The sequence below is a fragment of the Miscanthus floridulus genome, chromosome 19 (genome assembly GCF_019320115.1).
Source record: "Miscanthus floridulus cultivar M001 chromosome 19, ASM1932011v1, whole genome shotgun sequence".
Classification (NCBI taxonomy): Eukaryota; Viridiplantae; Streptophyta; class Magnoliopsida; order Poales; family Poaceae; genus Miscanthus; species Miscanthus floridulus.
This window is the reverse complement of record NC_089598.1, coordinates 73,984,528-74,056,616: the sequence shown is the minus strand read 5'-3', so window position 1 is coordinate 74,056,616 and position 72,089 is coordinate 73,984,528. Positions and strand designations below refer to the sequence as shown.

The following is a 72,089-nucleotide window of genomic DNA, read 5'->3' as shown; positions in this document are numbered from 1 at the left end:
TTTCGTACTTCACATCATACTTAACGAATCTAGATATGGACTGTTGTAATGAAGACACCAAAATGCCATTATTGTCGTCAACGAGCCCCAATATACGACGGATAAAGTAATGTGCAGTGAGCTGCGAATGATTCCCCCCCTATTTGTTAGGCAAGTGTGGGGTTCAACCACTTTACTTATCCTCTACTTACCATCACTCTGTCTCTTTCGTGCATTTAACCTTCACATACAACCATTTTTGCATATCACGTGGTACCTCAACTCTTGGTCCAAATGAGTGATGCTGTACGACCTATGGTGATACACAACATAGTCCTGAAGGAAGAGCTTCATCTCTGACATTGTAATGAATATCATCCCCTTACTAGGGATTTCTTTCTCACAGTCATACAATGATTTTCTACACATCTAGAGACCAGTGTCACAAACTGACATATCCATCACGTTGACATCCATATAGTTCGGAACTCCCCTGAAAGGTACGCTCATCGACCTTAATTGCTCAAGCTCAGTCACTGTATAAGGTGGTGGTGGAATATACTACTGTGCATCGCTAATTCTGCCCCATGAATCATAGGGGGTATCATCTGCTGGCAAATCTGTGACTAGTCCACCCTGAGCCTAGATAGCATGCAAAACCTCAGTTGGTACTGGTAATGGCATACCATGAACAGGTACTGGCATGGCATCAGCCAGCGTGGGCATAGCATGTCTATCTCCCTGGTCGTCATCTGAATCGTCCGAATCATTGCTAACTACATCACTAATCTTGTCCTCCTCCTCCTCCTGCTCCTCCTCTTCTAGTTTGAACTCGATCACATCGAAGTCATTGCTTATACAACCTACTTGACTTGAATAAAACTGCTCCTGTGTCAACTGATCGTCCAAATCCATGTTACCCCGAGTTGCTTCCCCTTCAACCCCCAATTCTTGCTCATTGCCTCCAACACCGTCAATGGACGGCCCGTCCAGGACACCCTGCATCCTGTACTCATTCTCCACCACCACATCAGCCATGGGCATATTAGAACCTTGGAGCACCCTATTGTAGCGAGACCAGTGAGCAGGGTTGCGCAAGGGCATCGGGACATAGTGTGCCCTAGTCTTCCCAGTATCAAACCTCCTCTTCAGTGTGAAATCACCACCAAACTTTGCATTCAAACAGATACAAAGGTCGTTGAAGCTAAGAGGTTCATCAAACCATTCCAATTCTTCTTCCATATCCTCAAACATACCATCTTCTCTCCTAACACTTCCTCCGTAGAAAACTCTAACACAACAATCCATCTACAAAAGCATTTAAGAAACTTCATCAGGTCATCGAAATCGTCGTGCGTACTAACTAACTGACTACACCTATACTAACTAATCTAATATTAATACCTATACCAACAATTCTAACTAACTATACTAACTAACTACACTAAACACACTTATATTAATACATATACTTACTATACTAAGTAACTTCAGTAACTATACATATCTAGCTAACTGCAAAACTAACTGTAAAACTATACATAACTTATATTTACTAACTTCACTAAATATCTTTGCTAACTAATTGTATAAATCTCTATCTAGTCAAACTAAATTTGAATTCTAACCCTAGCAAAAAAATTGATAGAGATGTAGAAGAGCATTACCTCAACAAAGATTATGGGTCACCACAATCCTCCAATGGAAAGGAGATGGCCGGCGGTGGCAATGGACGGCCGGTAGTGGCCCCCTTCTAGAGGGTGACGGCAATCTCCCCTTCTGGAGGACGATGATGGGCAGCGCAGCAATGTCCTTCACGGCTCGAGACAATGCGGAGAGATGGAGGGGCGGCGATGAGGATGGGCGACGCGTGGTAGTGGGGAGATGGAGGGGCAGCGGTGGAAGTAAGGGAGGCAACGAGACAGGGGTAGCTAGAGATGGAGTCAGGAGGACTAGCACATGGCGGCGGGCACGACGGAGGGTGCAGTGGGCGGGAGCGTCGGGCGGGGCGCGTCAGGCGTGGTGGTTGAGGGCTCGCCGGCCGAGTGCGGCGTGGTGGCATGGCATGGCTGGCGGGCATGGTTGAAGGGTCGAGATGGCGGACTAGAGGGGGGGTGAATAGTCCTTTCTAAAATTAATCACGCCGGCTAACCGAAATAAGTGCGGAATTAAAACTATCGGTCTAGCCAAGACTACACCCCTCTATTTATGTTCTCTAGCACCTTCCAAAGATACTAATTAAGCAACAAAAGTGCCAGACTAGCTAGAGCTCACCTAACCAATTCTAGAAGCAAGGTCACACAAACCTATGCCACTAGTACTTTAAGCAACAAGAGAGCTCCTACACATGCTAGTAAGCAAAAGCACAAAGCCAACTAAGCTCACTAGCAATACTCAATAACAAGGCAACCAAAGTCAAATTAGAGAGCGCAAATACTTAGCTACACAAACTAAGTAATGTGACTAACAAGGTTACACAAACTAAATTAGCCACGCAAGGGAGCTATTTCTATGCTACACAAGTAAGAAGGTAACTAGTGAGCTACACAAGCTAACTAATTATAAGAGCAACTATATAAGCACAACGTATATAAAAGTAATCACGAGCTTGTGTAAAGGGATTCCAAACCAACGGGAAGAACAAAGTTGACACGGTGATTTTTCTCCCAAGGTTCACGTGCTTACCAACACGCTAGTCCCTGTTGTGTCGACCACTCACTTGATGGTTCGGCGGCTAATTGGTATCACCCGCCAAGCTGTCTAGGAGGTGGCAACCTCCAAGAGTAACAAGCACCACCGACTTACAACTCGATCACCTAGTACCACTCGATGTAACCTCACGATGCAATCGCACTAGAATCGCTCTCTCACACAGATGATCACCATCAAGCATATGTGAGATGGAGGGCTCCCAAGCACTCTCAAGCATGGACACAAAGTTCCCCGAGGTGCTCAGCACCAGCCATGGCCGAGACCCCTTCTATTTATAGTCCATGGGCTAAACTAGCCGTTACCTCATCACTGGGCGTTTTTCGGGTTGACCGGACGCGTCGGTCATATCGACCGGACGCTAGACCTCAGCGTCCGGTCAACAGATGCTCACCACATGTCGTCTCCATTCAACCTCAGTCGTTTGATCTCAATGGTCAAGCGATGACCGGACGCAGTTGCTCAAAGTGACCGGACGCAGGACCCCAACGTCCGGTCGTTTTTAGTAAGGTTCCAGTCGCGACCAGACACGTCCGGTCGGTCACGATCGGACGCAGCATCAGCGTTCGGTCCTCCTCCAACTTCTTTGCGTCGCCTACATCACCGTACGTCAGCCTGACTGGACGCGTCCTGCCAGCGTCCAGTCACTTTCAGCGCTAGCGTCTGGTCGAAGACCGATGCCCACGCGCTCTCTGCTGCCACTAACCGGACGTAGGATCCTAGCGTCTAGTCACCATGTGACCAGCGTCTAATCCACTCTGTGAGACCCTATCTTTTCTATATAGGGCGCCGATGGCACCGTCGGACTGTCCGCACTCTACAGGCGGATACTCTACCGGTGGAGTTTCGAACCCTTGCCTCCGTTCCTAATGAGGACATCACTACTTCATCGCATACAAGCCAAGTAGAGGAGGAGGTTCAGCATGGGCGTCCAATTCATCTTTTTCATGGTGTAAGCCCAGTCCAACTCAAGTTCGGCTCCAGGACCAGTCTGCCTTAAACTGGTCACCCAGGACGCATCCGGATTCCGTTTTTAACGATCCGTATATGGTTGGAAAGCTAATTTGATAAGGAAGTCAATCCAAGTGGTTTCACGTCAAAAGACCTTCGGAATCAACAGGAATCGTTGAAACAAGTCAGCATCCAGAATCTACCAGGGTGCTGCGACACCGTCTTTTGGTCCGTTGGACCGTATATCGTGTTTGGGCCCATTAGAGGGCGCGTCCAGGGGGGTGACGTCCAAGACTCTATAAATAGCAGCCGTCGCTCTCCTTAGGGTTTGGATTTTGTTTAGTTCTTGATTTCCTCGTGAAACGGACATCGTTTTGCTGCAACTGTCGCCGCCAAGGCCGCTTGCTGTGAACCAGGGCCCCAGTTCTTGATCTTGTTCGCCTGTGGCGATTAGTCCTTTCAAATAAAGACTTGAACTCCTTCTTGATTTCATAAGCCTGATATTTATTTGAAATTTCAGATTGCATTCATCCTGTTCTTGCTTGTGTTCTCGATTCGCTTGCAGGAAAGCCTTCTCGGCGAGGTCAATCGCGTTCGCGTGGTTGATAACCAACGGAGCAGTGGTGTAACGGTTGCGGGGGTCCAAATCAATCTTGGTTCGAAGCCTAGATCGTGAACGTCGAGTCTCCACCAATCGACGCTATCATACTTTTCGAAAGATCGGGCCTAGTCTACAACAGTTTCTTCACCGAGTTGATCCACATCAACTCCAACTTCTTCTCCTTTGTAAATGTGCCAACACCACCAAGTGTACACCACCATGTGTATGTGTATTAGCATTTTCACAATCATTTTCCAAAGGATTAGCTACTCAACTTGCCACGCCACTCAATCCTAGCGACAATGCAAAGTTAGATCACTCAAGTAGCACTAGATGACCAATATGCAAACAGGTTTGCCCCTCTTGATAGTACGACCATCTATCCTAAACCCGATCATAAACTTTTGTACACACCTATGATCGGTGAAATGAAATGCCCTAGGTTATACCTTTGGCTTGCGCATTCCATTCCATCTCCTCCAATGTCGATGCAACACATGCACCAACCAATCACCAAATGATATGATCCACTTCATATCATCACGTGATCATATTGGTTCATCGATTTTGACTTTAACTTGCTTTTCACCGTTGTCTTCGTCCATCGGCGTCAAGTCTTACTTAAGCTTCACCGCCACGCGGTCCATCGCTCCAAAGCCTCCAACTTGCCCTTCACGCTTGCAACCGGTTCATCAAGCCAAGTCATGTCTTGATCTTCTCCACCTTGATCACATGACTCAATGTCATGTCTCATTTGCAATGTGCTCCTTCATCATCACATGTGTGAGCTTTGCAACATCTCCAAGCCATTTTCACCTTCATAGCATATGTTGCTCACACACATGTACCTATGGACTAATCACCTGTGTATCTCACATAAACATAATTAGTCCACTTAGGTTGTCACTCAATTACCAAAACCACACAAGAACCTTTCAATGACGTGGCATGGCGTGGCGCGGCGTGGTGGCGAGGCGTGGTGGCACGGCGGCGGGCGCAGGGCGGCTCAGGGCGCGTCTCCTGTCTAAACGGGCCGAGTGAGACAGAGAGAGAAAGGGAAGCGAGGCCGGGTACAAGGGGCTGCCGCGCCGTGATGCATGGCGTGGCAGCCCTGTGCCGTGATGCGTGGCGCGGCAGGCCCGCCGCGCCGTGACGGGTGGCGCGTCAGACCTGCCACGTCAGCGGTAGCTGCAGCCGTTGACTGCCCCCTGCCGCGCCTCCATGCATGGCGCGACAACGTGAATTAGCCGCGCCGTGCAAACAGGTGCGTCCAAAAGTGTTAGTTTTGAAGAAAAAAATAGTAAACAGTGTCAGTTTTAAAAATAGTTTAAAAAATATGTTAAAAATTAAAAAAAATCATCCTCACACACACACACACACAAAAGCTCCATGCTTGCAAAGCAAGTCTGAACGAACACCACTTTGGGATCTGTTTCTTCTCTCCTTCTCTTTCAGTACAGAGTGCAGACTCATAAGAACGCCACTAGTTGATGCTATATGTATCGATGCAGTGGTTCAGCGACCGCGCACGCTTGCATGCACCTTATCGTGCCAAAGTTTTGGAGCTCAAGATTGACTTGAAGTAGATAGCTAGAAAGATGTGCATAGAATAGAAGGTTCTACGTATGTTCTTTTTCCCTTGTCAACTCAATCTGAACATTATGCCTGGGCACCTTTTGGAAGATTTGTTAGGCTTTCTGGTCGAATTAATAAGCTGCGTACAGACCAAGCAAAATTCTCCATATACTACTAGTACTAGGCCAAAACAAATTAGTACTAGGCCAAAACAAATTTGAAACCTTGGATTCTCTGCTCATGGCTAAGCCCAAACCAAACCAGTTGGTCGTGTGTGGTTTGTCCAGCAAAGCCTGGGCTACTCATTATTGCTGTGCACGCTGTCAGCAGTCATCCACTCCAGCAATCTGTGCAGTTTTGTGTGGACAGTGTGAACCATGTATGGCGGCTTGCGATTTATTACTCCTACCAAAACTGTCGCTGCTTGTACGTAGGACCAACGTGCATGATGCATGATGCGGCAGGCACAAAAAGGTCGTCTTCGAAACCAACTGTTGTTACCGACAAGAAAAACTGTTACATGCACGTATAGGAGCAAAAGTACGAACTACGAGGTCTGGTTCTGGTCCACGCTACCCCAGGCCACCAGGGCACCGTGCACCAGCCAACATCTGTTCGCTTTTAGGTTTCTGTGGCTTATAAACTGGCTGATACTATTTTATTGTAAGAGAAAAATATTGTATCATGACTGATACGATCAAACGAACCGGGTATAAAGCTGCTCCCGATCCATGGATGACCCACAAGGCATAAGGCAAAGCAGCGGACGGACGCTTCTCCTCGATCGGGAGGGGACGGCCACTGGCCCCGCAGCCGCTTCGTGCAAGGGACACCGGTGCCGGTGGCGCATGCATGTGTCCGTCCGAGTCCGACCCCCGGCGTGGCTGTTGCCTGGTTGCTCGATCACACGTACTCACACTGATGATAGATGGCTCAGCTAGCTGCCCGGACCGGCGGGCGTGGGAGGAGGCGCCGCCCGGATGTCCTTGAGCACCCCCACTACCTGCTGCATCGTCGGCCGCTTGTCCGGCGAGTGCGCCGTGCAGAGGTACCCCACCCTTAGGCACTCCACCATCTCCCGCTCCGCCGCCTCCGCCTCCGCGCCGGCGGCGGCCTCGTCCCGCACCCTCGGGTCCACGATGTCCAGCGCTTTGCCGTCGCGGATGATGCCCCACGCCCAGCTCACGGACGCCTCGTCCCACCCGGCCTGCCCCGTCATCAGCTCCAGCACCAGCACGCCGAACCCGTACACGTCGCCCTCGGGCGTTGCGTTGTCGTTGTGGTTGTGCCCGAACCCGAAGTCTGAGATCCGGGGCTCCAGGTCATCGCACAGCAGGACGTTGGTCGACACCAGGTGGCCGTGCACCACCGCCGACCCGCCGCCGCCGGCCCACCCCTGGTGCAGGAACGCCAGGCCCCGGGCCACACCCAGCGCGATGCGGTGCCGGGTGGGCCAGTCGGAGATGGACCGCTTCACCTCCGCCGCCTCCCAGATGTCGCCGCTGCCCGCCGTGTCGTCCATGTCTGGCCGCCCCGCTGGCAGCTCGTGCAGCCACCGGTGCAGGTCGCCCTTCTCCATGTACTCGTAAAGTAGTAGCTTCTCCTTGCCTGCAAAGATGATTTTAATAAATGAAGTCATCATCCAGAATTCAAACCATGAAGCTTTCTGGTGTAGTAGTAGCAGTATTTTCGCTGCAACTTTTCATCTGTGCACCGAACCCAACTGCTCCAACTATACCCGGAATGCATGGCGGCTAAAATGGTGCTAAAAAGTTGGAGACTAGTCTACACCCATGCACACTTACTTTGGCAGTTTCTACATTGGCACTAGCAACCCATGCATAGATTATATTTTGAGGATAACAATTCACCAAAAAAAAATTTAGCAGAAAAGTATTCATATTCACAAAGAAATTAAGCAAAATTGATTCTAGTAGAATGAATCGAATTGAGCTCACACACCTGCAATGCAGTAGCCAAGGAGCGGAAGAATGTTCGGGTGGCGGAGGCGCGCGAGCTCCCGAAACGCGGTGGCAGCGGCCGCCGGGTTGCCGTCGTCCTCGGCGAGCCCGGCCACGGCGCCCTCCACGACGCGCACGACGACGTGCAGGTCACCGGGGAGCACGGCCCGGTACGCGGCGCCGCTGCGGCCGCCGCGCTCCGCGCGGACGTGGCCGCGGCCAGGTCGCCCAGCGTGAGCTGCATCAGCGGCCGCTCGAACAGCACCACGGGCGCTGCCGACGACGCACCCCTGGCCGCCGAGACCACCACGTCCTCCCCCTCCTCCTCCTCCTCCTCGTCGTCTCCCTTCTCGCCCCATTGTGGCTTCTTCTTCTCGTCGTCGTCTTCTCCTCCCTTCTGCCGCCGCCTGCACCTCAGCACGCCGCACGCCACGCACCCGACCAGGCAGAGCAGCATGGCCAGGGACGCCACCCCGCATATGACCGCCACCGCCACGATGCTCACACGCCTCTTCTTGCTCCTCCTCGTCGTCTTGCTCTGATCCGTCGTCGTCGTCGTCGTCCCAGAACCACCCTTCTTTTTAGTTTTCCCAAGAGGACTAGGACTAGGAGGTGATGGCCGCGGCCGCCGTGGCGCTGTCGTCGAGTTGTCCGAGAACACCGGTGACGACGCATTGCCGGTGATCAACGCGGCGGCGACGATGGCCGCGTCGTCGCGGCCGGCGCAAGAGGAGGAATTGGAGGAGTTGACACGGGCGGGAAGGGAGGTGGCCGCCAAGAGGAGGAGGAGGGGGTGGACGTGGAGTGGCATCGCGCGGAGAAGCACGACGTGTGGAGAGCTGCACGTCAAGCAGGAAATTCGAGCTGGGGTGGCATTGAAGGTATTGAATGGACGCAGGGGAAGCTGGGGGGCTACGGACGGAAACAGAACACGGGTGGAAATGGGATGGTTTAATACAAGCTGGTGACACTAGGGAGAGTAAACTGAGGAGTTGCTGGTTTCCCATTCATTCTAGGGGAGTAGCCAGTCAGCGTATAGATGGTTCTGGTGTTCCTGCTTGTCCGGGGTTCTCTCTTTTCGGTTTACTAGCTTCACTAATCAAATATCTAAAATACGGCTATAATAGAATATCGAGGATTCTATATTTTATAGTGCTGTTGTTCGAGAAATCAGTTCATCGTAAATGAAGCACGTAGTATATTATAATAAGTTGATGATTTTATTAATTTTTTGGGATGACTTCATCCTTCTTGTTATTATGTATTAATAAGCATGTGTATATGAGGGTTTCCGGATAATGTACACATTCCAGTTTCAAAACCAAACTCAATATTCACGAGTTAGAGAGCTAAAGATTATCCTATTCCTCAAACCAAACACTAAATTTGTGTATTATCAAGTCCGGTCTCTATCGACAATTAAAAGACCATTTGGTTGTGGAATAGAACCTTTAGAGAGTTCTTGCAGATTTCAAGCTCTCCCCCTCAGCCATCCACTTATTCATTGACCGGCTTGATTTTCCTGGTCTTCTCCATTTGTTTTCATCTCCTTTGTAAGGGCCCATTTGTCATAGCTTAAGCTTTAGGAATTTTTGGTGCTGATAGTCTCTAGCTCTAGAAATACTTGGAGCTAGAATTATAGGAACATTAAAAGCTTCAAGTGGCGTGCCAAGTGATCATGTGAAAGCATCTAGTGTTATCACTTAAGCATATGGTGATAACAAAACTTCAGGGATATTCCAATTCAACATCTTTTGTATCTAGCTTCATTTCTTTGCATCTTATTAGGACCTCAATCAAGCCATCTAGTTTTTATAAGCGTGCACCACATCTATGCTCTAGTCTCAAAATAGGTAAAGCTAGCTACTACTTTCCACTCCCGTAAAAGTATGGTCAAAGGAGAAACAAGGTCTTAAACTACGTACTCTTAATGTCTTCACACCACTATTAGAAAATTTAGAACTAGTTAGTCCTTAATCCTCACACATATCCTTCGCACCACTATTATTGAAACGAATGTACGCCCAAATAAGCCATAGTTTTTGCGAACTTAATTGCTTTAAAAACACACATTAGTCACAAATGATAATAATGACATTAATCATCAAAATTGAATTAGGATCTCCATCTGCATATAAGAATGTATTGCAATTGCCTTGTAAAAAACAACATTATTTCAAAGTCCATCATAAAAGCACGCACTATTCGCCTGAATGGTTATTTAGCCTGTTTACAAACCGTTTAAATTACACTACATGGTGGTACACCGTTTCTATTAACCATCTATTTGTCCCGTCTAAATGGCCGTTTTATCCATTTATGTAGTCGTTTTGTCCGAATAATGGCTAAACGACAAGTGTCCTACTGTTTATCGTTTTGTATTTAGAATAACACTTAAAGCACTAGGACCAACCAAATTATTCAGATATTGAATTTGCAGATTCATGCATAAAAGGAGAAGTATAATAATTTAGGGCTATGTTTTTTTCCCTTATTAGAGACTGGGAACAATGAATCTACAAATAAGTATGTAAATCACACAGGCTTATCTTCGGCTACGCACACATCTTATTCTCCTTCTCATTCGATCTAAAGTAAGTAATGATGTTCCTCTTTACACAAACGGCTATCTTTGCCACTTATGACAAATGGCTGAATCATTCTGTGGCTTTACCTACTGATTAAGTTACTGGAACGCCTTTTGTATATTGAGCCCAGTTGTGTGCAGTATAATTAGCTATGCATGCTTCACTTTTTGATGCATCTGCATGTCGTTGCTATTTAGCTGATACCATAGGGGCTAGGGCTGTATTATGTTTAAAAACAATCTGCCGTAAAAATATAGTGTGGTCCTAAAACGATTGTTCTCAAGTATAGATATCCTTTCAGTTGTGGATCAAAACAGTTACTGAAAAAATCATAACACTCAGCAAATGGTGATCCTGATTAGTTTCTCTTTCGAGTTACCTACTGTTCAAGATTAGTAGCACAATTTCTTCTCGAAAGACTAATAGACTGACAAACCTCTCTGTTTTGAGAGAATCAAAACACATCAAAGTGGTACCAGCCCAATCAGCATCTAAGGAAGCACTTACTTGAGCTGAATCCTACTGCATCTCGTGCTCCCCGTAAAACCCAACCCGCATCAGGGACAAGCGCCAATTCATCAGCTGGAACTACAGTTGGGATTGGGACTAAATAAAATTACCTAACCTTTCAAGCTGTAATCCATTAATCTGACGTACTGTCACTACTGCCGTGCTACCTGGATGATGGCGTCAGCTCTGTTGGAAAGTTTGCCGAGCATGTGAATTACTCCCTTGGTCCCCCAGTAGAGGACGTTCTGAGATTGAACGCAGAGCCCAAAGCAAGAGCTAAAAGACCACAACACCCCTATAATGTAATCATTACTTATGGTGTCAGATTGAAAGACATGCACCACTTTTGCATTAAAAAAACAGTATAGCCAAAGCTAAAGCCATACACCGGCATTTTTTAACCTTACACAAAAGGCACTGCACATTCAGCAAACACACTTAACGCCAAAAATTACAGTTCGCGTTTTTTTACAGAGACACACGAAAATAAAAATTTAAACAACGCACCAATAAAGCCAGCTAGCTTATCTTGCCTTGCATGTTTCATTTCAAACATTCACCGGTCGTTCACCTAGCCAAGCCCCTAGTGGATTTGAACGCACCACCAGAGGACGGATGAGAGAAGTTTCCTGATCTCAATAGCGATCCTGCTGAAGCTCAAGATGACGATGATCCCTTCCAAGATGTAGCAGGTCAAACTAGTGAACAAGCATTTCATAAAGGTTAGCACATCCATCTCTCTCTATCTCTCTCTCTTTATCGGTGCAGAAAGTGACCAACTAGTAAATATTTTTAGTTTTGCTGCACGTTGTGATCGGAGGTGGCCTAGCACTCAATGACACATGATTTATACTGATTCAGGCAACGTGCCCTACGTCCAGTCGGGGTCGGTCGGTGACTTTATTCCTGAGCCCAAGTGCTCGAAGTCTGTAGTGGGGTTACAAACGAGAAGGAGAAAGGAGGGGGTGTACAAGAGGTTCGGATGGCTCCGACCGGAAGGGTTACGGTCGGAACTTGGTGGTCCTACGGTTGTAAGGTGTTGATGTTGATCTAGTGAGTCTGAGCTTGGTGAAGTCGATCTCCCCTCGTTGGAGGGAGCGTATCCCCTTTTATAGATGAAGGGGGTGACTTTACAGGTGAGAGGGAGAGAGTACGGATATTTCTAAGCCTTGTTGCCTACGCTGATGAAAACTGGATAATGGTTGACGCCCCCCAATACTGTCAATGTCGCTGTAGGATGTCAGATGTGCACGGGGGGTCGAGCTATCTTCTTCAGGAAGGATGGATGCCGATACCTGCAAATACTTCTTGATGCCTAGTGACATATGAGGAGCCGCGCTATGTTCACCCGGTATGGCAAATCCTGGAGCCCATACTGCGATCGATGTCCAGAGACACGCGGGGGCCTTACCGTATGGGAGTTTTTAGCGGCCCCTATAATACTTTGTGTCAGGGTAGCTGCAGAGCACTGTTTCGTACAGGGTATGGTACCTGGTATAGTGGTTTTGACTTGTGAGCCATGCCTTGTCTTTCTCCGCACGTCTTCTGGTTCCTTCTGAACGGGGAGCCCCCGGTCGGATGGCTCCAGTCGGCTCTCAGTGCGCCGGTCGGAGAAGAGCGGTGAGCATGGTTCCCACGAGCCCCGGTCGCGGGGTCGGAGTCACGGGGTCAGAGTAGGAAGCAGCGTTTTGGGCCAGGCCTTCCGATTGGGGAGACTGCTTGGAGACGGCTGGTGCCTAAAGTGAGTGCTCCGGTCAGAGAGGTGGGCTGAGGAAGTTGGACGAGCGGGCGTTTGTTCTTTTGGGTAGACCTTCCGGTTGGTGACCGAACTATCCTTCCGGCCCGCTGTGTTTTAGATTTTTGGGCTGGCCCATGAACTATATGTTGTTTTCCTGGGCTGAGCCTGGGCATGGAAGCCGGTCCTCGAGGGACCCTGGGTTTATGAACCCGATAGGAGCCCTCGAGCCCTCGGGTGGTTCAGGCAGAACCGCCTGGGGGGGGGTTCTTTGTGTTGTGTCGTGGGTGCGCGTGTTTTGAGTTTTAAGACGTAATTTTGTTTAACCATGGCATCGTTGTGCAGCCGAGGTGTTTTTAAGCGCGGGGATTGGATTGAGACAAAACTTACTGATCCTATCGGTGCAAAAAGTGACCAACTAGTAAATATTTATAGTTTTGCTGTACGTTGTGATCGGAGATAGCTTAGTTTTGGATGCAACAGAGTTTGATCTTTGGCGTCGGTGCGTGCCGTGGGATCGGGTAAGGTAGAGTCGCGAGTAGACCTAGGCGTCGGTGCTCGCCGTGGATCGAGAGAGTTAGTTTTAGTTAGTGAAGCCGTTACGCGAGTTCGGAGTCGCGGTCCCAAGAGCCGTAGCCGGATGTCGCCGATCCAGTCGACGTGAGTTCGGAGTCGCAGTCCCAAGAGCCGTAGCCAGATGTCTCCTATCCCGTCGATGCGAGTTCAGAGTCGTGGTCCCAAGAGTCGTAGCCGGATGTCGCTAATCCTGTCGACACGAGTTCGGAGTCACGGTCCCATGGCATTTAAGCCCCCCGAGCCTTGTCGGGCCTTCATGGGGGTCGATGTGAGTTGTTTTGCGCTACCCCATCCGGTTCCTCACAACCAGAGGGCCTGAGTTTTGTCGCCTATCCCGATCGCTCGGGCTCGAAGACTAGCTCAGTGAGCTCGCTAATGGGTGTGATTGAGTGGAATCCGGGTCCATCGTTCGTGATGGGGTCGGCATAGCCCTCTTGTGGCATTCCACTACTTCTTTACCTACAACCAGACAGATGCCTAGGTCGTTCTGGAGACTGACTCGAGTGGCCTGACGGCCTCCCCTCAATGGAGATTCTGTAGGTCTGGCAAGAGGTTTAGGATCGAACGAGAAGGTTGAGATGACCCGGTTTGCCAGACCGGGCGAAGGCCGCACGGTGCTCATCTACGGTTTTCTCCCCTGGCTCTGTTTGGTTGCTCATGTCGAATGAGGCAAGCCGCCGCTTCATGGCGCAACATGGAGCGCTCTGGTGCATTTTCGCTGCACGTGTGATGCTTAGTTCCTGAGCCCCCGAGTGGTTCATGCCCTAACCGTCCGGGGGGTTCAGGCGTATGAGATGAATGCGCGTATGGATGTATGAATGATTTGTAATGAAATAGAGAGGGTTTTGGTAATGTTTACCTTATCGACTGGAGTGGCGGGGCTCGGAGAGCCTCAGTCGGAAAAGTTCGACTGGGACTCTAACGACCCGAGTGACGGGGCTCGGAGAGCTTCAATCGGAAATGTCCGACTGGGACCCATGCTCGTCGTTCGTGACGGAGTTGGCGTGGCCTACATGGGGCGCCCCTTCGCTTCCTTACCTGTCAGTCGGTGTCTATCCTTACTTGTCGTTCTAGTTCCTTTAGGTCTGGCCTGGGGAAGTGGGGAGCCACCCGCGTGCGGTGGCGCTTCGGTTCCTATGCTCGTCGTGTGGTAGTGGTTGATCGTGCGGTCGTGGTTGTAATAGAACCGACCAATTTATAAGAGCACAAGTACAAAAGCAATCACCGGAGTGATCAAACCGTCATACGTGAACCCATATAAACCCGGTAGTTAACTGAAACCACGAAGGATTTCAAACCAACTTGCATACAACCAAGATCACAATAATTCAACATAACAAGCCACATGTTACATCCATTTCACAAGTAGTTCATAAGTACCACATACATCAGAGTACACATAGTTATTACAAAATGAGTTCACAAATAGCGGAAGCAAAGTAGTTTAACACCATCACACACACTTAGTTCACATACAAGCCAGTTCCATAGTCATATCCAGCAAAAGCAGTAAGATAAGATAATATAGATGATCATGCCCATGATCTAGTCTTCATCCCCCGCCGGGTGGAGACAATACTTGCAGTAGCCGTTATAGAGCACGTCATCTGCAACAAGGGGAAATAAACCCTGAGTACGAGAAGGTACTCAGCTAGACTTACCCGTCATAAACCAGAAATAAATGACACCAAGGATTATGCAAGGCTTATTCGGTGGATCTAGCTTGACAACCATTTTGCATAAAAGCTTTAGTGATACGAGAGCATAATTTGATTTATGAGTAAGCAGTAAGTTAACAATATTAACCTATCAACTAGATTAGCACCTGTACTAGAGCAAGCAATTGATTAACTCCAAACATTAGTAACCATATCCGGTATAATGTTGTATCATCATCATCATCGATTTAACCATCAAGTTCAATTAAGTGCATCTACGTTGCCGCTGCTCAGTCAAGTTCTCACTATCCGGGAGAGACGGCGATTCGAATTGATTCCTATCCAGCTGGAGGGGTATTTCTAACACAAACCCAGGCATACCTCGCGAAGGTAGCCTTAGGTCACCTTTGGTACATCTCAGGAATCACAGCTCCGAGCAGCGCCGCACCCTCAGGGAGTCCACTCTGCCAGGTGGTCAATCTCACCTCGGACTTACGCCAATAGCTCCCCGCACATCCTTACTACTGCCAGGGTGCGCACTTTCACTTCTCGGTCTTCCGGCCTGAGTTGAGCTACTCAGCTTCGCGGTCGGAACGAGTTATCCGGCCAACTAAGTGATAGGCATGTGTTCAACATGACATGAGGACGTACAGCGAATCGGTCTTTAACCGACACAGATGGGGATAGATCCACAACCAAGACCTCCTTGCCTTGTTGCTTCTCTATCGACCTCCCGCCCGGTCACAATTTATTATTAACACATGGTTATTCTCCACGATAGCAATTATAGCCAACAGTGACCAGATATTCTCCTAATATGCAGGTGACAGGAAATCACCTGACTCTTACCGGTCTAAGCATGGCTAAGCTTTGATTCGCTCCTGGACCTAAATAGGATTCAGGGTACGTATACTAGCCAAGGAATAGATATATATGCAAGAAGTGTTCGCATCCAATTCCTATCACTTAATGCATCAATAAATAAAGATACTCAAAGTAACCATTTTTAAAACATAGGAGTCTTAGAATGCTCCAGGGCTTGCCTTTCAGAAAAGATGAAGGTTGGTGATCGGGGCACTCAAGAACTTCTTCGTTGACTCCTTTGGGGGCCTGCACCTCCTGCTCCTGAGCTTGCTGCTGCTCTTCCGGAAGTACTGGCTCGAATTCCAGAAGCGTAACTCCCTCTGGAACACCTATTGCATGCCAATACACAAGATAAATATCATGGATGCATAAGGAATGACATGATGCTCATGATGAATGAATCACAGTAAGTGTTTAACGAAACATCACTAGACACTCGTTTACCGATTAAGAATAGCTCTATTCAAATTACTTTAAAACATGTATCTAATCTTAACTTGAAGAACAAGATCAACTTATCTAACTTGCATAACCTAAGGTAAAGATGCTCATCTTCAGTTAAAGGCCTAACACCTAAGAACATTACCATAAACTTAGAAATAGTAAAGGTATACATAATTTAACATTTAAAGCTTCGTATGCATACAAGTAGTCCCTTAATTCAATCATAGCCAGAGTTCTACAATTCCAAATGACTTGTATGAGGACATTCTAGAAAGCTTATAAAATTCTCTACAAAACAATTGTAAACATCACAGCATGATACTTATGTTAACCAAATCAAATTCCAGTAAACCTAGAATTTGTCCAGAATGGCAGGGTTACTAACTTATTTATTTAACGATGATGTAAAAGCCTAATTTGACCAAACCAAGCTTACCAACTTGGTGCACATACCAGAGGAACACTAGAAAGTATAGTGCTAACTTCTAAATAAATTATTTAATATCTTTTCCAATTTATTTAGTTAATTAGGTGATTAAAGCAATATATAGTAAAACTATTCATAAAAGTCTACAAAAATTACAATAGCTATCTCATGCTTCACATAGACTACCATAAAAATTTCAAAGCCATTGAGCAAGCAGAACTTGCTGTATCCAAAATAACAAGTGGTATGTCCATTTTTAGCATAATTAGGAAACTCTAATGAAAAGTGTCAAGCAATAGATTTCACATTTTTCCTAGCATCATTCTAGCATAAGAACCTTACTCACCAAATTTTACCTATACTGGATCTATAGAAAAATTATGGAAATTCACACAAGATCCATCTATTGATAAAAAGAAATTCTATAACTCAAAAACTATACATGCACTAGCTCTAAAATTTTAACCATAGATTCTGCTAAGCAATAATAGATTACCCACAAAATTTCATCATTTTTGGACCACAGAAACTCAAGATAAAATTCAAACAAGTTTGCATGTATCCAAAAACACATTTCAAAGTCCTATTTAATTTATCCAGAATTTCTAAAACATGTGCTCATATAATATTTTTATTAAATACTAGACAATACTAGGAACTCAACAAAATTAGAACCATAACATTTGGATCTATATACTAGGAAATACCTATTTTTGAATATCAACACAAATATGTGAAATAATAAAGCAAAACAAAATAAGAAAACAATCCACTGCTGTTGGGCCGGCCCAAAGGACACGGCGGCCCACGAAGCACGCGCTGGCGCGACCCAGACGTGATGCGGCCCAGCCAGGCTCCTACTGCGCGCGTCAGCGACTGACAAGGAGACCCGCGCATCAGTGAGAGAAACCGTGGAGGTCGTTGACCGGCCACCGCTCGACGACGGTGAGGATTCCGGCGAAGGGGGTGGCACCAACATGCTCAGCACACTGCCCCATGCCAATGGGAGTAGAAAACGGGCTCCCTAGCTATAGAGGAGGAGGTCGCCGTCGGCAATGGTGCTTGCAGCGGCGCTGCGCAAGGTACGCCGGCCAACTCCGGCCATGGCGGTCCGATCTAAGACTGGCGTGAGCATCTGGAGTTTGCAAAGACAACGAGGGATGGGAGAGAAAGGAGGGAGAGAGCCCCGGTGGTGGCTGGCCATGGTGGGCTCACCTCCGACGAGGTTGCGACGGCGCGGGAATGCCGCATGCGGCCTCACCTGAGGTTGACTGGCTGCGTGGAGACGACGACGAGCAAGAGGAGGTCGCGGCGGAGCTAGGAGCTGGCCGGTGGCAGCGTTTTTGCAGTGGTGCATGAGCGAGGTGACAGTGGAGGCTCGGCTAGCAATGGCGAGCAGCTGTGGCTCGGTGCTGTGCGCGGTGAGGGCGAGAGGGAAATGAATGGGGCAGGCGGTGTGTTCGGATAGGCACTGGCCCTCTTCTGGAGCGCGGACGCACGACGTGGAGACCTCGGCAGCGCATGAACTCCACGCGGCGATCACCTCCCGAGCCAGTCGGCCATGGTGAGCCTAACGGTTTTCTGAAACGTTTTCTGAAAACACGATTCAGAGCTCGATGGTGATGACTGACAGCACGTTTTCGACGCGTCAACACGGCTAATCCAGCGATCTATAGCAAAAATAGTATACATGAAAAATGTAGGCCTACCATCCATATACAACTTCTTTTCAAGGACCATCCCCTAATTCGCCATGGATCCGCAGTTACATCAAGCCAAAGATGGCTCAATCAAACTAAAAATGGCATCAATGACTTAGACAAATTTTTCAGTGAGACTCAGCAGGGAAAATGACTTGTGGGCCATGTTTGAGCATGTTCTAGCCATTTTCATGAGATGATCATAAAACAACTTTTGTTCCTTGATAAATTAGCTACAACTTTGGTAAAGAGTGTACAGCCATGCAAGATTCCGAAGTTGGACTTTTGAATCAGTCAAACAGTGACACTCCAAGGGTCAATTCTAGTCAAACCTTCACTTGAGGGCATTTTGGTCATTTTGATCTACATGAACAATGTCCCAACAAGTAACCTAAGTGTAGTTAAGGTGTAATAGACCATAATCAACCACTTTACAAAATTTTTATACCACTTTTAATGATCACATGTGATAAAGCAACTAAAACAAGCAATTCACTCATATGTTTCAATGCAATGTTTCACATGTTGCATGACTTTGTTGTTATCCTATACTTGTCACATTACTACCATGTTGCCATGTTTCAAAGTATGAGAATTTCATGTTACATTCACATGTTGCACTACCACCATTCATAAGCAATAAAGTACGAACAAACAGAATATGCGAATGTTGCATATGCATGTTTCAGTGACAATGGCATGATGACATAGATGATGCATATGTTTATGAAATGACATGCAATTATGTGGAAGCCAAACACCTAGGGTGTTACAGTGGTGGGCCATGGCCAGGCCACGTCCTGTTCGATCAGGAGCTGTTCCATCGGGCTGGGCACGTCTTATCTGCATTAAATGAAAGAAAGAGAAAAATCTCGTCCCATCGTTCCGGCTTCCCCGATTAGTGTGTCCCTCTGTAACCGCTGCTCCCTTTTCCTTAAGTAGGAGAGGGGAGAGGGTTTTCATTCTGCTCTCTTGCCTGTTCTTCATCTATCACCGCCTTCTCTCCTCCTCTTTGCCATGAGCATTCCTGAGAGCTGCAGAGGTTTCTAGGAAAGAAGGGGAGAGAGCAAGGGAGAAGAGAGGTACTCACTGAAATGTTGGACTGGAGGTCATCCACCGTGAGGGCGGCGGTGCTGGAGGCATTCATCGCAAAGGGGTTCTTGCCACCATGGGAGGTGGCGCACTGGAGGGTCCCCGGGAAGGAGGAGGAGTTCCCGTAGCCTCGTCCTGATGAGGTGGTGTCTTTACTTACCTTCCATGAGCGTGGGTTAGGATACCCCACGCATTGGTTCCTACATGGGCTCCTCAATGAGTGGGGTCTGGAACTATAGCACCTCAATCCAATGGGGGTGCTACACATCGCTGGCTTCATCACCGTCTACGAGGCTTTCCTCGGGATGGAGCCGCACGTGGACCTCTTATAGCTCTTCTTCTCTAGGAAAGCCATGGCAGACTGGAGTTCGGCCGAGATCGCTCTGGTCGGAGGCTTTGCCCTATAGAGGAAGCCATGCGCGGGAGGCTTGTATCCCGCGTACTCCCCATGTGACTCCAACCGGGGATGGCATGGGGAGTGGTTCTACATTAGGAATCCAGCAGGGGTGCCATTTCTGGCGTTTATCGGTAGGAGGCTAGTGAAGCAGAAGAGTTGGTCATGGGGCTATGCCCACACGGAGAGGCATAAGGTGGAGGCCATTAAGGAGGAGCTCTAGAAGCTCATAAGGGACGGCCTCGATGGGGTGCGGGTGTTCCACACCCTTTACCGCCGTCGGGTCACGCCATTGGCGGAGAGGACGCACCTAATGTGGAAGTACGACGGCCAATCGGACCCAGACCTCGCGTCGCCAGAGGAGCTATCGGACGATGAGATCTAGAATCGTGTCGGCTGAGTGCTCAGCTGAGGCCTAAAGAGATGGTGGTGGGAAAACCCATACCGTTTAATGCCTCGATTGTGCCCTCGCTGGTATGCTCGCTCACTTTGCTCATGCTTTTTCCTTTGCCCCTCTTCTTTTTTTTTATTTTGGTTCATTCATTCTGTAGGGGCTTGGGAGGTACAAGTCCTAGCTGCACCTTCCCAAGGGGCTAGCGGGCCAGGCCCGGCAGGCCACCCAGAAGGAGGCAGCAGACGCCCGGAAGAAGAAGAGAACCAAGGAGGTTCAGCGGAAAGAAGAAAAGAAGAAGGAAGTCGCCTGGCATGTGAAGGCCGGGGAACATAGGAGCGACATCGAGTTGGAACTCATGTCGGATGATCTGATGGATCTAGATGACATGGTCTTCTCTAATGAGGAGGAGAGTCGAGAGGTCATTGGAACCTCGGCGGTGCGTCGTGACCCTGCGGCGACGTCTGCTGGTGAGGAGCAGGAGGCCACGCGACGCGCGGAGGTTCCTACATCAAAGAAGCATGCGGCTAGCGTGGATGCCATTGGCGAGCGAGTGGGGAAGTGGACGCGGTCACCGCGCCCCTCGGTGGCGTTGCCAGCTCCATCGTCGCCTGTGGCGGACGTGGCTGGACGAGCTGGGCGGTTCGAGGAGCGGCCCGATGACTGTGCAGCAACGGGGCTAGTGCCGATGCCGAACTTGTGGTCGGAGGAGGCCCCGCCTGCCATGGGTGTGGCCGAATAGTCTAGGCAGTTTGAGGGACAGACTGGCGCCCAGTCGACGCGCGACTCACAGTTGGGGGACGCCCCACCCGCTGCTCTGGTCGGGGAGCCCCGAGCCGGAGGTCGTAGCGACCCGCATGCCGGGCAGGAGCGGGTTGGGACGACTCTGACCCCGTCTGAAGTGAGGGGGCGTGGGCCACAGTCCAAGAGCGGTCCTCATCCTATGGGCCCATCATCATCGGAGCCTGTCTTCAGAGTAGTGCCGCTTGCCACCCGGTATGTTTCTTTTTGTTGCTTCTTCGAGTTTTGGTGGTCGAGTCGTTTTGGAGTGCAGCTTACCCATGATTTTTATCAGCGGCTGGGGGACGCTAGAGTTGAGCATCGCCCCCGCCTCTGTGCAGGAGGTTTGGAGGCCCACTCTGTAGCGTGTTGCAGCGAGCGAGGGGGGCAGCAGGGTGGCGGCGGAGAAGCCTTCCCTCCCGGGGGTGGTGTTCCTCGGGGTGGCTGCTGGTAATGTGACAGCGGCAGCGACATTGTTGTTGGTGATCCCGATGCTGGTGGCAGAGGTAACCCTTGCGGCCCCTCCTCCATTGGTCATAGTGGAGGAGATGAGGGGGGCGAGCTCCCCACCTCGCCGGGTGGAAGGCTGCACGCCGCATCCCTACCGTCGGAGCCGAAGTTGTGGGAGGGAAGCATGGCCGGAACAGAGTTGGGACGCCAGGTGGCGTCTTATGCGAACGTGGTGGTGGAGATCCCGTCTGACAATGAGGTGGATACCATGGTGGATCCGCTGGTGTCATCGCGGGAGCTGACGGTGTTGCTGCAGGAGCTGGCGGTGGTTCGGTTGGAGGCTAGGCCCTCCGGTGGTTCATCGGAGGGTGACCTAGAGTGGCCCTTCCCCGAGGACACATCAAAGGTGAGATTCATCCTCCATGATTCACGTGAGCACTAGCTCTGGGACATTTTTGGGGGGCAAGGGCATGCCATGGTGTTCGAGCTCACTGAGTTGTCCGTGAAGCTGGAGAGCACCTGGAAGCAAGCTCAGTTTGCCCGGCAGCTGGTTGAGGTTGACCTGCAGCTTGCCGCGGAGGTGAGTTTCTGGTACTTCTCCTTGCCCTTTGAATCTTTTGTTGGCTGTTTTTATCATGCCTGTTTTTCATAGGAAATAAGGAAGGTGTCGTCCCGCAAGTCGCACTTCCTCCGGGCGGAACACGCCCGGATGGCCGAGCTTGAGCGCCGGTGGAGTCCACCTGCCGTGAGCCCTAGGCCCGGGCGGCCGAGGTGGCTACGGCATGGGCGGAGGAGCAGCGTGCGACAGAGCAGGAGACTGCTGTCGAGCAAGGGCTCGAGGCAGCAAAGGTCCGCCAGGCGGAGACTAAGGCGGGGCTACGAACGTCCTTGGTGAGCACCGAGGCGGCACTCTAAGAGGCCTTGGCAGCCCTTGAGCCAGAGCGAGCCACCCTGGAGTCGGCATAGAAGGCCCTAGAGGCAGAGCAGAGGGCCCAGTCAGAAGCAGATCGGGAGGTGCTCACGCTCCGGGACCAAGTGATGGGGATGGAGGACGCGAGTGCCTGGCTACGCAAGTAGGTGGCTCGGCAGGCAGAGGATCTCTCCACTGTTGAGGCCTCTCGTGTTGGTGCGTACCTTTTTGTTTTCTCGTGGTGTTGATTTCTTTTCCCCCCAGCCTGTTTCTGAGCTTGTCGCCCTTCTTGCAGAGCTGGGTGAAAAGGTAAAGGCACTGGAGCGAGACCTGGAGATGACCAAGGTAAACTTCAGCCGGAATGTCGAGGAGCTGTTCGAGTCCCATGAAGAGCGACGTGCTCTTGAAGGGGAGCTTGGCCAAATCCACAATGCTGCCTAGCTTGTCATCTCGGAAGTCTTCAGGTCGGCGCCAAGTACCAGCGCGCCCGTGGTTCGGCTAGCGGAGGTCCCGGACGCCGTCAAGGACCTCGTTAGGAGCAGGCTATTTTATGGAGCGTTGGGGGTGCTGACCTTGGTGGCGATGTACCACCCAAACCTAGACTTCGCCACTATCTACGGTGGGTATGCTGAAGGCCTGAGCATGGAGGACATCTAGTTAATCGGGGTGAGCCTGCTGCCGCACGCGCGGTCGGTGTCCGAGCAAGTCTCCGCCGAGTGGGTGATGGATGTTTGCTGTCAAGACATGGCCCGAAGCATGCATGGAGAGGATGCCTCTAAGCCTACAGATAGAATGGAGCCTGGTTTGGGGGGAACGTCGCCTCGGCCCTAATCGAGACAAACATTGTGCTGCTGGGGAGCGAGCAACCTGCGCCTTCGTCGGTCGCGCCATCAGCAGATGCCACCAAGTCGGTTTAATACCTTTTTAAATGCAAGTAGTTAGTAATTGTAAGAAGTTTAAGTTCGTGGGGGGGAACCCCTGTGTAAAATGTTCGTGTGTGTTTTAATGACTGCAATCGGTTTTTGTTTTTGTGATGGAGTTGCTCCATTTGGGGAAGCTTGTTCCCTTTCGTTCCTTAGTTCTCCCTTAGCACAATTTTGTTTTAAATTTCTTTCTTTCTCGTACCTACCTGTTTGTTTCATAGGTCGCAACTTTGTGAGCCCGGGGCGTGGCCCGCGAGGCTCGGCTGGTCATAACCGTAGGAAAAGACAGGGTGCAATCAGTCGGAATGTTTCAAAGCAAAGCTACATAAGGTAAAACAAAGGAACGAACTGCCCTTTTGTTCAGGTAGGAAGGAGGTTCTTCATACAAAAGCAAAAGAGTACTTAAGGTAGAAACAAAAACAAAGGGGTAGTAGAGCCCCCTAGTGGAGCCCCTGAGCGCCCCGAGCCAAAAAGTGTTCGGGTCGGGGTGCTCTTATAGGAGCGTTCGCTAAGTAAAGGTAAGACTGAAACTTAGGAAAAGAAGAAAAGACATAGCTGTTCCAAGGTCATCGGAGAGAGCATTGTCATTGTTGTCCTTCAGTCGGTAGGCTTCTGGTCGGATCCCTTCATGCTCCAGTCATCTGGATCCTTGTCCACTGCGCCCCCTTCTTCGATCGCTGCCTCCTCGCCTTTTTCTTCCTTTGGCCTGCCGGCCTACCTCAGCAGGCGCTTGAGGAGCTAGCAATCCTTGTAGAGATGGTTGATGGGATAGTTGTGGTTGGTGCACGGGCTCTCCTTGAGCTCGTGAAAGTGGCCTAGAGGGGCTTGCTGGGGCTGAGTGCCTGTGTAATTTGCTACGGCGGCCAACACGAAGTTGGCCGGTCGGCGGCGATCCTTTCTGTTCTTCTTTCCCCTCTACGTGGAGGGGCCCTCATCTTGATCCTGGGGCTTGGCCTTACCTTTGTCATGGCCCCCATTGAAGCGCGGCAGAAAAGGTGCTTGCTGGGGGTGTTGGACAAAGGTTTGTTGTTCCAAGCTATCAGGGCTGGGACTTCGGTCGACGCTACGCGTGTCTTGGTTCGGCCTGAGCCGCGCATAGATAGGTGGTTGGCATGGGGCGATTGTCAAGTCAAGACGAGGAGCAGTTGTGGCTTCTTGTGCCATAATCGGTGGTTGTGGCAATGACAGGGTGTAGTGCCCCATATGCTGCGTCCCTGTTCCCCGAATGGGGAGCGAGGTCACGAGTCGGCGTCGTGATACGAAGCACTCCGCTTGTTGAATGGCGGCAATCTCCAACAATGCTCGGAGGTTCTGGTGGATTGCCCGTCCGCGAGGGTCGTTCGGCTCGGGTAGGTCACGTAGGAGCATTGCCGCGGCGGCAACGTTCTGACTGGCCCGAGCGAACTATGGGGGGTCGATCCCCTAAACCAAAGCGTTGCGCTAGGGCTGATGGGCGTGACCCCAAGCGCCACTCGCCAGTCTATGCGCATGGGGCGTAGTGTGGTGCGCCGAGCGCGTTGGTGCAGTTGGTGGCTGATGCGGCCACTGTCATCGTAGGTCCTCCCTGTGCTCACATGTGAGCTCAGAGGTCTCCGTGTGAGGGCCCGATGGGGCGTGGGTCCAGAAGGACTCCGTTACTCCTAGCGGCTGTTCCGGGGCGTCCGCCACAACGTACTCCCAGGACCGACGGTGGCTAGGCGCCACGTCACCGATGCTGGAGCCATCGCTCCCAACGTCGTCATCCATGATGTTGAGGAAATAGGTGGGAGCATAGCTCGCCATCCCCACGAACTCAGACGTGAGAGGGTGCGGCGTCAGCACCTTTTGGAGTCCCTGGGCGTATGCGTCTGCAGAAGACGCGAGGCCATAGGGGAACTGGCTGTATGGCGGCTACGACGGGGACAATGGTAACCCACTGGATATTTGGCATAAGATAGAGCATAGTAAGTAAATAACAGCATGTATATTACTCATAGTGGGGTTTGAGCAGAGAGTTTGCTCGGAATGAAGCGTAGATGCCACGCCATCGAAGTCGCGTGTCCTAAAGTCGATGGAGGATGTCCCTCCAACAGGTGCCGGGTCATGATCCTCCTCGTGGAGGTGGAGTACGCCGAGCTAGTCGGCGATGAAGTCCCAACTCCTGAAGCAGAAGGCCTGGGATGGCTCGAAGACGGGCGGAACCCGCATCCCGACGAGCGAGAGTATGGGAAACTCCAGTGGCCGAAACAAATCGTATCGCCTGAGCTCGTCATGGCAGGGGTGGCGGAAAAATGGGCCATCCAATGACCAAAAGAGTGTTGAACATACAGCGTCTTCCCCACGGACGGCGCCAACTGTCGGTGTAGAAAGTGAACAACTGTAAATATTTGTAGTTTTGTTGCACGTTGTGATCGGAGGTGGCCTAGCACTCAATGACACATAATTTATACTGGTTCAAGCAAAGTGCCCTACGTCCAGTCGGGGTTGGTCAGTGACTTTATTCCTGAGCCTAGGTGCTCAAAGTTTGTAGTGGGGTTACAAACGAGAAGGAGAAAGAAGGGGGTGTACAAGAGGTTCGGATGGCTCTGATCAAAAGGGTTGCGGTCGGAACTTGGTGGTCCTATGGTTGTAAGGTGTTGATGTCGATCTAGTGAGTCTGAGCTTGGTGAAGTCGATCTCCCCTTGTTGGAGGGAGCGCATCTCCTTTTATAGATGAAGGGGATGGCTTTACAGGTGAGAGGGATAATGGATAATGGTTTCTAAGCCTTGTTGCCTACGCTGATGAAAATTGGATAATGGTTGACGCCCCCCAATACTATCGATGTCGCTGTAGGAACTCAGATATGCATGGACGGTCGAGCTATCTTCTTTAGGAAGGAAGGACGTCTGTACCTACAAATACTTCTTGATGCCTAGTGGCATGTGAGGAGCCGCGCTATGTTCACCCGGTATGGCAAATCCTGGAGCCCATACTGCGATCGATGTCTAGAGACATGCGGGGGGCTTACCGTATGGGAGTTTTTAGTGTCTCCTACAATACTTTGTGTCAGGGTGGCTGCAGAGCTCTGTTTCATGCAGGGTATGGTCCCTAGAATAGTGGTTTTAACTTGTGAGCCATGCCTTGCCTTTCTTCGCATGTCTTCTAGTTCCTTCCGAACGGGGAGCCCCCGGTCGGATGGCTCCAGTCGGCTCTCAGTGCGCCGGTCAGAGAAGAGCGGTGAGCATGGTTCCCACGAGCCCCGGTCATGGGGTCGGAGTCGCGGGGTCAGAGTAGGAAGCAACGTTTTGGGCCAGGCCTTCCGATTGGGGAGACTACTTGGAGATGCTAGTGCCTAAAGCCAGTGCTCCGGTCGAAGAGGTGGGCCGAGGAAGTTGGATGAGCGAGCGTTTGTTCTTTTGGGTAGACCTTTCGGTCGGTGACCGGACTACCCTTCTGGCCCACTGTGTTTTAGATTTTTGGGCCGGCCCATGAACTATATGTTGTTTTCTTGGGCCGAGCCCGGGCGTGGAAGCCGGTCCTCGAGGTACCCCGGGTTTATGAACCCGACACTCCCTCTCTCTCTCCCCTCTCCCTATCTCCCTCTGTCTCTCCCTCTCTCTCTCCCCCTTCTCCCTCTCTATCTCTCCCCCCCATCTCCCCCTCTCTCCTAAGATCAGTTTGTACTTGTTTAATTTCTCCTAGAATAAGTGTGTACTTTCTCGTAAAACTTGTTACTATAGTAGGTCAGAACCTTGGGCATCCATTTGATCTGAGTGATCATCAACATGAAAGAGACCAAGGAAACCTGCTGACAGATGAGTATTTCCATTAGTATCACAAAAATCTGCATGATAAAAGTGTCATCATCTATGTACTGACAATACATACAAACATTGTAAATTTTGGCGCAGGCAATGACAAAGCTTCACAACTTGAACAAGATGCCTTACCTGCCCTCTTTGATGATGCAACAGTTCACAATGTTTGCCATCCCTTTGATTTGAATCATCCTCAACAGGACAGTGAACAAGAAAACCTGCTGACAGGTGATTATTTCCAATCAGTGACTCAAGCATAGACCTATGTTTGCTGAAAAAACATATTTAATGCATTTGTGCACATCCTAGGCAAAATTATTTTTTGTCAATCAACTTGAGCACTGAAAGTAGAACTACCAGCAGAGATTGCCAACATTACAAAATAATTAATTGTGTGCATATCCGCAGCATGTGTGAGCCCAAAAAAATTCAGTAGTGCAGCACATTTATTAGCTCCAAGTCCAAAATAATCTGTATTGATCAGTTATATTTTTCTGTAGATGATGGCATAGCCTTGCATGTCGAACAAGATGCCTTGGAGGATCTCATAGAGGAGTTTGGCGTGTACACCGAAAGAGTTGACATTGCCTTTGATCAAGAGGAGTTGTCAGACTCAGATGGTGAAGAGGATCAGCAAACACATGATGAGCAAGAGAATGCCCAAGCACATGATGATGAAGAGGATGAGCAAGCACATGATGATGTAGATGATGACCAAGGACATCATGATCAGTCCCAACATAGGACGAAGGAGTTAACAGATAGACAAAGACAAGACCTATTTGAAGATTTGCTTCGAAGCAGTAGGAATGGAAAATTAAAAAGAAACAGTACAACTATTATTGCAGCAAAGTACAATGTCCGTATACCTACCATACAATGTGTATGGAAGAGAGCAAAAAAGTGTTGGGCACATGGCATACCAGTAGATGTCAATGGTTTGAAACCTAAGAACTGTGGCTGTAAAAAAATTCAAGTGGACCTGTCTACAGTTCTAGATATTCCCCTAAATAGAAGGGGTACTATAAGATCACTTGCAAATGCTCTAGGTGTCAATAAAAGCAATCTGCATAGGTCATTCAAACAAGGATTGCTACGACGACACTCCAACTCACTGAAGCCCTATTTGAAGGAAGCAAATAAAAAGTCTAGGCTGCAGTGGTGTGTCTCTATGCTAGAACCAAGTACACTGCCAAATAATCCCAAGTTCAAAGAAATGAAAAATATTATCCACACCGATGAGAAGTGGTTCAATGGTACAAGAAAGAATAAGACTATGTACATGCATCCAGATGAAGAAGACCCACATAGGACAGTGCAAAACAAGAATGCCATTCACAAAGTCATGTTTTATTCTGGAGTTACACAGCCTAGGTTTGATGCTAAAGGTAGATGTTATTTTGATGGCAAGTTAGGTCTATGGCCTTTTGTCCATGAGGTAGCAATCTTGGTCATGTTTTATTCTTGTTTCGCTACATAAGAATCACTATTTTATTATTTCTCATAAGAATCTTTGCATTTTTAGGAACCGGCACAAAGAAGAAGTGGCAATAGGCCCAGGGGCACACCTATCACGAAGACAATGAAGGTTGACAGACAAACAATGAGATCTTATATGATATCAAAACTTCTTGAAGCTATATGCATTCGTTGGCCTCGAGAACATGCCTACGAGACAATTTGGATACAACAGGACAATGCTCCATCACATGTCCGCGCCGATGATCCAGAGTTTGCTACAGCAGTTGCCCAAACCGGCCTTGATATACGCATAATGAATCAACCTGCTAATTCACCTAATATGAATTGCCTAGACCTTGGTTTCTTTGTTTCTCTGCAGTCATTGACAGATAGAACGACATCTAGAAACATGGATGAGCTCATCGTGAATGTGATCAATGAATATGAAAACTACAACCCTGTTCTTCTGAATAGGGTATTCCTCACGCTACAAGGATGCATGATTGAAGTTATGAAAGATAATGGAGGGAATATGTACAAGATCCCCCACATGAATAAGGAGAGGCTAGAGGCAGCAGGCATGCTTCCTAAATCTCTTAGTTGTGACAGGGAGATAGTTCAGAAGGCAATTGAGTTGTTGAACAACTAATGGAATTATTTGTTTAGCTTTTGAGATCTGTATCAACTAAGGGATATGTTTATGTAGCAGTTGTATACATGTATATACGTTTATTTTCTTGTAATCATAGTGGAGGCGAAGGAAAGCCTTTTGGTGGTGCATGTATAAAAACTAGTTTGGATTCTCTGAATTCCTACTTAGTTAATCATGTCCTTATATGCTCAAATACATATCCAGAAAATAATCTGAATACCCGGTTAATATGACACTATGCCGATAGGCTGTTGGGATCGATAAGCAATGTTGGTAACCAAAAACTAATTTCAATATTGAGCTAGTTAACTGACTAACATAATTCATACCCAAAAGCTAACTTCGATTAGCTAGTTGAAATCTGACCACACTACATATCATAGTCAGTGAAACACATAAAAGCAGCACTTCATCATCAAAGATACTACGCACACATCACATGAACTAGCTAGTACGGGATGTAGAAGGAAGTGAAGGCAACCTTGATCATGCTGACAAAGACTTCCCAGTTGGCCTCTTCGATGCCAGTAAGCCAAAGCTCCATGCATTGAACCATCTCTTCGGTTAGTACGTCATCGGCAACCGTGGTAGCTTTGATTGTGCCCACCTCCAAGGGCACCTCGCCGGTTGCAGCAACTCGACGGCCACGGGCCCATCGACCTTGGCGGAGCTTTGGACGGCAGCTCTCCTCCAAGGCACTGTCTTTAGCCTCTGAGTCGAGAACGTACAACTGTCCCTCGCAGTCCACACGCAGCCGACCACGTCCATTGCGGCGCCCGCGCACGTTGCTCCCGTCTCTGACCTGTTCGATCCCATCGCCGCGGCCCATCTCGACGATGTGCTTCGGGCTCCCATTGCGGCCGCAGCTCCCCAAGTTGAGAGCGTAGGTGCCATCACTGCCGCCCTCCACCGCCACAACGCGCTTCTGGATGTGATCGCTGCCGCAGCTCTCAAATACGGGCTTCAGGCCACAACTACCGTTGGCCCCCACCTCCATGATGTGCTTTGGGCTCCCATCATAGTCACAGGTACCCATGTTGGGACCGCAGCTACCGCCGTCGCCTCCATCTCCAACCTCAACAGCACGCTTTTGGCTAACATCATGGCTGCCGCTCCCTAGCTTGGGGGAGCATGTCCCGTCGCCACCGCCACCCCCAGCTTCAGGGCATGCTTGGAGGCCACATCGCCGTCGCGGACCGCCGGCTTAACAACGGGCTCGGGGTTCCCATCGCTTTCGCTGCTGTTGCCTCTCAGCTTTGCGCCGCGCTGCTTCGGCCAGGTACGGCGGCGGATCTAGGCCAGGTGGTCGGGTTTAGGGCGGCGCCGCCCAACGCCAGCCATGCCCGATGGGGAGGAGATGGAAGACGGGGATGCGGCACTGGGATGCGGAGGAGATGGAAGACGGGGAGATGGGGAGGCAGAGGAGATGGGGATGCGGCACTGGGATGCGGAGGAGATGGAAGACGAGGAGATGGGGAGGCGGAGGAGATGGGGATGCGGAGGAGACGGGGATGGGAGCCGATGGAGATGGAGAGGTGGATGCGGATGGGTGTGCTTCCTCCGTCCATGACCGAGAGGATAAGCCTCTGGAGATATTTTTTCCTTCCCACCGGCTGTTTTCTTTTTTTACTTTTTTATTCGTGGAGTGGGAGACAGGAACGTGATGATGGACGGTTGCAGTACTCAGTATAGGGTAGTAGGAGCTAAAACGACATCTATTCTTGTACTCCTTTTGAATGCTTGGACGTCCTCTATTGAGGGACGGAGGGACTATGACGCCATTAGAGGTGACGAGGATCGCCTTTTCAGACATCTCCACTGAACCCACTCATAGTTTTTCACCTGGTGAACCGCATGCATGCTGAATTATTGTTTCTTAGCCCTGACGCTAAGCATCTATCATTAAGCCTTCTTCGACCCATATATGTCTTACTAGACCGTTCACAATGTTCGGAGAAGAGATCTTGCCTTTTTTTATTACAGATTCATAGCTCGTGACCAATAACAATACAATCTCAGAGAGATGCATGGAGCCCCGAAGCAAGTTAGAACTGGGTCTGGGCCACCAGTCACAGTCACAGACCATTGCCGGCCATCATACCTGCTTTGGGCTGCAGAAATCTGGATGCCCACCGAGCGCGGCAATATGGGCACCCACCGACCATCATTTTGGTAGGTAGGCGGCAGAAGCCCAAGATCCGAGCGTGGCAACAAGAGGGCAACATGGGCGATTCGGAGTAGCCGATCGTCAAAGAACAGTATTTTCTCTCAGCGGGTACTGTAATTGTCGTTATTGATTTTCGTGCGGTAAGTTCGATAGGATTTGTGAAAAATAAGCACAACATTTATATCTCTAAAATAAATTTATTATAAAAATAGATTTAACGATAATACTAATTATGTACCATAAATATTAATATTTTTTATATAAAATTAGCCAAAGTTATTTCTCGAAAAGCGAGAATAACAATTATTTAGGGACGGAAGGAGTATGACCGAGTTGGCAATTACTTAAACCGTAATGCTAGAAATCAGACGTCCATCTGTAGCTCTGCGGCAGACACCCCTGTTGGTCTTTTTTTTTTCCTGAGATCGCTATCTATCCTATCCGTTCCTATTTGCTCCCTTTGTTCCCCTCCGGACACCGTAGATTAAAAAAAACGCGCATCACCATGATTGTGTTCCGTGACCGCGCTCCACCGCGCGGCCACGCCTCCTGCATGTCTTCCTCTCCACCGTGCCTCCCGCTAGGCCCTGTTTGCATGGCTGATAAGCCAGGCTGAAAAGTATTTTTCACTGATTTGTTGTGAGAGAAAAATATTATACCATAGCTGATAAGCCAACCTGATAACCGCACCGCCGTGACGTGCTCCTCCACGCCCGCACAGTCGCTGCCGCCTCGCCGCGCGAGGTCACACCCACCCGACTGTTGTTGTTGGCTCCACCGCGGGCACTGCTCGTCGGGGGCACCACGTGTGCCTCTATCATCGGGGCAGCGCCGCCGCTCACCGGGGGATGCACAGCTGCCCGTCTGCTATCCTCCTCCTTGTCCACTGCAACCACACAGCGGGCAATGCTCCGCCCGCCTAGCTGCCAGATTTTGCTGAAAGCACATGTTGCAAGTGTATGTTTCAAGTGTTTCAGATATTTTCAGAGGTATATTGCAAGTGTTTCAGATAGATGTTGTAATTGTTGTACACGTATATTACAAAGGTCTATTACCAATGTTTCATCTGTGTTTTCGGACGTATGTTACAAGTGTGTTATCTGGATGTTTCATATGTTTCACACATATGTTGCATGTGTTTTATCTGGATATTGCATATGTTTGCAAAGGTTTCCAAGTGTTTTAAGGTGTTTTAAGTGTTTCAGAAGCATGTTGCAAGTGTGTATTTTAAATATTTCAGTTGTTTTCAGATATGTGTTGTAAATATTTTATCTGAATATTGCATATGTTGCAGTGGCTACACACATTTGTTGCAAGCATATGTCGCAAATGTTTCATATGTTTTAGACATATGTTGCAACAAGTCCTCCATGTTGCAAGTGTTTCATAAGACGCAGGCGGTCCCCACGGGGCGGCCGAGCGTGGGGGGGCAGCAGGTGCGCAACATGGCATGGGCGAGCAGCAGGGCGCAGACGAGCAGTAGCAGGATGCGAGCAAGCAACAGAAGGACGAACAACAGGGCAGGTGTGGTAGAACCACCTAATCTAATGCCTCTCAAGTAGGGATGAAAATGGTACGAATATTTTCCAACCGTATTTGAAACCGAATCCGTTTAGAGGGGTTGAGATTTGTCCGTATCCGAGTCCGGATATCCAACATCCGATACCGTATCCGTATCAAATACTCAAATCGCATATTTATGATGTCGATATCCAGTCGTATCCTATCCGACATAGTTGACACCATCCGTATTCGAATCCAAATCCGAACAAAAATATGAAAACAAATGTAATATTGGTGATATCCGTCCGTATCTGATCCGTTTTCATCCCTACTCTTAAGGGTACTTGTCTTCCATTAGACACTGAGTACCCAAGCGAGGATACTAAACTACGCAGTTCTGTCGAGCACACCCTAAAGGAGAACTCAAAAATCCATATTTTTCTGTCAGTATCATAAATGAGAGTGTAAAGCTTACAACATCTTTAGCCATTTCTTACATCACTTTATTACAATAACAGAATATTATCTCAATTGATTATGACAGCGGAATATAAAAATGTTATTAAAGTTTTCAGCGAAAATGTATATAACGACAAGTTTAAGCGCTAACATGAGGAACATTTATATACATGGAACGATATCAGACTGTAAGTCTTTTCCTTTGCAAAACATTCTGTGAAATTTTGAATAAACTCTACGTCAGCAACGTAAGGAAATCCTTGCTGAGCCCACCATGAGGTTTTCACACACAAAAGTCATCTAGCATCCATTGGTCACCTGGAACTGGGAGAATAAAACCCTGAGTACTCGATTGTACTCAGCAAGATTTACCCGACAGGAGAAAAATAAAAGACTCCAAGGATATGCAAGGCTTGTTTGGCTTATGGGTTATTGCATATGCGGAAGCATTACTAAACGTGCGTCCTTATATTCAATTTTTATTAGCAATCATCGTTAGTTCATTAACTTACCATTCTATGTAAGCATATATGCTACTTTCAATCAGAACCATTTTACCATCTTTTTATATTCCTGTTCTTACTATAGTGCTAGACCATAGCCAAGTCGTACCGTCTCACAGAAACGGTGATTCGTGAATCAATGTATCCTAGCTGGGTACCCTGGAACACACACCCCATTTGTATCCCAGGCACAAATAAGACAAACCCATTCCACTCCTGTCATAGGGTCCAGGTCCACCGTCCAAACTTGGACTCCAAGCCCCCACACTTGAGACCCGGTCTCAATATGGTGCTTAGACCTCCACTTTTTCCCGCCTCCAATCAGTTGGTCCGGAAAGAGCCGGAACCCACGACAAGAGCATAACAAGCCTTCCCACTCCCATAAGCAAGTATGTGCCCAAGATAATAAGTCTGTGACCTGACTACCATCCACAACAACGGATGATTCTCAATCGACATAGGCAGAACAAATACAACCAGAGCCTCGCTTGATTGTCTAACCAAATCCAAATCCAAAGCACAGTCCCGCCCGGTCTCTAATTATCATAAATATATATTCCATGTGATAGTTATATAATAATAAGAACAATAATATCTTTCCTATCTCTCACGAGTGACAGGTAATCACTTGACTTCTACCAGAATCCTTTAGCGTAGCAATCTACACGATCCTGACATACTAGTAGGACTCACAGGATAAGGATATATATATATATATATATATATATATATATATATATATATATATATATATATATATATATATATATATATATATGCAAGTGGGTTTCATTCAAATCCTAAAAAATTAATGCATAATATGAAATAAAGTGCAGAATATTAGAGGTTATGCACCGGGACTTGCTTGGGCAAGATATAACCAAGGGTTAGCATTCCATCGGGGTGACACAATCACCAAGGCTCCATATTTTTTGCTTTTCCAGTCAACTCCACGATCCATCATTGTCCCTATTATGATATACGTAGACGCAACACAAAAAACGTAATTCACCAACGGCAACCGTAACTCTAAGAATACGATTACGCCTCGCAAGCTAACGAGCTAGCTCTAATGACTGACATACTAGTCTACGTATCCACGTCATCAAGTAAGGCTTCGTTTCCGGAAAATGTTTTAGCTCTATAATCCCAAGGTGTTTCAGCATTTTATTGATTAAATATATATTTTTGAACTAGGGCTCATTTAGCTACCCTAGCAAACTAATTATTATGGAGCTAAAAAAATTACAGTGAGCACCTAATAATGTTAGAAATTTACTGTGAAAGTTTCAGAGTCAACACTATCTCCAATTTATCACAACAATTCCTACAAATTTATATTTTAACAATATTAAGTATCTTGAATTAATTAGATTACTCTTGAAAATACTATGAAACTATGCGAACAAAATATACTAGAAGATAGATCATGATTTTAGGAACCTAACAAAATTAGTTTCATAATTTTTGGTCAACTACACAAATTTTTTATTAAACTTACAATTTTGCCTTAGAAACTAAATTAGAAAATGCTTACGGAAAAGGAAAAAACCAGTGGCAACCAATTCAGCCCAGCAGCTCCTAGGCTCAGCGTGAGTGCGGCTGCGTGTGCAGCAGGCCGACCCAACAAGCGGCCCACGGTGGAAGCGCTCCACGCGCGTGGTGTTTATGCGAAAGAGACCATATATTTCTTGTAAATACACCCGAAAGTCCAAACCCAATTTATACCTCTCTCTGACATTCGCGCGTAACCCCCTAGGTTTATCCCAATTTGAGTGCATGTGCCCCTGGCGGCCCAACGCATGACGGCGTGACGCTTGCTGGCACGCGACAACCACGCTGGCGCCGGGAGCCCCTGATGACTCCACAAAGAAGTCGACCACCACCCAGGGTTCCCATGGCTACGCTGGGTGATGGTTGGGGCTCGGAGGGGTATCTAAGCCCAGCTAACCACGACCATGGCCGGGGCAACGCCACTACTATAGAAATGAGATCTAGTCCTGGTTGGGAACTAGCTCTACTCCCGGTTTCCCAACCGGGACTAGCAATCCAGGGCTAAAGGTGTTGTTCTTTAGTCCCGGTTTGCTACAACCGGGACTAAAGATCCTCCTAGCTTTAAAAAAATAATGCCTCCCACCGCTGCGCTCCGTGAGATTCAAACCCAAGACCTCATGCACTGCCTCGCGCGTAGCTTACCACCCCACCTACACAACACATCTTACAATGGATGGGATGCTTTCCTTTTGAACTAACATATCCGGGGACCTTTAGTCCCGGTTGGTGTTACCAACCGGGACTAAAGGGTCCTTTAGTCCGGGTTGGTGTTACCAACCGAGACTAAAGGGTTTACCTTTAGTCTGGGTTGGTATTATCAACCGAGACTAAAGGTTGGAGGACTTTTAGTCCCAGTTTGGGCAGGAACCTTTAGTCTCAGTTGGAGACACCAACCGGGACTAAAGCCTCTCTAGTCCTGGGGGCAAAAAATGCCAAGGCTAATGTCAAATTGAGACATCGTTCTAAAGTCTGTTCTCTAGTAGTGCGCGTTTTGCAACGTCGGCGAGGCTGTACCAGTGATTTGGCGTGACTAATGGACTAAAGGGTGGGCGGATGGGCAACAGTAGCTTATAGGGATCATGGTTGACGCGGTGGTTTCATCAAGGATGGCCTAAGTGGAGCTGGCCACGTACGAGCCGGCGGGGCGACGGTGCTCCGAGACGAACACCGACGCGTCACCACACCGCCGATGAGTGCCCTAACCAAAATAGCGCGAGCACCGGATAGAGCGAGTCAAGCTGAGTTCAGGGTTACGAGCAATTGAACTGCTATCAACCCTATGGGCCTTACCCCCAAGCCTACCATCTCAGTGGTGCCCATGACCAGCGACGAGCAAAATGCTAAATTGTCGGTCGGTAGTGCTCGGGTGGGCTTAAGGAGGAGGGGGATGCCTAATTAACTTCTTGTACTACTTCATGACATGAGGGATTGGACTGAGAAGGGGATGGTGGGCTACTGCTGCTATGTCGTGGCCCGCGGCCTCGACTTAACGCGGACCGGCCAAGACATGACGAGGGCACATCCGCATGGGGACATGGCTGTGCGAGCATAACAGAGGTGCGTCGGTTAGTGAGGGGATAAGGACGGAAACGGGACAAGCAAGAGCGCCAGGCACAACGCGCCAAGGCTACAATGACGCGTGGGCGATAGGACAGCGGTGGTGAGATGGTAGTGCTATGAGGCAGCCGAGACAAGTGGTGACTCGGTGGGTATGTAGAACGAGTGGCGAGACAGGTGCCACAATGATCAGACAATGACTACCATGGCATCGGCTTGGCCCCACACTTGGCCTGGCAGGTAGTGTGCACGTGGTAGCCACGCAGCAGCACTGCAGCTCAGTCTGGCCCTACGGAAAGCGACTGTGGCTGGCACAGCCCGGCGTGCGGCCGGCAGCCGACGAGGCCAGCCAACGGGGCAACGGCCATGGCCAGGAACGGCCAGGCAGCGATGGCGTGCTCGCGTGGTGATTATGTGGCTTAGGCCGAGAGATTGGGAACGATGCCACACATGCTTTTCAAAGCAGACCGAAATCTACTTACTAATTCGACGAAAGCTCAACCAAGTCCGTGAACCCAAAATCAGCACTAACGGCTAGCTAACGAAGCAATTCCTACCACTAGAGGATGACCAGAGAGGAAGTTGGAGAGACGCCAAGATAGGTCTGTCGCAAACAGAGCGCCAGTTCACGAACAGAGCGCCAATAGCATAGTTACAACACGTTTCGATGAAATTTGGGCAATTTTTAAGAGGGCCACATGACACCCAACACAACTACAACCTACACCATGCTCAAGTGCTTGCTTAGAGGCAACCAACAGTACAAGAACATGAAGTTAGTGTTTAAAAAATTTTGTCGGAATTTGAATGTCAATCATTTCCAGACTTAGAAAAGGGGAAGGTACGGTTAGAACTAGCAACCATTAGCGCTTTCATCACAATTTTTAACATGTCTAAACCTTATTAATTTCAACTAATAAGCATTTCACACAATAGTCCATACTTCATACTAACCCATAGGAGCAAAACATTTAAGCACTATTTAACTATTTTGCTCAATATTATTCTCTAAAAATGATACTTTAACCACAATTTCAACTTCGTGCAGCTTTAACGAAAAGTCCTAGTTTAAATTTCGGATTTGATTTTTGAGCTCCCTAAAAGCACTAGTTAACCATTTTCACTTTCTAAAATTAAAGTTGCATTCCCATCTACACTATTTGCTCATCATTTTTACATAAACACTATACATACGTTATATTTTGTTTTTTTATAGAAATTGTTTTTTGTTTCCTGTGTGTTTTAACTTGTTAAGATTCAAAAACTCGTTCGGCTAGATTTTCTGAGGCCTTAACCTAGGTGCTAAGCAAGCTCGTAACACCAGAGGTGTTACAACAGGCATGTATGCTCCGATGCGCGTCCATGAGTGGAGGCAACCAGAGAGAGCGCGTGGGAGACAGCCACTCGTCGTGGGACCCGTTGTAGAGGTAGGGGCGCTAGAGCGTTGCCGTTTTCTACCAATTTGTTTTGACCACTGGCGGCCCCAACTGACAGCCGAGGGAGGTGCGCCCATTGGTTGTTCGGCCACACGTCCGCGAGTGTGCAGGGGCGAGTGCGCCGCATGGGCAAGCGTGCGTTGGGCTGAGCAGCGGGCGCGTTACGGGCGTCCGAACATGTGCTTTTGTCCGGACGTCCAGGCGCTAGTAAGCCCCTTACTCAATACTAGTTTGGTTCTTTGGTTTTTGACAAATTTCTATTGATAAAACACCTAGACAGGAACCGATTGGTTCCTGGACCAACGAAGTTTGGGCGACGGTCAAAATATCCACCTGCGAAAATAGATTTAGAAAAAAGAAAAAGCTTGTCGCCGAGCCCGCTACTAGGCCTACTGACTGATGCCGCTATCAAGGTCCAATGGATATCTGTCATTGCATTAGACCGAGCCTACTTGTCCTCCCCGCCATCATCCACCATGTCACATCTCGATTCACCACACCACCAAGCTCCTCTTTGCTGGATTCAGGTTTGTCCCCACCAGCCTGCTTCTCGCTAGAGGCAGAGTCGACAGCGGCGGGGCTTCTCCTTGCCAGATCTAGGTTCATCCCCATCGGATGTGGCCTCCTTCTCACCAGAGACGGAGCCAACGACGGTGGTGTCAAGTGCAAGCAATGGTCCTAGTGGGGCCGTCGGCGTGCTAGTGGAGAGAACAAGCATCTGGGTGAGGGCGAGGATCGATGGATAGTCATGCAGGGGTGATGGGGTGCGTGCGGAGGCAGAGACGTCTGAGAGAATAGTGTCGTCCAAGAGACGGAGAGAGAAATATGAGAATGAGAAGAAACCCTAGGGTGCACATATATGTACAAGAGAACGATATGGGCTGGATTGGGCTTGACTTGTTTCATAGAGGTGGACCTCTTTGAGGTCCGTTCTGAAAATACCTCTTTATTTTCAGAGATGGACGCCTTAAGAGCCATCTTTGTTAATTGATTTTTAGAGCAATGCTGTCTCCGTATATAAATGTGTGCCTCTAAAAATCGGTGGATATTTTGAGAGAGTCCGCCTCATTTTAGATCCACCTATGTTAATTATTCCCAAAAAAAGATCTGCCTCTGTTAATCAAAAGCCTTATCTCCTAAAATTGTTTTTTACTAGTGTAAACAAGAGGATGCAGAGTACCGGAAACATAAAAAGCAAGTAGTTTGTATATCAACGCCCATCAGGAAAAAATATTCCAGAGTGCCTGTAACATGATGTGATTTAATATAATTTTTCTTTCGCCTAAAAATACATCAGCCAGGAAAAAGAGTAACATTTAACTCAACACAAACAGCAATATATTCCACCTCAAAACCTAATTGGTTAACTAGGATCATGCCCATGCGTTGCAACAGGATAAAATTCTTATCACCGTGTGTTGTCCTAACATGTGTTGTACTATTCCAAAAAAATGTCATTCTAATCTGTGACTATTCCAACAAAATTGATACTTTAAGTGTGAAGTTCATAACATCTTGTTTCTAGTCAATCATCAACATTACATGAGTGTTTTCATGAAGATAAATGATTTTGTCATCCCCGAAACCTAAACCAAATTGGAACCAAGGCATATCATTCCTTTTCATCTGCCAAGGTTTATATCCATAGGTTACAATAGGAGCAAAACATTAAACTGAAGTAGTACAATAAAGCATGACACCATTGTAAGAAAAATAGATCCTAGGCCCATTTACTTTGGATTTTGGTGTTTGATGACCAACACAACCAAATTAGACTAATGAATTTACAAGTAATTGTTTTGTAGTTTAATAGGGTGTAAGACGTGACTTGGAAGAAGGCAACATGATGATCCCATGATCAACACCATAAGCAAGACCCTAGAAGCACAAGAGAAGACCCAAGATATCAAGCAAAGTCCAAGCACAAAGATAAGAACCAAGCCGGACGCAAGATCGCGAAGAAACGAGCTTCACAGAGGTGACCGGACGCGGTCCTTATAGCGATCAGACGCGTCCGATCAAGATGCTCGGCAACAGCAGGCGTCAGCAGCAGCGATCGGATGCTGAGGATTCAAGTGACCGGACACGACGATGACACTGTTCACTGTCGCGATAATAGCTCAGCACTGACCGGACGCTGGCGGATAATCGACCGGATGCAGGAACTGCAACATCCGATCAAGTCCAGAGAGGTTCCAGAGCGGCGATAGCGCGACCAGACGGGTCCGATCAACAGTGACTAGACTCGGCAGTACGTCTGATCAACGCGCACGCTCCAACGGTCGGGACGACTGGACACATCCGGTCAGAACGACAGCAGTGTCCGGTCAGTAGCAGAAAGCTGGGTTTCGCCCCAACGGCTACTTTCTCGGTGGGGCTTACAAATAGACCCCCAACCAACCATTTGAGACGTGGAGAGCTAGGAAAACATACCAAGGGTGTTGATACACCATTTTATGATCTCCACTTGTATAGTGCTTAGTGATTCATTAGATGATTAGCGTAGGTGCTTTGCGAAGTGCTTAGATTGATTAGACCATCGCTTATGCGCTTGCTTTAGTTTAGGCCTAGTGTTTAGTGTGGTTTGCATACCTCTTACCATTCGGTGCTTGTGCGCACCATTGTTGTACATCGGAGAGGCTTGTAGTCTTGCGAGATCACACCAACCGCGTTTGTGGTGTGGCCGTCACCGTGTGCCGAAGGGAAAAAGGCACGCGGTGGTTCGGCCGAAAGCTTGATAGTGAAGACGACAGGGAGCATCTGGGATAGGCTTGTTGGAAGGCATGTTGGAGACCTACTTGCACGTGGAGAAGGCCCAAGGCTATCCATGGAGTTACCCGACCGGGAGCTTGGCCCTTGCGAGGGATTTCTTGCGAGGGGCTCCAACGAGGACTAGGGGGAAGCTTACACGCTTCTCGATACCTCGATAAAAATACTGGAGTCATCGACGGGAGTTTGCATATCTCTACCTTACTCTTTAGCTTCCGCATTTACATTGCAATCTTAGTGTGTGCTTTACTTTCCTAGCTTAGTGATAGGGTAGTTGATAGGTTTGGAACCAATGTTGCATAACTTCTTTTACGGTAGAGATAGCAACACACTAGCAAAACCGTAGTTGCATATTTAGATAGTTTACTTTACTACATAGGTTTTGACTAGGTGAAATTAGAGGCCTTAGTTAGAAGTAGAATTTTAAGTTGCCTAATTCACCCTCGCTCTTTGGTGTCACGGTCCCTTTAAATTGGTATTAGAGCTGGTTGGCTCAATTTGGATCTTTGGCTTCACCGTCGTTGAGCCGATGCTATTTAGAGTGGTTGAGATTGATACCTCTAGGCCTCCACACTTTGACGGCACTAACTTCCCCTACTACAAAGCTAGAATGGCTTGTCACCTTGAGGCGGTAGATTTGGGTGTTTAGAGAGTCACTTATGACACGATGAAACCTATTAAGAATCCTGATAAACCCATAAAGAGTGAAGAAAAAAATTCATTTCAATGCTAGAGCTAAAAATTGCTTGTTTGAATCTTTTAGCTTGGATGTATTTAACTAAGTGTTCACTTTAAATACGGCACATGAAATTTGGTTAAAACTCCAAGAGCTCCATAACGGCACAACTAATGTCCGTGAGCAAAAACATTGTCTAGCTAAATAAAATTATGATTCCTTTAAAATGAATGATGATGAGCTTGTTCATGATATGTATTCTCGTTTGAATCTAATTATCAATGAGCTCCATTCAATAGGATTAACCAAGCTAGATGATGTGAACATCATGAGGAAGATCATCTCTGTGCTACCACAAAAGAAATATGCAAGCTTCATCACCATCATTCACAACATGAAGGACTTGAGCACCATGACTCTGACCATAGTCATTGGCAAGATAGTGGGATTTAAAATGTCACGCAAGATGGGTCAAGAAGAAGCCTCTTCATCAAGCAAAGGCAAAGCTCTCACATGTAGTGAGAAAAAGAAGATAAATGACAAGCAAGTTGAGACAAGCTCAAGCTCCTCAAGTGAAGATGAAGAAGAAGATGAGGATGATGATGATGATCAATCTTCCTCCTCCACCTTCGACCTTGATGAAGAATCAATCAAACTTATCAACAAGGTGGAGAAGATGATCCAAAGGCTCAATATCAAGGGTGTGCCCATCCAAATTTAAGATTTCATCTTCACCAATCAAAGAAATGAGCAAAGAAAGAAATGATGCTATGGATGCGATGAGTTGAGGCACTTTGTAGAAGTTTGTTCAAACAAGCCCACACCTAAGACAAAGAAGAAGATGTGTACGGACAAAGCCCTCACATCAGTAAGGTCATGGGATGATTCTTCAAGTGAAGAAGAAGACCATCACAAGAGACAAGGCCACAAGCACTCATCATCATGCTCTTCTCGTGTGTGCCTTATGGCACAAGGTAACAAAAGCTCATCCTCCAGTGAGAGTGATAGTGATGATGAAATGCCTTTTCTTAATGAACTTGTGCAAGCAAATCTTAAATATGCTAAGGCTTGCACTAGCCAACAAAAGAAGCTAAAATATTGCAAGAAAAGATAGATAGTTCACAAGAAGCATATAAAACATTGCTTGAACAATATAAGACTTTTGCTAATATCAATATTAAACTATCTACTAAAATTGAGCAACTTGAGGCTAGTGCAACAACAAATGCATGCACAATCAATGATGAACAACTTATAAAGAAAAATGAAAAATTAAAAGAAAAGTTAGCTAGCTTACAAGATGCATATAAAAGTTTGCTTGCTAAAATGGAAACCATGTGTAAACATTGTGATGAGCTAACTAATAAAGTTGCTAATCTTGAAGCCGTCGGTACAACCCTCACTAAGGCACCTAAAAAGAAAAGTTATATCTTTGACATGCCTAAAAAGAATGTTTCTACTTCTTGCAATGATTTATGTTTAGACTCACCCTTGTGCAACCAAATTTGTGTTGAGAAAATTGTTGTAGATACATGCACACAAGAGGTTGCAATGGAGAATAAGCAACTCAAGCAAGAAGTGGCTCGCCTTACCAAGGACTTGACTCAAGTATAAAAGGCAAAATGGAGCAAGCCCAACTTCATCAAGATAACACCGTCAAGGAAATGAAGAAGCTTGATAAAGGACAAACCGTGGTTTGCTATGTATGCCACAATGAAGGCCATAAGTCCTATGAGTGCAAGGTGAAGAATGAGAGAGGAGCTAAGAAGAAAAAGAAAAACAAAAAGGAAACAAGCAAGCTCTTCACACCTACACCAACAAGGTGGACAAAAAGACCTCCACACTTTATCTCTTGAAGAAGAAAAATGACAAGGTGGTGGCTATCAAGGTGAACAAGCAAGCCAATAATAGGGCCAAATGCATTTGGGTACCAAAGGAGATCATTTCAACATGAAGAGCACTAAGAAGTTTTGGATTCCGAAAGAGAAGTGAGAAGTCCGATGGATTTTGGGGAATTTGGAGACTTGGCAAAGTATGGGTGCATTTCATGGGGTGCATCATTATGGACAAGGTAATTGCTAAGTGGGTTAGTGAATACTATGAACCCAAATTTCTCTTCCCATGTTAGGTAACTAGATTTAATTTTTTGCAATTTCAATGAGCATCTGGTTCCTTTTCATGCCTAGTTTGCATTTGCATGTTTAATCTTTTATCTTGCATACACTAGGTATATCTTATGGTAGGCTTGCTCGGTTTTATTCTTAACCCTTGGAGCAAACCTACATGGTAAATTATTTAGGAGCACGGCACATAGTTTGTTTTATAATTGTTCATCTAATATATGCCAAAGTCCAAATTATAGATAATTTCTCCCGAATATCACTTTCAAAAATAATTCTCACATTCATGTGATGTCATCTTTCAAGTGGTATTTTTTATTCTAAAATCAATGTGCATGTCTCCTACAAGTATTCCATACTTGTGTGCACAAATTTAGGGAGAGGTTACTCTACAAGTTGGATGCTTTGAGACTAACACATTTTTAAGCTTATCATGTGTGTAGTAGTCTCATTGCAAGGAAAATAGAGTCCCCGAAGTTTAGCATCATACTTCAAATATCCACCATCTATTGCAAGTGGTATAAATTAAATTGGTTTCCACATGTGGTATTTCTAAACCGATATCATCATGTTGATTTCACTTTAGTATTTATATGCTTTCTTCATACATTATATAGATTAAACTCCCTTGAGCATTAATTTACCAATTATGCATAAACTATATTCTGCATCATATGTATGCATATATTTAGGGGGAGCTTAGTCTATGTAATGTGAGAGTCAAATTTAGTGACCTATTCCACTCCACATACAAAGGATCACCATGTTTGACCTTCCCTTGTGCTACTAATGTTTTCCTTTTTGGTGTTTGATTCTAAAGAGGGAGAATTTATAGGACCAAAAGCAAGTCCGATCATAATAATTTACAAATGGTAATGGTACGAGAAAATGAGGATAGTGGATTATGGAGTTAGGGGAGGCTTAAATCCATAATGCCACATGGAGATATTTGTAAGGACAAGATAAGTTTTCAAAGATGTTTACATGTGGTATCTTTTAGCATCATATAACCTTGCCCTTTACATTGCATCCTAGCAAGTAAATAGTTTTTAAATTCCAAAATTTTTATTATTTGCTTATTTTGGTCGTGTTGTCATAAATCACAAAAAAGAGAGAGATTGTAAGAAAAATGGACCCTAGGCTCATTTACTTTGGATCTTGGTGTTTGATGACCAACACAACCAAATTAGACTAATGAATTTGCATGTAATTGTTTTGTAATTCAATAGGGTGCAAGACGTGACTTGAACGAATGCGACATGATGATCCCATGATCAACACCATAAGGAAGACCCTAGAAGCACAAAAGAAGACCCAAGATATCAAGCAAAGTCCAAGCATGAAGATAGGAACCAAGCCGGACGCAAGATCGCAAAGAAACAAGCTTCACAGAGGTGACCGGACACAGTCCTTATAGCGATCAGATGCGTCCGATCAAGATGCTTGACAATAGCAGGCGTCAGCAGCAGCGACCGGACGCTGAGGATTCAAGTGACTGGATGCGACGATGACACTATTCACTATCGCGACAATAGCACAACACTGACCGGACGTTGGCAGATAATCGACCGGACGCAGGAACTACAGCGTCCGATCGAGTCCAGAGAGGTTCCAGAGCGGCGATAGCACGATCGGACACGTCCGATCAATAGTGACTGGACATGGCAGTACGTCCGATCAACGCGCGTGCTCCAACGGTCGGGACGACCGGACGTGTCCAGTCAGGACGACAGCAGCGTTCGGTCAGTAGCATAAAACTGGGTTTCGCCCCACCGACTACTTTCTTAGTGGGGCTTATAAATAGATCCACAACCGGTCATTTGAGATGTGGAGAACTGAAGAAACATATCAAGGGTGTTGATACACCATTTTAGTGATCTCCGTTTGCATAGTGCTTAGTGATTCATTAGATGATTAGCGTAGGTGCTTTGCAAAGTGCTTAGGTTGATTAGACCACCGCTTATGCGCTTGCTCTAGGTTTAGACCGAGTGTTTAGTGCAGTTTGCATACCTCTTACCATTCGGTGCTTGCGTGCACCATTGTTGTACATCGGAGTGACTTGTAGTCTTGTGATATCACACCAACCGCGTTTGTGGTGTGGCCGCCACCGTGTACCAAAGGGAACAAGGCCAGCGGCGGTTCGACCGGAAGCTTGATAGTAAAGACGGCGGGGAGCATCCGAGAGAGGCTTGCCGAAAGATACGTCGAAGACCCACTTGCACGTGGGGAAGGCCCAAGGCTATCCACGGAGTTACCCGACCGGAAGCTTGGCCCTTGCGAGGGGCTCCAACGAGGACTAGGGGATGCTTGTGCGCTTCTTGATACCTCAGTAAAAATACCGGAGTCATCGATGGGAGTTTGCATGTCTTTACCTTACTCTTCCGCTTCCACATTTACATTGAAATCTTAGTGTGTGCTTTACTTTACTAGCTTAGTGATAGGCTAGTTAATAGGTTTGGAACCAATGTTGCATAACTTCTTTTGCGGTAGAGATAGCAACACACTAGCAAAACCGTAGTTGCACATTTAGATAGTTTACTTTACTACATAGGTTTTGACTAGGTGAAATTAGAGGTCTTAGTTAAAAGTATAATTTTAAGTTACCTTATTCACTCCTCTCTTAGGCATCACGGTCCCTTTCAACCACATATAACAAACACAATTTTTTTTTTGAAAATACATTAAACACAATGATCCACTGAAGGGAGACAATTCTCGATGGTGTAGAACAGACAGGAGCAACAAAACTGATACTGAGAAGGAAATCGCCTCAGCCCCCTTCATCTTTCTAAGCATTGAACACACAATATATCTTGCGAGCAATAAATAGACAATTTCTTACATTTACAAGCTGCACAATAGTTTGTATCCTAACATGTATGGTCACTGAACTACTTGTGTTTGTTTCCCTGGACGAAATTTCTGGCATTGTGAGACACTGCTTAATTTAAAGAAATAATAATTCCAACTTAATTTCAACCTTGGATATGGGATCATGCAGCTACATACCTGAAGGTAACTCTTGAGGTGGTAGAAGTAGAAGGTGAGGCCCTTGATTACCGCAACCCCGTGATAGTCTTTGGAGTTGCCTATATACGAAAGAAAGGAATAAAAGCACATGAAAACTAAACCACTAAAATTCCAAGCAATTGATGAAGCATCTATATTACATATTATTCAGGCCTCTGAGCTGGGCAACGGCATTGATGAAGCGGTCATGGAGCTCAGCGATCCACCAGACAGGGCTTAGCATCAGGTGGTGAGGACGAGGCCACACCCTGGTCGCCTTGCCCACACTTAGGCTGATCATTTGAGCTCACAGCGCGCACTGGTGGAGCTAGGATTTCACAGCTGGGTATTCTACCTACATAAAAAAAATTTCCATGCAAATATGCAATAGTAATAAGCAAAGTACAAGCTCAGAACATAGTGGCATAGTACAATTGTCTCTAATAATTAAGAAAGATTACAATTGTCACTATTACCAGAATGTGAAGTCATAAAAGCTTAATAAAATAATGAAGCACAGTGGTGTAAAAAAATGCATTGACAAGATTTAAATTAAAAGGCATAATAGTCACTATTACCAGAATGTGAAGTCATGAAGGCTTAATAAAATAATGAAGCACTCTGTCAATCATAGCAAAATAGCAGGAAAAAATGCAAATGGCAAAGATATCATAATTATATTCATTAATTAGTAGCCTGAACATACTTCAGGATTTTGCATTAACACAAAAGAAAAACGGACAGTCATTGATGCATGCGTGCCAAAGGATGGCTAGTCTAGTTGGTTAACTGAGATATGCTAGTCACTCTGGCGGCACCCTCCAGGTCCTGAGTTCGACTCTCAGTGGGAGCGAATTTCAGGCTGGGGGTTAAAAAAATCCCCTCGCCGGTCCCAGGTGCCAAAGCACTGGTTTAAAGGAGACGGCCCATCTCACGGGTTACGTCTCCCAGTGTCGGGCCGAGGCCGAGGTTCGGGGGTTTTCTCGGCCTGTGTGAGAAGGCCTTCTGGGCGGCTTGCCCCTCGCAGGTCGAGTTTTTTTATGCATGCGTAAGACCAGGTTTGAGATTTATGTACAACAGTTTAGTATTGGTTGTTGATGTAATTTGTTTGGCACTTCCATATGGAAGACGATTTTGCTTTTCCCCCAAAATAGTTTCAGAATAATTTCCTACTAGAAAAATATACCTACATGCCACACTGAGATTGTTTGACAGATCACTGATCTGCTCCGTATGTACCTGCAACATGTTGGAAAGAAAAACAATATCATTTCTGATTTCAGCTACTGAAATCATTCCAAGACACAATTTAGTTGAAAACAAAGTGCTTTTCAGGTTGACACACCTTGAGGAACAACCACCAGCATCAGTAGCTGCTCTGCTTCTCTGGAGAAGTCTCTTGCGTCTAAACCAAGAAACAGCAAATGAAGTCAACAAGGTCACTCACAATTTACAAAGGGGAAAGCACATGCCAACAATTTCCGAAATCTTTGGATTTACAGAGAAGGGGTTCGGGAAAATCCGATGCATGATGCCTCAGTCAGTATAGGCACAACCATGGCACCGAGAGGGATAAAAAAAAATAGAGGAATAAGAAATCAAGCTTCTTATCAATTTGTTCATCACTTGTTGCCACTTATTATTTTGCGTATAAAAAAAGAAGCTGGTTGGCAGACACATATATATAAACCCTTAATGTACCATTATAAGGAGCAAATATATCTAAACTCAACAAAAAGGGAACACCCAACCTTCAGGCAACTCCAGTGCACCATGATACATGCATGCATTGGCTGGAACATGCCAATTTCTAATCCTAAGATAAACCTCCCTTTAATAAAAGTTGTCAGGTTTGAGGATATAAACCTATCAGGAATTCTAACAAGCCTGTTATTTTCAAGTTTTGGGAAAAAAAACTCTATCAGCTTTAACGTTTCTGTCCATGTGAACATGCTTGGATATAATCTATTCTACTCTCCAAAATCCAAACCCCATATAAATATTACTGATTCATTTGGACTTGTGCTACAGATACGAAACATTTATACCTAGCTTAATAGGGATTCTATATGGATCACGTTCAAACGTGCAGTTACTCTTTAAGAAAACTTGCATTATGCAATCATAAATTTACGCTTGGGGATAAATATCAAATCTGAATGGTGGCTTGGAAAGCCTGAAAGAAAAACGCGCAAAAAAAAAGTTTGACTTTGTACCTGTGCACTTTTTTTAGCACGCCAAAGGCGCGGACGATGGGCACGGGCATCCTCTCACGCTCCCCACCAATGTCGAAGTTCTGCAGCGACCTCTGCGTCTGCGCGCCCCACAGCATGCTCGAAACAGAACACAATAGTCAAAATCCATCGGATCAACCACATCATCTTGGCTGCAGGCGCAATGCGCGACAAAATAGATCGAGCGGACAAAGCTGCTATGCAACTATGGGGGCGAGGGCGAAACCACAAACTTGTCGTTGGGGACCTGGATGGGACGAAGGTGTCGTGCTTCTCACGGAAGCCAGTGGAGATCGGGTGGGTCAGCGCTGGCCGGAGTAGCAGCTTGGCCGCGGCAGTGGAGACCGACGGCGAGCCGGACGGGTGCGAATCTCCTTCTGCCACGGACTCCCGTGACCCGTCGACGGCTTATGATTCAGTTTCGGTGTAAACACAAAACGCGATTAGAATAGGTCTAAAACCAAAATCCCAGCCATCCACGGCTCACGGGTACGACTCTGTTCCCGTCCCCTCTCCACCCCAACATATTAGCCTCCTTCCTTCCTTCCTTACGCATCTCAGCCTGTCCTACATACAGAACAGAAATCCTGATACACAGGCTCTCTCTCACGCCGCCGGCCGGCGTTACAGGCATGGGGAAAATCCCCCGCTTGCTAATGGGGCGGTACGAGCTCGATAGGCTGCTCGGCAAGGGCAGCTTCGCCAAGGTGTACCACGCGCGTAACGTAGGCACCGGGGATGAGGTGGCCATCAAGATCATGGACAAAGATCACCTGTCCAAGTTAGGCGCCTAACTTGGACAGGTGATCTTTGTCGGCCACCCCCACGTCGTGCGCATCCACAAGATCATGGCCACCAGGAAGAGCATCTTCGTCGTCATGGAATTCATCGGCGGCAGCACCCTCAACGCCCACCTGGTCCACTGCGCCGGCCGCGGCATCAGCGAGGCCTCAGCCCGCCGCCTCTTCCAGCAGCTCGTGTCCGCGCTCGACTACTGCCACTAGCTCGGTGTGTACCACTGCGACATCAAGCCCGACAACATCCTCGTCGACGCCACGGGCAACATCAAGGTCGCTGATTTCGGGCTCTCAGCCCTAGCCGGCACGGCGCAGCGGGAGGCGCTGCTCCACACCGTATGCGGGACGCCCATGTTCATTGCGCCCGAGGTGTTCCTGCGCTGTGGCTACGATGGCGCCAAGGCCGATGTCTGGGCCTGCGGCATCGTCCTCTTCGCGCTCGTGGCAGGCCACTACCCCTTCAAGCACAAGGACACCACCAGCTTGTACCACATGATCCGCCGCTGCGACTACCACTGCCCGCCGTGGTTCAGTACCGGCCTCGTCGCCCTTGTCTGCCGCATCCTCTACCCCGACCCGGCTTGCCGTATCGCCATACCGCAAATGAAGGAAAATCTTTGGTTCAACAAAGATTTCAAGGAGATCCCACGGAGCCTCAGCGAGCCTGAGCTGCGCGACTCTGACACCGATTCTGACGACGAGTCGACGGCGTCATCTACATTGTCGGGGGATCCGGCCTCGCCGATGGCGTGCCCCATGCATACCTCGGTGTCGGCGCCGTCGCTGACGACGTCATCGCGTCCTCGCCGAGCCTCGACCTGTCCGGGTTGTTCCAGGACCCGAGCGAGCAGATGCGGTTCGTGTCCGCCGCACCTGTGTCCAAGATCTCCAAGCTGGAGGAAATCGCTGGGCACGTCAGCTTCACGGCGCGCACCAAGGAGTACCAGGAGAGCATCGAGGAGACGAGGAATGGGAACCAGGGCGTGCTCCTTATCTCTGCCAAGATCTTCGAACTCACGCCTGAGCTCGTCATGGTGAAGGTTTGTAAGAAGGCTGGCGACACCACTCAGTACCGGCAGTTCTGCAACAATGAGCTCAAGCCCGGCCTGCGTGGCCTCGTCGACGGACTGCCAGAGGACACCGGCGACTGCATGGCTTCCATCTCTGGATGATCGTAGTATCTTTAATTTTATTTCAACAGTTCTATATTAGTATACTAGTTTATTAAGAGTTTTCACAGTGTTAATGCCTTATAGTGTGTGTCATGGCACTGTTGTTAATTAGGTTGCTAAAAATTCTAGGCATGTGCTTTCTCATCCAGTACTAGGGCAGTTAAGAGCATGGGTTAACTGGGCAAAAGCCGAGTGTTTGTTGTTTTATGCTCAAAACAAGAACTGCTAATTGTTCATATTGATGTAAGGCTAGCGTAAAGCATTAACTTTACTTGACTGGAACATCGACAACCATTACACGACAACCATTGCATATGGAAATCGACCCAGCGTGTCTGTGTGTGCTAGAATATATTTTGCAGGCCTATACATTAGGATCCATTACCAAGGCCATAGGTGCCGCAAGCCACATTTTATCATTGTTAGAATTGCCATGGTCATGGATAACCTATTTGTAGTACGACAGCTTGCAAAAGGCATGTAGATTGGCAACCATGGCGCTGTTTGATGCAGTGCCTGAGAAGAAAATATAGAACTGACAGTGGAGTGTATAGTCTTGCTGTATATACCTTCCTTTGCTTGCAGAGTTTGGCAAGCTTAAACACATTTTAACCTTCTTGTCAGTTTTCCAGGCCAGGTCAACCGCATCAATAAATGCATATATAAAGTGAGATGCTGAACTGACTTGATAAGGACATATTGATTACTGTTGGCAAATTGGGAAGGCATGTGCTTTAACTTCAAGGCTGATGAATAGAGCAGTGCACTAAGCTATCAATGACATAGCTAAGATATAGAATTTTATTGGGATACTGTATTGCAAAACTAAAGAAATTGGAGATGGAGAAGACTTAAAGAATAGTCAGCAGTGATAACTATTCTGTAATCGTTAGTGGCATAATTGGGATTTAGTGTGTGATTGCATTACCTTGAGGCATCGCCGAGTTGATCACTATCAAGGTGTTCGGTTAGTCGCCTCTGACTTTAGGTCTTTGAATCAACAATCTAACAATGATGCCTGTAGCATGAGAATATAGCATTAAAGATTGATGGGATGGCCGAGTATGTAACAAAAATCATTACAGTGTGTTAGACGTAATATACTTATTGCAGGCTTAATGGTTACCCCCTAATTTATTTATAAAATTTACTGTAGGGATCTCCCCCACAGTCCTTGTGTAAAAAAAAAAACAGAATCATCTTGTGGGGGTGGAGTTGCAAATGGGGCAGGTGTAAATGGTCAATTGTTCTGCAAAAATGAAAACATGAGTAACAAAGAAGCTCACTTTGCATTTTGTGCAGTAAACAGGTAAGGCAAGCATCAATCAAGTGGACCTGGTCAGCAGTTAGGGTTACAGGCTGAAGTGATGTGGATTTGATTGTCAAACATGCGACACATAAGACCAAGAAAAAAGAAAGCAACTGGTTAGCCGTCATGTCCGTGTAGTATTTAGCAGCGAAGTAGTGAGCTTTTTGACCCCATAGAGCGATCACAACAGTGTAGTATGGTAATGAAGGGAATAAAATAAAAGAAGCACCGCAGAAAATACTCTACTAATCACAGTAGGAAAAATAGCACATGCCTTTTCTGACAACATACTTTCCATCGGCAAAGTTCACATTGCGAAGTGGGCTTCGCTCCTGTCTTGGAGCTCTGCAGTCTTACATGAGTGCAGCCTGTGAGAACTGAGAACACCATTGGTTCCTGCATATACAACTTATATAACAAACATCCGGAAGAGATGGGTTTGTCAGATAGAGGTTTGATATAGTTGAATATCCATATAGAAAACTACAGTAAAATTTAACTAATATTTTTATAGAAGCATAGCAGCATAAAGCAATAAACAAAGTAATCTATCTACCTTAACAATATTAAGTAATACCATTCTATTTTTCTATGCTTCAGATGGGGATATTGAGTACGCATACTCAAGAAAATTAGGAGGGATGATCTTGATCTCCTACACCTTTCTATGGGCAGTCTTATCAAATAAGGGTGGTCAACAGTTATGTAAAGATGCACACGAGCATTGACAACCTGAAAAAAATTGTTGTGGTATCCTTCTTTTAGATGGGGCATTAACATTGTTATCTATTCTTCCATTGATGTACCTTGTGAGAGGAACAGTTCACAGGTAAATGGTTATCAATTGTATTGACGACAACAAAGAGAAAAAATTCTTGTTCATTCAAGTATAGCCTAACATACTCTCTGAAGAAAATAAGAAAGAGAATGACCCTAACAATGTGCCTTTCATATAAGCTCAGCTATTTCAAATTGTTGTTGAGGTTCGGTAAGTCACCTGCGACAACCTTCAGCAGCAAAGAAACAAAATCGTGTTTGGGATGCTTGTTGTTTTTGCATTTGGAACTGTGTATGTGCGTACGAGAAGGGCAGCAAAGCCATATATAAACACATCAGTGACACAGCATCCCTCCAGCACTGCTACCTAAACCAAGCTTAAGCATTGGGATGGAATCAAATTAACCAGTGGAGGACGAACCAGGCTGTATTGGTTGAGGCAATGAAACGAACACATGGCGTGCGCCACGAGCATACTCTGTCAACGACACCGGTAGGAGGCTTCTTGCCCATGGACACTCCCGGGTAGCTCAGATACGCGCCACGAGCATACTCTGTCAACGACACCGGTAGGAGGCTTCTTGCTCATGGACACTCCCGGGTAGCTCAGATACGTTATCTCCAATAGAAAGAGCAAGAGATATATGAATATATACATCAATTGAAGAAAAATCAAGGTAAATCACAGGTAGGCCATGGTGGGTGGAGGCACAGCTAGGCCTAACTATGGGTCGTCCTGATTGTTGGCGTCAGATACGAAGACCGTGCAACGCCGAAGCAGACATAGATGAAAGGCATGCAGGTAGGCAAAGCCCACCGTTGCTGGACTGGCAGCACCTAGGCCTATCAAAGGTCCTCCAGGATTCTTGACGCTCCAGATTGGGGCGGCACAATTCCTTTCACTATCTGACCTCGTGCACGACGGAGTTGGTGGCAGATGTGGTCGGGGAGGCGGAGGACGCGGCAGGGCCGGATGCGGCACTGAAGCCCTCGCCTAAGTTGTCATCACGATGGTGGAACCAGAGGGAGAAGCTCCGGAAAGGAAACCAACGTGCAGGCCGAAGTCGAAGCCATCCGCAATTCCGCATACATCGTCGTCTTCGGTGAAGAGACGGTGGGGAAGATCATGAAAACGGAACTAAACCAACGAAACCAGCGATCAGACGACCGTTTACACAGCCTCCGGTAATAATTAGTAAAAGCAAGGGCCAAAAAATGGCACGACGAGAGGCGACGAAGCTTACCAACGCGACCGCGACCGCGACCGGCGGCGAATGCACCGAGGCGAGAGATCATGTCGCACTTCTACCACTTGTATGTTGAATGACTAGTCAATTTCCTAGTTAATTTCCGATTAATAGTAAAAACAATCTCATAAACTAACATACTAGTTAAATCAGGCAACATTAATAGTAATATAGCTAGCAACATAGCTAAGATCAATCGTGATCAATATAGTAGACGAACGACAATAATAGATTGGTCACGAGGCGTATACCTTTTGTTTGCAGAAGAAAATGGTGTCGCTGGTGATGAAGAAGATGCAAGTGTCACTGATGAAGATGATGATGCAGAGGGAGACGCTGCTGGTGGTACTAAGTCATCGATGAGTGGTGAAGGAAGGGCTCGGAGCAGCTGATGACGAATACGTCGGGACGTAGCGCTGTCTGACTTGGATGGAAAACGACTCGTCGTGAAAGTCGGGAACAATCACATGATGAGCACTTCCTACGAACCTTATTTGTCCGCTCCCGGTGCAGGATCATAAGGGCGAGGGTTCTGGAGACCTGCACGCAGATGCCGGGATGGAGAGACTATGGTGGCAGCGCAGCAACGAGAAGAGAAAAATACTAATTTACTGTCTTTGGATTTTCCAAACTAGAACTCCTAATAGTAGTTTTTGTTGTGTCTTTTCTCAGGATAATTGGTACATATATAGGGATAAAAACCCCATACCTCTACATCAACTAGTAATATGGTACTAATTAATGTTGTACCTCTCACCTCTACTTATGGGCTTACACATTAAAGCCCATTAGGGAACACAAGTACTGAGCCTTTGAGATTTATTAGAATTTCTTCATATGTATTCAGGGGAACTATCCATATAAATTCTAACAATCCTCCATCAGATCTCAACTGTCCAGTATAGATATTTTCCTTCTCACACTATTATTTATATACTAATGTTTCAGTAGAGACTGTTAAGTTGAACATCCACCTAGAGCTTTAAGTTACACACATCCACAACTTGAACAATGGACTATGCCTTGAATTGTATGTTTTGTGCGAACGAGTTTTACTCAAAGTCAAACTAGTACCTGGCTGCCAGTAGCCTTCCCCGTGGGTGGAGCATACACATCGTACTCCCTGATCTCTTTATGAGCTTACTAGAGATCACCCAAGTCTTATAGACTACGACATTATACAGTCAGGCTCATATAGGTATATTCTTTCAAAAATGCTCTATTGGACAGCATCTTCGCTTGTTAAAGCCAATAAAACACATTAAGACATTCGTCAACCTTCCATACAGTGCCTCATTGCTTGCAGAGTATTGCATCTTCACATAGAGAGGGTTATAGTTTATTCTCCTCAGTTTACCAATAGCTTGTTCTTCCTAGATCCATAGTCACAGGATCTCCGATAAAAAAGGTTGGGTTACTACTACTGTAAACTCACATGGGTCTCATACCATCTCCTTTGATGCAATTTCTATCACATTCCGTGATAGCCCTTTTGTAAAGGGACCTGCCAGGTTTTTGTCTATTTGCACATAGGCTACAGCTATTACTCCGGAGTTTCTTAACTTCCTGACAGTCTTCAAACGTCTTTTAACGTGTCTTGTTGACTTTGCATTATCCTTAGCACTGTTCACTTTAGTAATCACAGTTTGATTATCACAGTTCATAAGGATAGCCGGTATTGGTTTTTCAACCACTGGCAAGTCCAATAAGAGCTCACACAGCCATTCTGCCTCTGCAAAAGCTATATCTAAAGTAGTAAGTTCTGCTTCTATGGTTGATTTTGTCAAAATAGTCTGTTTGCAAGAGCTCCATGACACTACGCCACCTCCAAGAGTAAACACATACCCACTAGTAGTGTAGATTTGATCAATATCAGATATCCAGTTTGAATCACTATATCCCTCAAGCATAGATGGGTGTCCAAAATAGTGAATCCCAAAACTCATTGTACCTTTAAGATAACGCAAGACCATTTCAAGTGCACGCCAATGATCATCACCTAGGTTGGACATGTACCTACTCAACTTGCTCATAGCAAAAGAGATATCTGGTCTTGTTACGCTAGCTAAATACATGAGTGAACCAATGATCTGAGAATATCTCAAATGGTCTCTACCTATCTTTTTGTTCTTTCTCAAAGTCACGCTAGGATCATAAGGTGTTGGAGAAGGCTTGCTATCCATAAAGCCAAACTGGCTCAAGACCTTCTCAACATACTGAGATTGCAACAAAGTAATCACACTCTCATTTTTAATCAGCTTAATGTTTAGAATCACATTAGCTTCTCCTAGATCTTTCATGTCAAAGCTCTTAGATAGAAAAGACTTGACCTCATTAATTACATCAATGTTCATGCCAAAGATTAGAATATCATCGACATATAAGCATAATATAACATAATTGCCCCCACCACGTGGGAGCGGTTTGGGTCAAAGGGGTGTCATCCTAGCGCAGTATGTGGGAGCGGTTTGGCCAGAAACATGATAGTGAGGACTATAGGGAGCAGTTCGAAAAAGGCTATACAGACACCCACTTGTGCATGGGAAAGGCCCATGGAATCCATAGAGTTTTTCGATTGGGAGTGTCGATAGAATGTCGTCGGCAGTCCTCCGAGGGGTATCCCACGAAGGTAGATTGATCGGCCGAGGAGCATTAGATCAAGAACAAGAAGGCAACAGAGACACATGAGTTAGACAAGTTTAGGCCATCAGTATGACGTAATACCCTACTCCTGTGGTCTATTGGTTTGTATTAGCTATCGTCTGATATTGTGTGACCGCATATGTATGTATCTTGATGTAGCCTGTCCGCTAGGGGACCCCTACCTCTCCTTATATACTCTAGAGGGGTAGGGTTACAGGGAAAGTAGCATATTTGGTACTATATAATATCTTGCGGCGCACGCCGAGCAGCGCCGTGCACACCTTGATCTTGTGGGCCCTTGTCTTGTCTTGTGGATACCGGGAGCCATACCCCCACAGCTAGTCCCCGAACCTGATAGTAGGTGACGTAGTCATGTGGCGCCAGGGTCAGAAAGTAGAAGACCAGCCGAGCAGGCAACCAGTCCCCGAGCGTAACCTCGAGATGAGAACAAGCACATTCACCGCAAGGTGAAGTGTGCCCACTTAGTCCCCGAGCCTACTGGAAGATGAAGAATGAATCTTGTAGCAGGGTCAAAGAAGTCTAAAATCTTTGCCAACGTCATCCGACATGCGCGCATCAAGACCCTAGACGTGCTACCTAAGATCAGCACCCTAATTCGAACAACATGGAGCAGCTTGATAGCACATCGATGAGACATAGCAAGATTCGACCACCAAGGGAGCACCGAGGAGTCCTCAGCGTCGTTGGCGATGTCTGAGCACCAAGGAGCAAGGAGTCCCCGGCATCGCTGGTGATGACCGAGCACCGAGGAGCGAGGAGTCCCCGGCGTCGCTGGCGATGATCGAGCACCGAGGAGCAAGGAGTCCCCGGCGTCGCTGACGATGACCAAGCACTGAGAAGCAAGGAGTCCCCAATGTCGCTGGCGATGTCTGAGCATCGAGGAGCGAGGAGTCCCCGGCGTCGCTGGCGATGACTGAGCATCGAAGAGCGATTAGTCCCCGACGTTGCTGGCGATGTCCGAGCACCGAGGAGCGAGGAGTCCTCTATGTCGCTGGCGATGACCGAGCACCGAGGAGTCCTCGGCATCGCTGGCAATGACCGAGCATCGAGGAGCGAGGAGTCCTCGGTGTCACTGGCTATGACCGAGCATCGAGGAGCGAGGAGTCCTCGGTGTCGCTAGTGATGACCTAGCACCGAGGAACGAGGACTCCCCGGCATCACTGGTGATGTCCAAGCACCAAGGAGCGAGGAGTCCCTGGTGTCACGGGCGATGATCGAGCACCGAGGAGCGAGGAGTCCCCGGCATCGCTGACGATGATCGAGCACCGAGGTGCGAGGAGTCCTCGGCATCACTGGCGATGTCAGAGAACCGAGGAGCGAGGAGTCCCTGGCGTCACTAGCGATGTTTGAGCACCAAAGAGTCCCCGGCATAGCTGGCGATGTCTGATTACTGAGGAGCGAGGAGTCCCCGACGTCGCTGGCGATGACCGAGCATCGAGGAGCGAGGAGTCCCCGGCGTCGCTGGTGATGACCGAGCACCGAGGAGCGAGTAATCCCCGACGTCGCTGGTGATGACCGAGCACCGAGGAGCGAGGAGTCCCCGGTGTCGCTGGCGATTATCGAGCACCAAGGAGCGAGGAGTCTCTGGTGTCGTTGGCAATAACCGAGCACCGAGGAGTCCCCGACGTCGCTGGCGATGACCGAGCACCGAGGAGTTCCTGGCAAAGCTAGCGAGGTCCGAGCACCGACGTAGCTGGCGACGTCCGTGCAGTGAAGTGTGCCCACTTAGTCCTCGAGCACGAAGAAACTGAGCGCCGAGGAGTCCCCGGCGTAGCTGGCGATGAAGCACGAGCGACAAACAGTTTGGTCAACTGGTCGGCGGCGAAGTGAGCATTGACTAGAAATGACCAGCGAACAGTCCGATCAACTGGTTGGCGACAAAGTCGATGAACCAAGAGGTCCGACCAGTTGATCAGTGGAGAAGTCCGAGCACTAGGTGGTCTGATCACCTGGACGATGACCCTGTAATACAAATATGTAGAACGTGTAGTACATGATGTACAAATATATGCACTCCGGAGAAAAATCAGCAATGGCGATGAAATAGCATAAGTAGCTCGACGATTAGTTGGTGTGAAGATGTATTTAATATAAACCACCCGAATAGTTAGTGTGTAGCTGAGTCTCCAGCCCTAGCTAGCCTATTAACCATAATGCAGAGCGCAGAGCCTGTGCATGTGTAGGAGAAAGAAGCGTCGTTAAGGAGCCACTGCTAACCACCCATAACGCAGAGGGCAGACGCTCGTGCACGTGTAGGGAGGAGCCAGAGACAAGGCCGTCTCTAGAGGCGTCCGAGCATCAACAGGACTGTTCGGGGGTTTGGAAAATCGTTTGGAGAGCAAACATGGAGAAAACAGCTCGGAGAAACATTATGATGATATACGGAGATTGGAGAATATTTAGGAAAATATTAAAGCATGACTTAGCTTTAGACAGAACGTCTGGTCGGCGGTGTATGGCGCTATCTGGTCGGTGAGAGGATGGATGTCTTCAACCTGGTTAGCGAATCTGCCCCTTAGGGCATGTTGGTAAGCGGCGGCGGCGTTGGTGAACCCAAAGGGCAGAGCCGTAACTCCTAGAGTTTCCCTAGCAGCCTTTGATAGATTTTGATCGAAGGGTGGTCGGTGCTGAACCAGAGTGTCTAGAGCTGATTCGGCGATGGAGAGACAATCGGCAAGCTTTAGACCGACCCGACCGATGGACTCGATCAGATCGTCGTTGTTGATCCACCTCCTCTGGTAGCGAGAAAATGGGTAGCGAGTTGCTGATGAAGGCGACGTCAGGGGTGGTTCCAAGATCGGATCTACAGTCGCAGGTGCGGGGATGATCAACGAAGAATCGATCTGCACCGGCTCGAGGAGCTCTCTCACTCTGTCCACATGGATGATCCATGAGATTGATCCAATCATGAAGATCTGGCCAGGCTGGGGGAGGAACGAAGAGCCTACGGAAAAAGCCATCTTGTTCGATAAGGAAACAACACACAAGCCCCTACTTGGCACACCAACTATCGACAAAATATCATCGGTAGTCCTCCGAGGGGTATCCCACGAAGGTAGATTGATCGGCAGAGGAGCGTGAGATCAAAAACAAGAAGGCAATAGAGACACGAGTTAGACAGGTTTAGGCCGTCAGTATGATGTAATACCCTACTCCTATGGTCTGTTGGTTTATATTAGCTATCGTCTGATATTGCGTGACCGCATATGTATGTATCTTGATGTAGCCTGTCTGCTAGGGGACCCCTACCTCACCTTATATACTCTGGAGGGGTAGGGTTACAAGAAAAACAGCCTATTTGGTACTATACAATATCTTACGGTGCACACCGAGCAGCGCTGTACACGCCTTGATCTTGTGGGCTGGGCCACCTCTGATGGTGCGGCCCATGTCTTGTCTTGTGGATACCGAGGGCCATACCCCCATAGGGAGCTTGGCCCTTGCAAGGGCATCTTGTGAGGGTCTCCAATGAGGGGGAAGCGTGAGCTTCTCAAATCTTCAAGAAAAATACGGTTGTCAACAGGAGTTTGCATCTCTATCTCATTTAAGCTTCCGCTTAGTTTACATACTTTCCAAGGTTGTGTGCTTACATTGTTAGTTCAGCTTGCTAGGCTAGTTGATAGGTTTTGGAACCTATATTGTATAACCACTACTATAGAATAGCACTTCACTGTCGGTTCAAAACACCCCATCACTGTTGAATTTTGAACCGGCACAACCATACCGGCAGTGATGAGTGTTAGCTATCACTGTCGATTCCTACAAACCGGCAGTGTTCTTCAACTTCACTGCCGGTTCTTTACACAACCCGGTAGAGTTCAGTTTCATCAACACTGCCGGTTCATGAGACCACCTGGTAGTGTAACCTCAAACATCACTATCAGTTTATGTTTTTAGTCAGCAGTGTTGCCGTAACTAGCACTGCCGGTTTGTGGCTAAGCCAACGCTACTAGTTTGTGGCTCAAGCCGACAGTGCCATCTTGGCCATCACTGCCGGTTTGTTGCTAACCGGCAGTGATGGCCCATTCACATTTTATTGTTTTATAATTTATTTTAATTTATATTTTTTCGTGGAATCAGATTTCCCTTTATATACGCTACGTAGATGATAGGTCCATCAATATTAAACATTACAAATGTTACGGTTACAGTTCAAATATTGTTATCAAGATCTTGATCCCTCAAAATAAAAAAGAAATTATTCGATAAGATGAAGCATGCTTCTCGGACTTCTTACAATAATCTAGCGAGCCGCTCTAGGCCATACTGGTCCTTGAACTTCACAAATTGTGTAATAGAAAATACTCCATCTTTTTCCAATACCTTGGCTAAGATGAATTTTGCCAGCTCCGATTGCAGTGCGACTATCTCCATGTCTAACAACCTTTCATGGTTATATTTCTTGCGATGTCGTTCAAAAAAGATGATATCCAAAGAGGAATCAGAAAATCATTTTGTTGAATTATTAACAGACATAAATGAAATGGGGATTATACACACAAACTTATCTACTTCTTCCAATTTCCCATCGATGTAGCGAAGCATTGCCCACATTACATAAAACCTGCATTCATTATTTCCCGCCGGCTGTTTTATGTACTTCCTCTCCATTTCGACAACCTTGAATGGGACCTGCGTCCCACCGATATGTCTTCTTCGGATACTATGCAACATTAAAAGGAGAAACATTAGAAAGCAGTATGTGTGATTAGAAAATAATATGTTATTAGGATCGCTTACTAATTTAGAAATGCCACCGGTGCATCCAGATGATGAAATGGTTTTTTTCTTTGAGTCACACCTCGATTAGATTTTTAGCAAGATTGACACAAATGAAGACAAAATGGTTGCTGCAATCATAGAATCCTAATTATCAAATAATCTTAACAAAAAAAGAAGCATAATATTAAAAGCCGAGAACACATACTCGTAGTTGTAGGCTAGAAGTATGTGGATTTTGTTCTTCATCTTGAATTCATCAAAAACAACAATCAATCTCTCTTTCAGGCCTTCCACGTCACATCCAAGGAGGCCTAAACATGTCTTCTCATTGACTCGCATGGGGTCCAAGAAGCCTATGTTATCCCATTTGCTTTTTAGTATGCAAAATTTTGCTTTACACCTATATAAAATCATTGGAAGTGCTCAAAAGTTAACTATTTATGTCTCAAGAGAGTAGTTAATTGTAATATCGTGCATGTAGGGTACTTACATAGTCCACAACATCAACATTTGTGAATCGAGAGAGCGTTTTTGGTATAACTGGAACAAGTACTCCCACTCGACATCGAACTTCTCTTCTTCAGGATAATGAAAAACATGTGGCGAACGGATAATAACCTCAAAACCAAAGTCCTCCTTCTCTGTTGCTTGAGCCATGTAATATTCATGCAAATGGCGCATATATGTTGTCAAATTTTTATACTCATCATAGAGAACCAAAAGATTGCCCCTTTTATACTTCATTGCCGGTGTTCCCGTCCCTTGTACATCATAATAGATGTTCGTGGCCTCTTCCATGGTTAATTTAGGGTTATCTTCGACGTACTTCTATATCTTCCTTAAATCTTCATTGTGTATTTCTTTGGCTCTTATTATAGCGTACTAATTCTGTGTTTGCCTTTCAAATTCGGACTTCAACAAACACTGAGGAAGTGAGGCATAGAGATTGAAGAAACTAACACAATCTTCCTTCGAGATGTGTGCTGTAAATTTTTCTTTCATCAAGTTTGTAACGCTACCACTGAACGTCCTTTTGTTTTTTTGTTGGTCCACTTTGGGAGCATTAGCGATCGAATCCAAGGACCTTTTCTTCGATTGCGAGGATGCCTTTGATCTTGTTTTAGGCTTAAGTGGACGAGGAGGAGGAGGATGATGACGAGAATTCTATTTTCCCAGGGCTAATGAAGATGGAGGAGGAGGAGTCTTCTCTTTTCTTGGGGCTAATGAAGATAGAGTCGGACGAGGAGGAATAGAAGGAGACGTCTGTCTTCTTGAGGGTGATGGCAAGGGATGAGGAGGGGAGTGATCTCTGTTGAGAGATGGTGAGTGATCATCGTGGGTTGACGAAGACTTGCAGTCATCCTCATCATTAGAGGACAATTGGTGGTTAAGCTTAATGAAGCGCTTGCGTCAGGTCACTTGAGAGCCCTTGTTATGACCAAGTTTTAGCCTATCTTCCACTGAAGGTACTCAATGTGTATCTTGTTATACTTCTTATCAAGTATTCTGTCAATGGTAACACGAGCATACCCCTATGGAATTGGGCGGCCATTAATGGTCCCGTCTCCCACGGGCTAGGCCTGGCCGTGCGCCACCTTGTCCTTTGTCCATTCTTGATGGATGTACAACTTGACATTGATGGGTTTAGTGATGCCGTCCACTGGATGAGACACATTCGCATCTTCTTCGTTGAGCGGGGTCGATCCATAGCTATTGCGACCCCTCAACTTTGAGCTAAAGGCATTAGGAGTAGGGTTTTGTGGTACTTCTGACCCCTTGGACAGCAAAATTTGCAAGACTCATGCTTCAATAGTTGCCTTAATCCATGCGTCCATTCTATCTTCCATCTCTTTTAGTCGCCTCAAACACTCTGCCTCCTGTTCCGCTCTACCCCTCGAGCGGCTCCGGTAAGTATGAGATTCTTCGAGGAATGCTAGTTTTCAAGGAACAACACCGGTTCCTCTAGTGCGACCAGGGTGCTCCTTGGTTCTGAGTACTTGGGTGAGCACGTCTTTCTCCCTATTAGAAGTGCGAGTCCCTTGCCTCACCTAATCAGTTACCTAGGAGATCCTTTGGATGAGTTCGCTCATGGGTGGATTTGTGGAGCTAAAGCTCCTGTCCTCGGCGTGGCGTACAATCCTCTGCATACAATATATTACCAATCTTGGCTCCCAATGGGCAGTCTCAACCTGAACGCCTTCCTCAGCAAGGCGATCCATCTTTTCAAGTTCTGCTTCAAATTCTGGCATCTTTTTGGTGTAGCCACGAGAGCCGAGATGATGAGGATTCGTCCCTTTTTGTGAGTTCTCCTTATTCTTCCTGCTCAGTTCTAAGTACTCCTTGGATAACCTGTATTCCTTGAAATCCCGCTAGAAGTCCTTCTGCTTGCTAAACTGTCCACCATCAAAATCTAGCTCTTTATTTTGGAGGATAAAATGCTTGTACAATGTCCCCTTGAAATTCTTGAAGCATGTCCCCATGATTTCTTTTGCTTTTTTCTTGACTACCTCCTAGTCATACTCCATTGGGAAAGTGAAATACTCTAGGATCTTGATATCCCATATGTAATCCTTCTCACTTTTAGGAACCCTCCACGGGTCATTATCTTTCCCAATCCATTTCCTGTATCTAATCGGGATGAAGTCTCTTACAAGTAAGCCAAGGATAGTCTTGTATTTGGTCAAAGCCATAGGTGGTGAGAGTGGATCCCTGAATTCATCGAACTCAGTGATGTGCCAGTGTGCATTCCTACCAATAGGAAGCTTTGACACGCCTCACTTGGATCTGGCCTTCCTGCTACCTGAACCCTCTAGCTCCTCGGTCGGCGGAGGCTCCTACTGGAGACTCCAAGTAAGCTATGACCCTCTCAATTGATTAGCGTATGTGGCTACATAGTCACATGATACCAAAGTTACCTGGCCATCTTAGTCATTTTGACCTAGCTCGAGCAGGCCGGACGGGGTCCATGGCTGCTCATTCTCACTGTCCCGATTGACACCGTCACCGTTGTCGAATCATGCGGCTCTCCTGTCCTAGTGATATCAGCCGCTTCTTGTTGCCGATCTGTTCTTCGACAATGGGGTAATAGGCGATGACGAGTCATGGCTGTGACACGATCATGGTTAGTTTTGGCTATAGATAACTACTAATAACATATGTTCATACTATATATAATATGTTTAATGCAAAGTCTAATAATGGGATATGTTCACCTAGAACAAATACATTGTTTGATTGACCACATACAATAAAGTCCACCTACTATTCTACGAAACTAAGCCTACATCAACTTCCAAATAAGAAAAGCAATGGCCATAGCCATAAATAAAAGCAAGACATCTTTTCAAGACCAAGGAGCAATTCTCCTAATCTTCACATCTCTGGTGGGTGGCTTCTCTTCAATCTATAGTGCCGACGGATGGCCATGATTTGCATTCATTGGACCATAGTAGGCCAGGTTGCCCATAGTTTGCAAGGTAGGCCAGATGACTATAGTAGGCCCTCAAAGCTGTAGCTTCCGTGTTGTATTTTTTGTGCAAATTATCAGGGTAGCGATTGACTTGAGCATAGCAATCTTCCCAAGGTTCGATAAATCCTAGGCACGTGACCAACATGCACTACATACCATGCCATGGTTGCTTATACATTTAAGTAAATTAGGTTGTCATTCAAAAAGATGTATCAGAATATTAAGTTCACATACAACTAAAGAACAAATATTATCTAGATAAAGAGGCATGGTGCAAGCTACATTGTGAGAGGAGGTACTTGCATCATCTAACAAATTAAATTGTTCTTCATGATTTTAGCCTGAAAAAGCTTGTCCAACACCGGTTGAGATAGTTTGAACACGTCCAACGAAGACCTCTAGAGGCACCGGTGCATAGTAGAATCCTAAGCCAGGATAGTAACGTGAAGAGAGGCAGAGGAAGACCGAAGTTGACTTGGGTAGAGGCAATAAAAGGAGACTTGAAAGGATGGAATATACCCAAAGACTTAGCCTTAGATAGGAGTACTTAGAAAATAGCTAGTCATGTGCCTGTACCTTGATTGCTTCTGTTAGGGTTTCAACTCTAGCCTACCCCAACTTGTTTGGGACTTAAAGGCTTTGTTGTTGTTGTAACAAAGACTTTCTCGTCTAAAAAGTTAAAATAGTTGTTTAAAATGCCAACATTCAACACTAGAACATGATTCATGAACATAAGGGGCAACTGTCGTAGCAAGTTAGCAACCACTGAAAAAATCAGAGATCATATATGACCAATAATGATTCACCTACCAATATGATTAAGTATGATTTCTAACAATGCAATCATGGCAGGCTACTAAATGTAAGCATAAATGTAGATACCAACATCTGGTTAAGCTCATTCTAATTGCAAGCTTTTATAGGTTGTATAGTGATGCACAATACCAAAATTATATAGGAACCATGGAGTGGACCATGCTACCATAGTTCTAGCAAATATCACACTAAAAGTAGAGTTACCAAATACCAAGCACATACCACTCAACATGGCCAATTTAAATAGTTGCTTCCTAAAAGCTAGATCATCCTATCAAGTTAAGTTGCCAAGCAAAAACTGGCACTCTTAAACATTGCAATACCACAATAAGAACGACGTTTATGTGCATTATAATTATGCCATCTTATTGAACCCTCATATCTGAATGATAAATTATACAACATGATTATAAGTATATGACAATTAATGTACAGAGTTTAACCACATTAGGTACTTTTGCTAGTACTCCTGCAATGGATTGGCCTACCGTTTTTCCCCACTAAGTAATTGCAGTTCTTCTCATAAGTTGGCTCTCAAAAAATTTTAATACTAGCAAAGTAGGCGTAAAGGTATTGATCAAGCTTCCAGATAATTTTATACAGGATTGACATTCCCATACTTTACAATACTTTCTAAGCATTTTTTGGCCCCTGCCGTTCTAAACTCAAACTTTTATAATGCATCCAAATTTACTTCAACTACTAACAGGTTACAGTCGCTACACCACTAGCTACAGCTATAGTGCTCGTTCAGTAGCTTATTACTAACAAACTGAACAGATCTAACAAAAAATAACACTGAGAGTGACATTGCCAAAATTAGGACAATATACACTGAGGTCAGTGGTATAGATAAACAGCTCACACTGGCATGCTCAGTTCCACACTAGTAAACCATGATACTATCATTTTGCCATGAAAACCTCCCAATGTCCACCCCTAAAGTCCCATTGGCCCCAACACGCCAAATGCCACATGGATCACAAGTCAATGCAGGAGAGGACCTACCAAATCCTAGCCGCCGCCACCACGCACTCACCATAGGGGGTGGGGAAGCAGCTGTCCGTACTCTCCTGAAGGCCTCGATAGTGGGAGTGTAGGTGTGCAGGAGGAGGGGCATGCCCGGCGTCGTGGACGAGGAACAAGGGCATGGATGGAGCGGTGCTCCGGCGTGGGGTGGTGGACGGTGTCGCAGGCGCTGGCGCATGACTAACAGGGATGCATCGAGGGGATGCATGGGCATCGGTGTCAAAGAAGAGGAGTGCAGGGCCCAGAACGGCGACGCGGGGGGGCGGTGGTACCCGTCGGCGTGGGGTGGTGCTCCGGCGATGTGGGGGAGGGGTTGGCATGGGGTTGAAATGACTTTGGAAAATTTCACCCCACACCTTGCTTTTATCCCAATGGTTCATCACTGACGGTTGCAAGGTCTAAACCGATAGTGATGAGGCAACATCACTGTCGGGCCATTCCTAGACCCGATACTAATGGGGGTGTAGCGGTTACGCGTTAAATAGAATATCTTTTTCCTTTCTTTCGAAATCCTCCGACTGGCTCAATGGTTAAGACCATGCAATATAGCCCTCGAGACCCGTGTTCAAGTCCGAGGCGGCCCAATTTTTTTGGTTTAATTTTATAAATTATTAAGCGCTCTAAAAGGTTAAAAAGAAAAAAAAATTAGCCTTGACACACCTCCTATACTAGCGCAGCGGTTAAGACTCATAACTCTGCTCCCCGAGACTCGAGCTCAAACCCGAGGGCTGACACAATTTTTTATAATTTTTTTATAAATCACTATCGGTTTTCAAAACGAACTGAGAGTGATAACCAGCATCACTGTCGGTTTCGTCTCATCCGAAACCGGCAGTGATATTTATATATATAAAAAAATTCCTTTTATATACCGAATAAATAGAAGCATGTGTATTCTTATGTCAAAATGACTTAAATTTTTTTTGGCAAGCATGTACACCCAAATTAAGACCCCACACAAGATCTTAGGTTTTTCTAATCAGTTTTTTTATTTATTATATTTTTCTGTGTGCTGAATGAGACAAAAGAGGGTGAATGTCATCTTGGACCAAATAGATTTTTTTATCGACCTCTACAAAATTCTTATCTCTAGGGCACATAAGAGTCTATGTAAACATTTGGCACCATTCTAGATCTTTTCGTGGGTAGACTCCGTTCAACCTATAATTAATCGGTGACGTCGCGCGGAAATTCAATTAAACCTCAGAAAGTAGCAAACCATCTCTGAAAAATCCCAAACTTGGTGTTTCCTTCACCCGTGGCATGTGCAAGCCTAAGAAAAAGTTTGAGACCAATACGACACCAGAATGCATATGAACCACAGAAACCTTGATAACCTATGTGTATAGTCATGGTTTGATGAAATGGCTCATGTACCTCTGTGAAGCATGTATACTCTGCCTATGTTGAAATGACTTGAAATTTTTTTGGCAAGCATGTATACCTAAATTAAGGCCCCATATAAGATCTTAGGTTTTTCTGATTGTTTTTTATTAATATATTTTTCTCCGTGCCGATTGAGACAAAAGAGGGTGAATTACATCTTGGACCCAATATATTTTTTTCATCGACCTCCACAAAATTCTTATCCCTAGGGCATATGAGAGCCTGTATAAAAGTTTGGCACCATTACAGATCTTTTCGTGGGTAGACTCAGTTCAACCTATAATTAATCGGTGACGTCGCGTAAAAATTCAATTAAATATCAGAAAGTAGCAAACCATTTCCGGAAAATCCCAAACTTGGTGATTCCTTCACCCATGGCATGTGCAAGCCTAAGAAAAAGTTTGAGACCAATATGACACCAAAATGCATATGAAAACCTTGATAACGTATGTGTATAGTCATGGTTCGATGAAAGGGCTCATGTACCTCTGTGAAGCATGTATACTCTGCCTATGTCGAAATTTTTTTGGCAAGCATGTATACCCAAACTAAGATCCCACACAAGATCTTAGGTTTTTTTGATCATTTTTTAATATATTTTTCTCTTTGCTGAATGAGACAAAAGAGGGTGAATTCCATCTTGGACCCAATAGATTTTTTCATTGACCTCCATAAAATTCTTATCCCTAGGACACATGAGAGCCTATGTACAAATTTGGCAGCATTCCTGATCTTTTCGTGGTTAGACTCAGTTCAACCTATAATTAATCAATGTCGTCGCGTGGAAATTCAATTAAACCTCAGAAAAGTAGCAAACCATCTTCAGAAAATCCCAAACTTGGTTTTTCCTACACCCGTGTCACGTGCAAGCCTGAGAATAATTTTGAGACCAATGCGACACCGAAATTTATATTTCTAGTTGCCCAACAAATGTTATACGAATTACACGCATGACAATAATTAAACACACAAGCCGTACAAATTAAAATTAGAACCCAATTAAACTATAACTTTGCAAACCTAGCTAAATAAACATTAATTACTATTAGAATCACTGTCGGGATCGATCAGGCCATGCACACTAACATGCCTCTATAGCCATATATGGTAATTGATGTCACGAATTATGTATCCGCTTGTATCGATGAAGGTCAATGCCCGTATGAGTGCACTCTCTCGTGCCTCACAATACCAAAAGAATGGTCGGCCATAGATGTAACCTACTAAACGACCAATGCCCCTGTTAGTAATCCTTATGCAGTACTAACGTTCTTCTATAGTGAGCTGGCTAAGGTTTCCATTGCAGAAGTCTCAATCATACCCGAGTTGCTCCGTAGCTTGGTCTAGAATGGCCCACAAGCCACATGCAGCATAGGTAAGGTCCTGCAGTGCAATCTACACGTGGAGAAAAAGAAAAAAATTAGAGAATGTTATTACAATAATAAACAACAAATAACTATGACTCAGGTATAACTGACCATTTTACCATATCTGCATGGTTGTAGCTCGTAAATCATTCGCTTGCTTGCGGGATAGGGATATCACCTGCATTCAAAGCAAGTGCCATGAAGTATGAGAAATCAGGCACATCACAGCAAACACGTCGAAGTGCCTCTAAACAGAAGCGCACGACACTGAATTGGGCGCTTATCATGTCTGGGCTCTGTCTTCCCGTCTCGTGGATAAGGTTCTGATGATTTGCACCCACAAAGGGATGGGAAAACTGAGTTCACACGTCCATAGCCGACCGCTTGCATTAGATGCCGTGTTCTCGATGACGTTCGAGACAAAGAACTAGCTAAGTGCTATTTGTAGCCAATTTATTAGGGATATAGTCTACGACATATATGTATGCAATAATGATATTAAATTAATTACACTTATTTGTTAGCATCAAAAAATAAAAGATGTTGAAAATATTTCATACAATAGCTGGAACAGGGAATCGTAGGATGGCCACATTAGGAGTGAATGGCTCATCGCCAGGGTGGAAACCTGGTTCTTGTGGTGGGGGAAGTCCGTTGTTCATACCACCTGATCGATAAAATGCAAAAAAATATGAACATAAAATATATGCACAAAAAATTCTTCCATGTAAAATGTGGCAACATAATTAAATATAGATCGAATGCAAGGAATAAGAATATATATAAATGTTGAATGTAAAGAAACATGAATATAAATATAGATCAAATGAATATAGATAGAATATTGGAGAAGACAACATATCAATACCAATGAAAAATGCAGGAGCCATGACCAAATCACGTAGAGAGAGTGGATTTCTTGAAAAGTGAGAGTGAAACATGAGAAATGAGACTGTGAGAGTTCGTGGGTGGGTGGGATCGATGTATGTGATCGGTGGTTTGTTTTATATAGGAGAGGAATGGACATCACTGTCGGTTTTCAGTTACAATCGATAGTGAAAGTGAATATCACTATCGGTTTTTAAATAGAACCGATAGTGAAAGTGAATCTTGGGCGTTGCTCTATCTTTAGTAGTATTCTTCTAGTACCTCTTGTGTGCACCAATTTGTTGGACTACGACGCATAACGATATCTGTACGTGGAGGGCTTTCTCCCATAGAGGGGCCATGTATGTGGAAACTAGCAAGCAGAGAACGATCTGGGGAAATAAATAGCAAATAAATAGACAGCTTGTTCGCTGGTTGTGTTTCTGGGCTGATAAGTCCGGCTAGTGTTGGTTTATTGTGAGAGGAAAACATTGTATCATTGCTGATAAGCCCTGACTAAAACCAACAACCCGTGGAGAGGCTCCCTAGTAGAGCGCCATTTTATAGGCTAGCTGTGGTGATCAGCGGGAGCACTGCTGGCCCATGGAGGGAATATTCTTATCACTGTCGGTTTTGATAAAAAAACCTACAATGATAGGAGTCATTACTGCCGGTTTTTAGAATCGACAGTGATTCCATGTATCACTGTCAGTTTTTTCATAAAAAACCGATAGTGATAGGCCTGCTAAAGCTGCCACTACCGCAGGCGCTTGGCTTTTATTTTTTTGAAATCAGAGCCACTACCACGGGCTCTGGATAAAAAAAATATTTTTTTGTCCCACTTGGGTTTCGAATAGAGGGAGCGAGAAAGAGGGATTAGTGGCTTAACCGCTGCGTTAAAGGAGGATTTACATTAGGAAACGTTTTGTTATTATTTTTATAGTTTAAGTTGAGTTTCATTTAATTCTATAAAAATATTAAAAAAAGTTTGCCGCACCTATGATTTGAACTAAGGGCGTGGGCTTCACAGTAGCTAGCTTTTACCGCTGCGCTATGATAGGGAGTACGTCAAAGTATGTTTTCTTTTTTGTTTTATCCACTGAATGGGAGTTAATTAATTCGAGGTCCACATTATAGGGCATTACCCGCTGCGCTAGCATTAGGGATTATGTTAGTTTAGGTTATGTTTTTTTCTTTTATCCGTTTAGTGCATGTAAATACATATAATTTGTTGTAAAATAATACAAATATTTGTGTCTCGATTATTTAATTCAATGTTAATTAATTAATGGTCTATAATTATGAAATAATAGTGTTTCTGAACATTATCTCAATATTTGATTACATAGTCAATTATTTAATTTTAGAGAAA

The 72,089-nt window shown here is 46.4% G+C and overlaps 2 protein-coding genes and 2 pseudogenes across 6 annotated transcripts; 2 read left to right on the top strand and 2 right to left on the bottom strand.

Moving 5' to 3' along the window:
* Window positions 1–6,555: 6,555 nt before the first annotated feature.
* Window positions 6,556–8,587, bottom strand: LOC136526181 (calmodulin-binding receptor kinase CaMRLK-like; annotated as a pseudogene).
* A 16,713-nt stretch (window positions 8,588–25,300) lies between these two features.
* On the top strand, window positions 25,301–29,105 carry LOC136526180 (uncharacterized). Its single transcript, XM_066518938.1, has 5 exons — window positions 25,301–25,419; window positions 26,248–26,276; window positions 27,089–27,223; window positions 27,496–28,433; window positions 28,521–29,105. Exons 1-5 carry the CDS (start codon window positions 25,301–25,303, stop codon window positions 29,103–29,105), a joined length of 1,806 nt encoding a protein of 601 aa, XP_066375035.1.
* A 17,454-nt stretch (window positions 29,106–46,559) lies between these two features.
* On the bottom strand, window positions 46,560–54,711 carry LOC136529661 (uncharacterized). 5 transcript variants are annotated; one of them, XM_066522736.1, is made up of 11 exons: window positions 54,649–54,711; window positions 54,395–54,461; window positions 52,648–54,288; window positions 52,351–52,423; window positions 51,993–52,082; window positions 49,078–49,194; window positions 48,207–48,266; window positions 48,048–48,100; window positions 47,023–47,216; window positions 46,862–46,941; window positions 46,560–46,761 (listed from the first exon to the last, which is right to left on the bottom strand). In XM_066522736.1, exons 6-9 carry the CDS (start codon window positions 49,191–49,193, stop codon window positions 47,077–47,079), a joined length of 369 nt encoding a protein of 122 aa, XP_066378833.1. In that variant the 5' UTR covers window position 49,194; window positions 51,993–52,082; window positions 52,351–52,423; window positions 52,648–54,288; window positions 54,395–54,461; window positions 54,649–54,711; the 3' UTR covers window positions 46,560–46,761; window positions 46,862–46,941; window positions 47,023–47,076. The 5 variants fall into 5 exon arrangements, with proteins under 5 accessions (XP_066378833.1, XP_066378834.1, XP_066378835.1 ...); XM_066522737.1 differs by having other exon boundaries at window positions 49,078–49,175; XM_066522738.1 differs by lacking the exons at window positions 51,993–52,082; window positions 52,351–52,423; window positions 52,648–54,288; window positions 54,395–54,461; window positions 54,649–54,711 and adding an exon at window positions 49,343–49,379 and having other exon boundaries at window positions 49,078–49,175.
* On the top strand, window positions 49,728–51,064 carry LOC136529660 (CBL-interacting protein kinase 25-like; annotated as a pseudogene).
* Window positions 54,712–72,089: the final 17,378 nt, after the last annotated feature.

Coding starts and splice junctions, on each gene's coding strand:
- LOC136529661 (XM_066522736.1), bottom strand. CDS start 49,193: ATGCTGTGGGGCGCGCAGACGCAGAGGTCGCTGCAGAACTTCGACATT. Junction 48,267..49,077: donor GTGCTAAAAAAAGTGCACAG/GTACAAAGTCAA, acceptor TTCTTGGTTTAG/ACGCAAGAGACTTCTCCAGA. Junction 48,101..48,206: donor GCTGGTGGTTGTTCCTCAAG/GTGTGTCAACCT, acceptor AACATGTTGCAG/GTACATACGGAGCAGATCAG.
- LOC136526180 (XM_066518938.1), top strand. CDS start 25,301: ATGATCCTCCTCGTGGAGGTGGAGTACGCCGAGCTAGTCGGCGATGAA. Junction 26,277..27,088: donor AGAGCTCTGTTTCATGCAGG/GTATGGTCCCTA, acceptor ATTTTGGCGCAG/GCAATGACAAAGCTTCACAA. Junction 27,224..27,495: donor ACAAGAAAACCTGCTGACAG/GTGATTATTTCC, acceptor ATTTTTCTGTAG/ATGATGGCATAGCCTTGCAT.